At 45.2% G+C, this 71,290-nt stretch overlaps 2 protein-coding genes and 1 long non-coding RNA gene across 10 annotated transcripts; 1 reads left to right on the top strand and 2 right to left on the bottom strand.

Annotated features, from left to right (window-relative positions):
* Window positions 1–26,104: 26,104 nt before the first annotated feature.
* Window positions 26,105–38,043, bottom strand: LOC310674806 (ankyrin repeat domain-containing protein 9-like). Of its 2 annotated transcripts, none has more exons than XM_083434541.1 (2): window positions 35,745–38,043; window positions 26,105–26,539 (listed from the first exon to the last, which is right to left on the bottom strand). In XM_083434541.1, exons 1-2 carry the CDS (start codon window positions 36,615–36,617, stop codon window positions 26,504–26,506), a joined length of 909 nt encoding a protein of 302 aa, XP_083290667.1. In that variant the 5' UTR covers window positions 36,618–38,043; the 3' UTR covers window positions 26,105–26,503. The 2 variants fall into 2 exon arrangements, with proteins under 2 accessions (XP_083290667.1, XP_083290666.1); XM_083434540.1 differs by lacking the exon at window positions 26,105–26,539 and adding an exon at window positions 27,881–28,812.
* Window positions 38,044–43,279: 5,236 nt separating this feature from the next.
* YPEL5 (yippee like 5) lies at window positions 43,280–52,939 on the bottom strand. 7 transcript variants are annotated; one of them, XM_083434607.1, is made up of 4 exons: window positions 52,603–52,805; window positions 51,495–51,620; window positions 46,050–46,210; window positions 43,280–45,382 (listed from the first exon to the last, which is right to left on the bottom strand). In XM_083434607.1, exons 3-4 carry the CDS (start codon window positions 46,188–46,190, stop codon window positions 45,158–45,160), a joined length of 366 nt encoding a protein of 121 aa, XP_083290733.1. In that variant the 5' UTR covers window positions 46,191–46,210; window positions 51,495–51,620; window positions 52,603–52,805; the 3' UTR covers window positions 43,280–45,157. The 7 variants fall into 7 exon arrangements, with proteins under 7 accessions (XP_083290733.1, XP_083290734.1, XP_083290731.1 ...); XM_083434608.1 differs by lacking the exon at window positions 52,603–52,805 and adding an exon at window positions 52,465–52,577; XM_083434605.1 differs by lacking the exon at window positions 51,495–51,620 and having other exon boundaries at window positions 52,603–52,939.
* A 92-nt stretch (window positions 52,940–53,031) lies between these two features.
* Window positions 53,032–53,796, top strand: LOC310674863. Its single transcript, XR_014509810.1, has 2 exons — window positions 53,032–53,094; window positions 53,549–53,796. It is a non-coding gene; the product is annotated as an uncharacterized lncRNA (long non-coding RNA).
* The last annotated feature ends 17,494 nt before the right edge of the window (window positions 53,797–71,290 follow it).

The following is a 71,290-nucleotide window of genomic DNA, read 5'->3' as shown; positions in this document are numbered from 1 at the left end:
AAGAGGTGGCTGTTCTGGTGACAGATGGGTCAGTAGACCCTGTCCCCCCACAGGCTCCTAGAACTTGGAGGGGCTTGAAATGGGAAGAGCAGTGGTAACTTCTGTGGAGGAGAAGTCTCAGGTTACAAGCACACAACCCATTGGAAAAGGATATATAAGCCAGCAGAGGCTCGTTGTTGCTGCAACTACCCCACAACGTGCAGATCTGAGGGACAGCACATCCAGAGCACTGCAGGAGTTGCTGTAAGTGCTTCTTTTGTCAATAAAGGCTTAGCTATCGGGTGTGTGCCTACCTTAGTTGGGGTGGGCCAGGACACTTGCTAGTCCAAACTCTTCTCCTTGAACCTATACTACCACTCTGTCACTACTTTCTGTTATTCCTGGGGCTGGGGGTGGGGAGAGATTATGCCCCGCTGTGGTCTTGTGTTGTTACTCACCAGTAACCTCCTTTCCTCTTCAAGTTGAAAGAGAGTTTCAGAAGACATAAGATGAAAGGCCACAAAATCAAAAAGGCGCTGAAAAGTTGGCAAGAAAGCTTAATGTATAGGGGTGCTTTTTTTAAGAATGCAAATAAGCATCACCTGAAGGAGCTGATAATTTTATTCTCTGCCATGATCCTGGGGGGAAATTCTCCTCTGAATGTGCTATTTGCATTAGGAGAAATTTATTGGAGAGGGGAGTAGGTGCTGTGTTTGGATTTTAAAAAACATGCACATTAAATGCAAAGATGCATTTAGCAGAATGCTTCCTTTGGCCCTTAGTCAAGTGGTGGGGAACCTGTGGCCATCTAGGTGTTGTTGGACCAGAGGTAGGAACTTCATGGACTTCATGGTCTTCCATGACCATTGACCATGCTTACTGGGACTGATGGAAATTTTAGTCCAAAAGAATCTGGAAGCCCATGCAGGTTCTCCATCCTTACTTTAGATGGTTGTGGAAAGTTGGCATCACAACTGGAGGTGACTAGTTTAACACCATAATCTCTGCTGGGGGGTGGGGTTCATGGTTGGAATGAAGATGTTAAATCTGTGAAATAGAGCAATATGTCATGGTGCTATTTTCTAATAAGCACATAAGGTTACTACTTCTTCCTATATGGAATATCCAGTGTTCTTTCAGCTTTCCCTCTAAGTGGTAGTTAAGAAAAATCTTCAGTCTGCCAGCAAAGCTTCATTACATCTGGTTTCACAGCCCACTAGCACAATATATGGTAATACTGCCCTGGAGAACCATAACATTTGAAAAACTATGTTCAATCAGCTGAGAATTCTATGGAATAATAGTTGACAACCTGAAATATAGAAATATGGCTGCACTGAACAGCAAAGCCATAACCATCTTGAATGCAAAAGCTTCCATCTTGGGTCAAAGAGGTCAGGCTTTACAGCCATCACAAACCTGCAGGATGAACAATTCTGTTTAGTAAACAAAGAAGCCAACATGTTGCTAGGATATGATTTTCACTGATTTAAATGGAACTTTCTTCCAAGTCATGTACTTGGGATACGATTCCTTGGGCTTTTGTGAGATGAATGTGCATTTCCCTCCCAGAATGGAGTTCATCATATTACTGGGCAATTTCTGAGACTGGCAGTCAGATTCACAAATTCAATCAATGCTGGCTCAAGGGGAGTCATGCCACTCAGCACAGTGGTTAATTCATCACCTTATGTATTAGTTCAGGTGTAAGGAATCTTTTTTCCAGCCAAGGGTTACACAACTGTGATGGAGAGCTTTTGGGGCATTGGATTGCAGTAGTGGGCCACACAATCACACCTCCTTAACACATAGACAATCATGTGTGTTGGGATGCACACACTTGCACAATCCTCTACAAAGTATAAAGGTAAAGGTAAAGGTAGCCCTGCCCGTATGGGCCAGTCTTGCCAGACTCTAGGGTTGTGCGCCCATCTCACTCAAGAGGCCGGGGGCCAGCGCTGTCCGGAGACACTTCCGGGTCACGTGGCCAGCATGACATCGCTGCTCTGGCGAGCCAGAGCTGCACACGGAAACGCCGTTTACCTTCCCGCTAGTAAGCGGTCCCTATTTATCTACTTGCACCCGGGAGTGCTTTCGAACTGCTAGGTTGGCAGGCGCTGGGACCGAGCAACGGGAGCGCACCCCGCCGCGGGGATTCGAACCGCCGACCTTTCGATCGGCAAGCCCTAGGCGCTGAGGCATTTACCCACAGCGCCACCCGTGTCCCATCTACAAAGTATAGAAACACACAAATCTTTTTCCCATGGAATCATAGAATTGTACAGTTGGAAGGGACCCCCAGAGTCAATGCAGGAAATTCAGCTAAAGCATCCATGACAGATAGCCACCCAACCTCTGATTAAAAACCTCCAAGGAAGGAGAGTCTACAGAGGCATATAGTTCATCCTTAGTAACTCCACTCAAGTTTCATCTTCCATTTTCTCCATACATTGCGTAGAAAGATAAGGAGCTTTTCAACACCCTTTATCTGTCAGATTTATCCAGATATTTGAGCTGGAATAGCCATCCCTTATGTGGATCTGCTTTAACTCTAATTTCAACTATTTGATTCTAGAAAGGCAGCAGAAATCTTGAACCAAAGTCTAGTATCAGTGAGTAAACAAACTGAAGTTCAATTTAGACAAGATGGAGGTACTGCTGTCTGGGGATTCTTGTGTTCCTGGATTCAGTGCCTTTAAATAGTACAGGAACAGATGAGGCCAAATCTGCTTTTCTAGAACCAAGATGGAAGACCTGTGGTGAGTGTTGGGAATTTCATTCCTCCATGCTGCAGATGTGTGGGATTGTTACATGTCACATGTCTGTGTTTGCATTCCAGCACTGATTGTTGGAGTCTTGTGAACGGAGGTTCCGTTCTGTGTTGCTTTTGCAATTTCTTGTCTCTCCGAGGAAGAAAGAGAGAGAGGAGCCATGTTTTCTTTGTTCTGTTACGTTTGATTTTGTACATAATAAATTTAGGCTTAGATGTCACACCTCAAGGCTCAGCTTCTGTTTGGACTCGTGTGCTCGTGTCGTGTGCTCATGTCCTTGGATATGGGTCACATCAGCACAACAGGACACAGGAGTGATGAATCATCCCGAGTGGTGCTGCGTTGGGGGAGAGGCACCCGCCTCGGCGTTTCCCAACAGTGATAAGGGCAGAAGATGGGGTTTCTGATGGGGAAAGGGTGGGAGAAGGATAATGGGAAAGTAAGGTTTGGGGAGTCTTAAAAAAAAAAACCACCTCCACAACACAACCACTCATAAAATTTCACAAGGCATTATTTTGTTAATATTGTATCACACCTTCACCTGCCACAGCTGCAACAAAACATGTCTCTCCCATATCGGTCTCTACAGCTACAGCAGGGGGTGTAACTCTCCAAAGGTTTGCCCACCCCTGAATGCTGGTGCTTCCATTGTCTCCTGAGACAGATGGATGCCAACCAACCAACCAACAATCACCCAGTGGGACATAGCTGTTGCATAAAGTGCTTCCACTTATCTCCTTTTGTCCTACAGAGGTGGACCACTGCTTTTGCAGTGCCAATCTGCCCTTCGTCTCCATGCATAAGTGCAGAACGTGCCCTTTGAAGTAGTCTGTGGCTAGCAACCTCACGCTATTAGCCTGAAATTCCTTTCATTCTGCTTCTCTGCATAACTGTGACTGACGGTTGACAGTCACTTCTTTCAAACGTCTGTGGAGCGTGACCTCAGGTTAATATGCTGAATAATGAAAGAAAGCAGATGCTTTTAGCATGAGAATTCTGCGCTGGGAGAATTCTTTCTGGCGGAAGCGGTGAGCACATACGAATTGCTACATCGCGGTCAGCAAGTGCAGGGCTTCTTTGCACATTTAAATAACCCAGCCACTCCAAGCCATCGCCCATTGAACAACAACAAATATTTAGGAAAATGGAAGAGCCCCAAAGCAGCCCCCTGAGGATTGGACATGGGAGCCACAAAATGCTGGCTGACTTTTGTTGTTGAGGGTGGGTGGGTGGGACTAATGGAGTGGCTAAAATAATAGGAAGAACATAGGAAGCTTCCATATACAGACTGTTGGTCCATTGAGCTCAGTGTTGTCTATGTTGACTGGAACAGCTTTGCAGGGTTTCAGGCAGGAATCTCTTCCAGTCCTGCCTGGAGATGCTGGGGATTGAACCTGGAGCTACCATGAACCTGGATGTGCTGGTCCCGGGGGTAAGGTACCTTGGGTGTAGCAGAGTCCACACGAAGAGGGGCAAGGTCCGAGGCAGAGTGCCGGGCGGTGAACAGGAACGCTGGAACAGGAGGCTGTGCAGGGAACAGGAACACCGGATGGTCGGGGACAGGAGGCCGAGCAGGGAACAGGAGTACCGGATAGTCAGGAACAGGAGGCCGAGCAGGGATCAGGAACGCAGGAAGGTCCGAAGCCAACAACGACGTTGCTCCCGCAACCTGGGGCCGGGCTGACTGGGCTTTTATCCTCTTCTAAGGCCAGGGGCGGTCCCGGCCCCCAGGAGCCCCGCCTCCTCTGGCCTTAAGGCGAGCACTCCTCCTGGGGGCAACCAGTTCCCTTCGCCTCTCTGCTCTAAACCTCTGCAGATCAGGAGAGGCCGAAGGGTTACTGGGCCCTGGAGGAGGCTCACCTGTGGCCACTGAGTCGTCAAGCCTCTCTGGGGCCAGAAGGGCTTCACCTGGGGCCAGCTCCTGATGCACTGCCACAGGTGCAGGCTCTTCAGCATCTAGGCCTTGCCCCAGTTCAGCCGGCCCTGGAGGCGGGGACTCCTGTGCAGGCCGGGATTCCTCTGTTTCATCCTCCGAATCGGAATCCCAGGCCATCACACCATCCCCCCTCCCAGGCCCCCCCCTCAACCGAGGGTCCGGACCCGGCTTGCCGGGGTACGTCGCATGGAACTCTCGGAGGCAGGCAGGTGCGTGGACGTTGGCCGCAGGTTCCCAGGAACGGTCCTCCGGTCCGTACCCCTTCCAGTCAATGAGATACTGCAGCTTTCCCCTGCGGTATCGGGAGTCCAGGATGCGTTCCACCTCGTACTCAGGCTCTCCCCGAACCAACACTGGCTGCGGTCGGGGACGGTTCGGGTGGAACTCGTCGGGTGGGGCCACCGGACTCAAAAGGGACCTGTGGAAGACCGGGTGAACCTTCAGGGTTGCGGGTAACCGGAGACGAAATGCCACAGGAGAGACTTGGTCTACGATAGGGAACGGGCCGGTGAAGCGGGCGTCCAACTTCCGCGAAGGTCGAGAGGGGTGGAGGTGGCGAGTGGAGAGCCAAACCAGGTCACCGACGCGAAGTTCCGGCCCCACCTGGCGGTGGCGGTCGGCCTGGGCCTTGTACGCTTCCTTGGCCTGGTGCAGTTGCTCCACCAAAAGCTGTTGCTGGGACTGGAGCTCTTGAAGCCACTCCGTCACCGCCGGGACTGCGGATGTCGGCAGCACCTCTGGAAACAGCCGTGGATGATAACCATAACTGGCCTGGAACGGGGTCTGCTGGGTGGACGCATTCACCGCGTTATTGTAGGCGAACTCCGCCAATGCCAGGTGGTCGACCCAGTCATCCTGCTGGTAGCTGCAGTAACACCGGAGGTACTGCTCCAGCACCGCGTTCGCCCGTTCCGTCTGGCCATCGGTCTGTGGGTGATAGGCTGACGAGAGGCAGACCTCCGTCCCGAGGGTCTGGTGTAGTGCTTGCCAGAACCGGGATGTGAACTGAACGCCCCGGTCGGACACCACGCGCTCAGGTAGGCCATGCAGGCGGAAGACATGCTGAAGGTACAGCTGAGCAGTTTCCTTGGCTGTGGGTACAGATGGACAGGGAGCGCAGTGCACCATCTTGGTGAAATGGTCGGAGAAAACCAGAAGGCAGGTACAGCCACGAGACGAGGGTAAGTCCACTACAAAGTCCAACGAAACCGTGTGCCAAGGGTGCGGTGGAACTGGCAATGGCTGAAGTAGGCCGGGGGGTCGCCCGGTAGGTCCCTTAGCGCGCCGGCAGACATCACAACCAGCAACGTAGCGAGCCACGTCAGCCTTCAGGCGGGGCCACCAAAACTCTCGACTGACCAGATGGGTGGTCCGATACCGTCCAAAGTGCCCCGCTGCTGGGGCATCATGGGCCATCCGGAGAACCTCCAGCCGCAGTGGCCCTGGCGGGATGTACAGACGACCGTGGTGCAGCAGAAGGCCCTGATGCAGGACCAGCCCCGGATACTGTGGGCTGGACCCTTCAGCCAGCTCCCGGAGTCGTTCCTGGGCCCAAGCGTCGACCCGCTGCTGTTCCCGCACCCGAACCTGCAGTGGCTGCGCCTCCTGGGTGGCCAGGAATGCAGCCGGAGGTAGGATCGTGGTGGGTTCTGCTTGCTGTACCGTGTCTGCGTTGTCTTCAGGTTTCCGGGACAGGGCATCCGCCTTCTGATTCTGAGAGCTAGGGATGTAGCGGATCCGGAACTGGAACCGGGAAAAGAACAACGCCCACCGGATCTGTCTTTGGTTCAGCTTGCGGGTGGTCTGGAGGTACTCCAGGTTCCGGTGGTCGGTTCTCACCTCCACCGGATGTCGTGCCCCCTCAAGATGGTGGCGCCAGACCTCAAAGGCTACCTTGATGGCCAGTAGTTCCCGCTCCCACACAGTATAGTTACGCTCCGCTGGTAGGAGCTGGCGGGAATAGAAGGCACAGGGTAAGAGTGGCGCTTCAGGACCAATCTGTTGAGACAAGACGGCACCGAGAGCCGTACTGGAAGCGTCGGTCTCCACCACAAAGGGTCGAGAGGGGTCAGGATGTTGTAAGATTGGTGCCCTCTGGAAACAGGCCTTCAACCCCTGAAACGCCTCCTCTGCCTCCTTGTCCCAGGAAAACGGCGTCTTTGGGCGCAGTAGCCGGGTCAACGGGGTGGTGCGATGAGCATAATCAGCGATGAAGGTCCGGTAGTAATTGGCGAACCCCAGGAAACGCTGTAGGTCCTTGCGGTTCCGGGGTGCCGCCCATTCTTGAACCGCTGTCACCTTCCCCGGGTCCATTTGCACCCCATCTGGAGAGAGCCGGTGACCAAGGAAGTCCACAGTCCGCTGATGGAACTCGCACTTGCTGAGCTTTGCGTACAAACGGTGCTCACGCAAGCGCTGCAGCACGGTCCGGACATGTCCCTCATGGCGGGCCGGGTCACGGGAGTAAATCAGTATGTCATCCAAATACACCACCACGTACTTGTCTAACAAGTCCTGAAACACGTGGTTGATGTAGCGTTGAAACACAGCAGGCGCGTTGCACAAACCGAAAGGCATAACCAAATATTCGAACTGCCCGTACCGGGTCCCAAACGCTGTCTTCCACTCATCCCCGGCTCGGATCCGAATCAAGTTGTAGGCCCCCCGGAGGTCCAGCTTGGTGAACACCTGTGCCCCTTGCACCCGCTCCAGCAGCTCCGAGATAAGGGGCAAGGGGTACCGGTCTGGGACGGTAATTTTGTTCAGGGCTCGGTAATCATGGCAAGGGCGGAGTTCCCCACATTTCTTCTTAACAAAAAGCACCGGTGCCGCGGTGGGCGAGGTGGAAGGCCTAATGAACCCACGCTCCAGGTTCTTGCGCAAGAAGTCCTGCAAAGCCTCGCGCTCTGGCTCTGTTAGGGAATATAAGCGACTCACTGGTAAAGGCGCTCCGGGTTGGAGGTCTATGCCGCAGTCAAAAGGCCGATGCGGCGGCAGCTGGTCTGCCCCCCGTTCCTCGAACACGTCCTGGTAGTCCTGGTACACGGCTGGGAGCATGGGTGCTGCCTCCTCTGAGGGCGCGGACGCCAGCGTTCCGGATTGAGCATGGGAACATGGGACTGGGAAGTGCACGGTCCGTTTGACCCAGTCAATCTGAACGTTGTGGGCTTCCAGCCAGTCCATCCCGAGCACCAGGGGGAAGCGGGGCATAGAGGCAATGTCCAAGGTTCGCAACTCCCGGTGCTGCTGGAGACACAGGACCAGAGGCTGGGTCTCCTGAGTAACGGCACCTGACCGCAGAAGTCGTCCGTCAATCGCTTCCACCTGGACCGGTACTGGCTTGTTCCGAAGTGGCACCTGATGATGGGCGGCAAAAGCAGCGTCCATATAGGAGCGGGTTGCCCCTGAATCTACCAAAGCATGGGTGAGGATCCAGGGCCCACCTGGAGGGTATAAACGTACCGAAACCATAAGATGTTGCAAGTCCATTGGTGCGGGCCCATTCTGTACGGTTTGGGACCCCCGGTAGCTAGGGCCATCAGCTACTGGGGTTGGCGGTTTCCCTGCGGCTGGCGTTTCTCAGGGCAGGACCGAGCGAAGTGTCCACTTCCGCCACAGTAAAGACAGAGATTTCCATCCCGACGCCGCGCCTTCTCTGCGGGGGAAAGGCGTGGCCGCACTGCCCCGAGCTGCATAGGCTCCTCCGTTAAATCAGTTGTGACCGTGGGGCTGCCGGAAAAAGCTGGTGCCGTGAACTGGAAGTGTCGGCGACCCCGGGCCTGACGACGATCCTCCAACCGGTCGTCTATTTGTAGACTCCGTTGAATGAGAGTGTCCAGCGTGGTGGGGCGTTCCATTGTGGCCAACTGGTCCAGTACCTCGTCCGAAAGCCCTTCGAGATACTGGTCCCGCAGTGCCGAGTCATTCCAGGTCAAGTCCTGTGCCAACAGCCGAAACTCCGTGGTATATGTGGCCACCGTGGACTTGCCCTGTTTCAAATGCCGAATCGCCCGGTTGGCTTGACTCTCTTTCTGGGGGTTGCCGAACGCGGCCTCCAAACGATTGCAAAACCCCGTATAGTCTGCCAGCAAGGGGGAGTCTTGCCTGAGTAGCGGCAACGCCCACTTGGCCGCCTGGTCCTTTAACAAGCTAATCAAAAAGTGCACCTTGGTACGGTCGTCAGGAAAGTTCCGGGCTCGTCCCTGAATATACAGTTTGGCCTGGGCCAGGAACATGGGAAAGCTGGCCGGGGCTCCATCAAATTTCTCAGGCAAAGCCACTGGGTACTTGCCCGGAGCCGGGGCGTCGGCCCCAGGAGCCGGTAGGGCTTCCAAGCGTTGCTGAAGTGCCTCAACCGCGTCACTGAGCTGCTGCACGGTGTGAGACAAGGCCTGGTTCTCCTGGGCCAAAGCCACCAGTGCAGCCGCCTGTTCAGCCATGGCCTCTGGCTCTTCCCGAACGCACCCCTACGAAGGGGGAGTGCGGGAGGTGGCGGGAGCAAACTGTGCTGGTCCCGGGGGTAAGGTACCTTGGGTGTAGCAGAGTCCACACGAAGAGGGGCAAGGTCCGAGGCAGAGTGCCGGGCGGTGAACAGGAACGCTGGAACAGGAGGCTGTGCAGGGAACAGGAACACCGGATGGTCGGGGACAGGAGGCCGAGCAGGGAACAGGAGTACCGGATAGTCAGGAACAGGAGGCCGAGCAGGGATCAGGAACGCAGGAAGGTCCGAAGCCAACAACGACGTTGCTCCCGCAACCTGGGGCCGGGCTGACTGGGCTTTTATCCTCTTCTAAGGCCAGGGGCGGTCCCGGCCCCCAGGAGCCCCGCCTCCTCTGGCCTTAAGGCGAGCACTCCTCCTGGGGGCAACCAGTTCCCTTCGCCTCTCTGCTCTAAACCTCTGCAGATCAGGAGAGGCCGAAGGGTTACTGGGCCCTGGAGGAGGCTCACCTGTGGCCACTGAGTCGTCAAGCCTCTCTGGGGCCAGAAGGGCTTCACCTGGGGCCAGCTCCTGATGCACTGCCACAGGTGCAGGCTCTTCAGCATCTAGGCCTTGCCCCAGTTCAGCCGGCCCTGGAGGCGGGGACTCCTGTGCAGGCCGGGATTCCTCTGTTTCATCCTCCGAATCGGAATCCCAGGCCATCACACCGGAGCTGGTTCTTTATTTGTCCCCACCTGCGCAAGCCAACTCTGATGGGTAGGTGAGGCATATGACATTGGGCGTGTGGCAGGTGCACATGGTTTGTGAGGAATAGCCCCTTGTCATGCCAAATTTAGCCCATGGGCTAGAGGTGCCCCTCTGTGGCTATGCTGCAACTTTTTGCTCAGTTGCTAAGTCCGGAGGTTTGAACCTTAAACGTGCACATCCTAACCTAGCGATCAAGCTCTGTCTGGTTGGGTGGTTGTGGACAGCAGACTACTCTCTTGGGGTAGAATCAAATGTGCCAGGTCTGTCATTCATGCACCAACCCATTTCATATATGGAGTGAAGAAGGCATGTGATTGGGCAGAGCAACAAATGTAAATTTTACCTTTGCACAGAAAGCCAGTTTCAGCACACATTCACACTCCTCCATCCAGACAAAAAAGGACACGTTACAGCCACACAAAAGACATGGGAGGTGTCTTCGTCCAGGGATGGGGCCAGAAGTTTGGGGAATGGAGAGTTGGATCCAAGAGAGACACCTAGTAGGAGAGTTCCACACTTATGATACTGGACAACCCTAGGCAGACACCTCCTGTTGGGTGCCTCCTTACATCAGTGCCGAGCCGCTTCCTTTGAGAGAGATGGCTGACAGTAAATCGGATGCTGAGCTTCTCCTCCTCCTCCAATAACACAGAGTCTCCAAGGTGAGCATGAACACACTTCGTAAGCCCAGCCCTCTCAAAGGGGTGCCTGCTTGCTTGACTAAGTCACAGGACTCCATCTGCTGGCCATGCTGACATGTGTACCCCATCCTTCAAAAAGTTGGTGCAGGGGGCATTTGCTTGTTGGATCAACATCTTAGCTTGTGCTTAGTTGTGCCTCTCTACTTACCTAGTACCTGTTGTTCTGTGTAATCTGAGCCTCGCCCAGGCATAATGATTTATGCATTAAACCCTTGGGAGGAAACAGAGTTCATAGTTCCAGTGCTTCATCCAGCAATGAGGGTCAGGACAGTAACCCTGGGTTGGGCACATGCCAGTGGTGGGTGGAGCCAGAGGCAAAAGTGGGTGGAGCAAGAAGTATGGTTCTTAGCTTTCTACATTCAGTCAGAAGTTCCTATATGGGCACAACGTTTTCAATCCAGGCAAGCAACAGTCACTATCCCCGTTCAAGATCAAGCAAGAACTCTCAAAGAGAGTATGGGAAAGGGCCAGAAAGCAGGGAAGGTGTGTGCCTTCGCTGAGTCCCAAGGGCCAATTAGAGAACCTTGGAGGCCACATGTGGCCTCTGAACCTGAATTTCACTTCCTTTGATTTCAGGATGCACTCCTATTTATCCAACCACTTTTTGTTATTCAAATGTCTAGCTATGAGCCAAGCTATTAAGAGAATCGGAGGCATAGAGACACTGGGGTGGGAGGTGGGGCTTTTGATGGGCTGCAGCAGCCAAAAATGGGAGCACATCGTTTGCACATGCAAGGCGTCATCAGCAGATTGCATCCATTACGCCACATGCTATGTTTATCGGATCCGTAAAAATCGCCCACGTCACTCTGTGGCCCATTGGAGATGAATAAATGTGGTGATGCGTGATGCCTTAAATTGTCGTTGGGACCTGGGAGCAGGAAGCCTGCATCATCTCTTTGTGACAGGCTGTGTAGACTCAACCCCCTACCACTCACGAATCAGAAATGTCTCATCTGGGTCACATTAAATGCTCCAAATACCAAAGCAAACTGACACACTCTTCGTACGTTGTGGGGCTATGCGATCATAAACCGAGAGCCTGAGAACAGGAGAGGCAGGAGAGGCCTTCCTAGGGCAGCCAGTGATGCTGGTGGGATCTTTTTAGTTTCTCTGCAACTAATAAAAGCAGCTTGTGCGGTGAGGGCAGAATTTAGCAGGGAGAAATAGGAAACCGAAATGGCACACACTCAGCAGTAAAGCGATCCAGCAGTGCCACCTCCTGGCTTTTCTCACCATTGCAAATCCCTCCTTGTCTCTGGGAAGTGTTGGGTCCTAAAGCAGAGATGCTGAAACCTGTGGCCCTCCAAATATTCCAGAACTACACCTCCCATAATCCTTGGTTATTGGTCATGCTGCCTTAAACTGATAGCAAGTTCTGGAGCTTGCCTGTTCCTGACATCAGGCATATGCTGTGCCGGGATACTAGATCTGGGACATGTTCAGGTGGGAAGATTAATTCCCCCTCAAGCCTTTCACTGATGCTACTGCTGCTGGTTCAGGATTATTGCAAACCAATTACTGGTTAATATAACTAAGGATGGTTGATTGCGGGTTCATCAATGCATGAATATGATATGTCTGGTAAATGGAGATCTCTCTCTCTCTCTCTCTCTCTCTCTCTCTCTCCAGTCTGTTGTTTAGGAGATGGCCACCAAGGCTTACAGAAAAGGTAACTCCACCCCAATGAATATTTTTGTAAACAAAAGAAAATAGTCAGTGTTGTGCTAAGCACACTGAAATGTACCTGGCTATCCCTAGTACAGTGGTACCTTGGGTTACAGATGCTTCAGGTTACAGACGCTTCAGGTTACAGACTCTGCTAACGCAGTAATAGTACCTCGGGTTAAGAACTTTGCTTCAGGATGAGAACAGAAATTGTGCGGCGGCAGCGTAGCAGCAGCAGGAGGCCCCATTAGCTAAAGTGGTGCTTCAGGTTAAGAACAGTCTCAGGTTAAGAACGGACCTCCAGAACGAATTAAGTTCTTAACCTGAGGTACCACTGTAATCTGAGGACCACCAGCCTCTTAGTTGCCTTCACCTGAGAGCTTGGAGAGCAGCAGGACAATCAATATGTTCCATGCATGCAGAAGAAGAAGAAGAAGAGTTTGGATTTGATATCCCGCCTTTCACTCCCTTTAAGGAGTCTCAAAGCGGCTAACATTCTCCTTTCCCTTCCTCCCCCACAACAAACACTCTGTGAGGTGAGTGGGACTGAGAGACTTCAAAGAAGTGTGACTGGCCCAAGGTCACCCAGCAGCTGCATGTGGAGGAGCAGAGACGCGAACCCGGTTCCCCAGATTATGAGACTACCGCTCTTAACCACTACACCACACTGGCTCATGCAAATGTGGTCCAGGCTTCAGCAACACATTCTGCACAGCAGCAAGGCACTCGGCTGAAGGGTGGCATCAGAAAAGGAAGGGGTGGTGATTACAACATATTCTCTGAGAAGAAACACCACAGTACACTGGCATCAACACAACCAGATGCCTTCATCTGCCCCCGAGCTGCAACAAAACATCTCTCTCACGTATGGGTCTCTACAGCCACAGCAGGTGCTCTAACCTTCCAATAGTTTGGCTTCGCTGCAAAGGGCACTCTTCCATTGTCTCCCAAAATAGACAAATGCCAACGAATCTGTGAGTGCCATTGTACACTCTGCTCCCTGTACAGGGATTGACCTGCACCATTCCTTCAGGGTTTGGGCTGTGTGTTTGTTTTTAAATAACCCTGCATGCTAGAGGGAAGGCAGGTCTCACGCTGTTCATATTCTTCGCTGGGAACATAAGGTCACAGAACAGCAAAGGCTCAGCATCAATTGTTTATATTCTACTTCTTCCCCCAGTTTAGCTTGTTCAGTTGTATTCTGTACCACGACTGTGGCTAGGAGGAAACCTAATATTTACTTTCACCTGTGTACACTCGTTTGAGTTTATACTGCTCTGTAATCTGCTCCAAGATAATAATAAGGCAGTGTGATGTAATTTATAACAACTGTTTTAAATTCTGACAGTTCTGACAGTTTCCAAAGTGTATTTGCTTTTTGGATTTGCTTATCTGAATGGCATTTCGTGGGGAAATATTTGCACATTCTTCAGTGTATTATATAGCCAAAGATGATGTGGTTGGGAATATGCAACAGGGACAGAACGGAGGAAATCACAGTGTCCTGCCTTTTCTAAGTCACATGAACTTTGAATGAAAGCCTGTGGAAGGGAGAAAAAATGGCAGAATCAAAACTAATGGCGGGACACTTGGATAAATTCTGCTAAGGAGGATAGGCAGAGGAGGAGAGCCAGTGTGGTGTAGTGGTTAAGAGTGGTAGTCTCGTAATCTGGGGAACCGGGTTCGCGTCTCCGCTCCTCCACATGCAGCTGCTGGGTGACCTTGGGCCAGTCACACTTCTCTGAAGTCTCTCAGCCCCACTCACCTCATAGAGTGTTTGTTGTGGGGGAGGAAGGGAAAGGAGAATGTTAGCCGCTTTGAGACTCCTTAAAGGGAGTGAAAGGCAGGATATCAAATCCAAACTCTTCTTCTTCTTCTTCTAGGCTGCAAAGGTGGGTCTCTCCATCCCACATGAATCTCATGAGGCGTCTTTTGTTGTAATACTCAGGGAAATCTACTGGCTTTATCACATATCCATTTGTGTATTTTTAATTTTTTTTGTTTTTTGTAACATTTATCAAGTAGCTATAAACTCCTGCACTAGAGCTAGAACAACGTGCCACATGTTTCAATACTTAGTACTGAGTTCTGTTTCTGTACTGAATAAAATTTGCTTGGAAATGCAATCAAGCAACGACTCTCTGGACTCTTGAAGCAACTGGAGAGGCCACAGCAAAGAAACATTTTGCGAAAAGGAAAGCTTTCATAAAGAAGCATAGCAAAAGATAACAAATGATATATGGGAGTCAAGCATAAAATCAACAGAAATAGCCTCTATGGATCTAAGACTGACTTATTCAACAGAAAATAATATTCAGAGTCCACTGGACTCCAGCAAAATTATACCAGAAAAAAATAACAAGTGCAGACAGCTGCCAGTGCGAGTGTAGTGGTTAAGAGCGATAGACTCGTAATCTGGTGGCCCAGGTTTGGGTCTCCGCTCCTCCACATGCAGCTACTGGGTGACCTTGGGCTAGTCACACTTCTTTGAAGTCTCCCAGCCCCACTAACCTCACAGAGTGCTTGTTGTGGGGGAGGGAAAGGAGAATGTTAGCCGCTTTGATAGTGATAAAGCAGGATATGAAATCCAAACTCTTCTTCTTCTGCTGGAGATGTGGGAGTAAAAATGCGAACTTAGTACATATGTTGATTAACTGCCCAACGATAAGATCATTTTGGTGTGAGGTGAGGATATTTATAGCAAGAGTAATAAAAAGAAATTGTTATTTAGGGGAACTGAATTTAATTCTAAATTATATTCCGGAAACGTGGGAGATTTCAAGGGGTCAAAAAAAATGGATGTACCGTGCTATATTAGAAGCAAAAAAAACTTGTTTTGTTGACTTGGAAGAGCCGCAAAAAGACTCCATTGAGCACACGGATTGATAATATGAACAGATTAGCTACATACGAACGAATTGCATGTTGACACAAAATAAGAATGGATAAATATGAAGAAATCTGGAACGAATATTTAAGCAATAAGGCGGATAGTGGTGGGAAGTAGGGGGAGGAGAGAGAGGTGGGAAAATATTGTTTAAAAAGGTGTAGTCATAGGTATATCACTGTATTCAAATCTGAATTGTCAAATTGTGTTATTATGGTTTTTGTTGTATGTGTCTTTTGCGGTTGATGTTTGTATCAAAAAAAGATTAAATGAATTTTAAAAAGAAGCATAGCAAAAGCAATCACACACACACAATGTCAGAAACATCTGGCTGCCTTGGGCATGATGACGCTGAATGAAAATAGCACCCAAGTCCCTATGTCTGAAAAACAAGGTAATTTATCATTGTTAATGAGTGGGGGAAACCGGGGGCGTTGGGGAAATAAGACAATACATCCTTTCTTGGAAAGAGGCGAAAGACAGCCAAGCACACTCAAAATATGGAAGTTGCCCACTCTTCCAAAGATGCAGAAATGGAAATATAGAAAGACTAGCAGGGAGGCACACTTCAATAGACAATGCATCTCTGCTGTACATGGAACAGGATGAGGTAGCAGAAGGCTGATGTGGCATATTGGACTGTACCACTTCAGACTCTAGGGCTGGATCTCTAGACACATCAAAGAAGCACTTCAGTTTAAAGCATTGTAAATTTAAACAGGAAAAACAGGCCGAGAAAAACCGGACTCTGCATTGCCATCTGGTGGCACAATGTTATATCGCATATACAACACATATAAAACGCTTTTTCTTTACCAGTCTAGCTGAGTCCTAAGTAGGTAATGAATTTGTTTTAAATTCTCCCCATTATTTAAAACAGCAAAAACAAATAAGAAGGAAACCCTACAAATAGACTTACCATAAATGGAGGTACTCAAATAAATACTGCAACAGATAATACACAAATAGATATATATATACCATATAAATAGATAAAACATACTGTTGATAAATAGATGGTGCATAAATAGAAATACCCAAGTAAATTTGTTGTAGGAAGCCCTACAGATAGAAAGCCAGCAGCAGGCAAAGGACTGGGGTAGAGTTTTTCCCCTGATGTGTAAGTTTGTTGTATTGTGGGAGCATTTTGTTTTTTCTTCTGTTTTTAAGGAAGAAGAACTGAGGCAACTCTGACTTGAGGCAACCACCTCACTATTCTCCCATGGCTTTGCCATCTGATTTACTTGCATATGTAGTCTAGACCAGGGAGGCCTTGTCCCCTGATGAGGCCTATATGGATTTGTCTGTTTCGGTAATTCTGATATTACAGAGCTCTACAGCTTCCCTGACCCCAGTCTTCTTTCTCTGACGTATTTCTGCAGCTGGCAAATAGCAGAAGAAATGTTAGGGCAGTAAGGCATGGAAGGGATCTCATTGCAGATGTTGCATCTCCTATGCCAGCATAAGCGAGACATCAGAGGAGATGTGATGGGGATGTAGGAAATTACCTTATACCCAGCTGGGCTAGTAAATAAGTTCCAGAGTTTCAAGGGCAGAGGGAGAATAAAGTACCATCCATGAGGGCAGCAGGGTACAAGCTTCCTCACCCTCTAAAGCCCATCCGCGGTGTTATGTACTGAAGTTCTCACCCTGGGCCAGCAGGGGGATACTGTAGATAGTTTTCACTCAGGTCCACATATGCAAATAAGGGATTGAAAGTGACGTTCAGTGATTGGATAGTTACAGAAAATGGTTACTGTTGCATTCTAGTGGAGCTCTATATAAGCAGGCTGGCTGAACCCTTCAGTGCAGTTCTGTTCTGGCCTGTGAATAAACAAGAGCTGTTTGAAGAATTGCTGTGTCGTCTGATATGTTCACTCACAACTTAACACACACTATACATTTAAAGCTGCATCATAACATTTTAAACAACCATGGCTCCCCCCCCCCCAAAGAATCCTGGTAGCTGTAGTTTGTACAGGCTGATGAGAGTTATTAGGAGAGTCCTTTCCTCTTCACCGAGCTACCATTCCCAGAGTGGTCTGACAGTCAGCCCCAACTTTGGACTTGTGCCTGTGAGAGGAATAGGGGTCACCTGACAACCCTCAGCACCCTTCAGTTCCCAGGATTCTTGGCAGGAAGCTGTGGCTGTTTAAAATGGTATGATACTGCTTTAAATGCACAGTGCAAATGGGGCCTACAGCGAAGACTACCATAGCATCACTCCAGGTCAGACTATACCTAGCTCAGTATTTTCTATTCAGCTTTGACTGGCAACAGCTCTACAGTGTCTCAGAAAGTGGCCTTTCCTATTTATCTGCTACCTGGCCCGTCAAACTGAAGGTGCCAGGGATTAATCCTGGAACCTTCTGCCTGCAAGGCACGTGCCCCATCACTGAGCTACAGTTTCTTCCCATGGCTCTCTGTGTGCTGTAATTTTGCATGAATATAGTCTGTTAAGGTGACCTGCTCCTCCTCAAGAATTGCTGGCTCGAGATGTGTGTTCTCCTTTGTTATGGGAAGCTGAATGACACAGCTTGTTTCAAAAGTATGTTTAGAGGCTTCGATTGGACTTCCAGCCTTAATTACCTATGATTCATTTAAATTAAGGCCTTCAATTTTGAGAACACAATCTGGAACTTTAAGTTGGCTATTGCTTCACATATATATGCTCTCCCCCCCCCCCCAGCATGTGTTTATTTTTTTTGCGTGAAGGATGACTGAGTCATGTGCAATCAAACTCCAGAAGGACTCAATAGTTTGTGTGGGCTGGTAGTGGCAAGTCATTTGTTTGAAAATACATGCTTATTTTTTGTTTGTGTTTCACCTTTCTTAGAAAATGACAGAAGAAACATTGTATTCCCCATTACGCAGTAACTCAGCGCTCTCTTCCACTGCCTCCTCTCCAGTGTGCTCAAAATGAACATCCCAAAGTGGCCCAATTCATTATTTCATTTGTGCCCAGATTGGATACTGAGGGTTTTCAAACAAAGCATTTGCCGAAAATAACCAGCAGCAAATAAAAAGATTTCATGTGTGGGTAATTAAGAAACTCCCAGCTTACAAGTAAATGGGCCTTTATTGCTAGTCCTAATTTGTTTAATTGGAACTGCAAAAAGGCATCCAATGAAGGTTGTTGGAATGTTGCTGATAGAAAGCTGTGCTGCAAGGAAAATATGTTTTATGTACAGTGAAAAACAAGAATCCGTAAGAGCCATCTGGGAGACATCCTTCAAAATCTGATGCAACTCCGAGATTTGTTCCAGATATGAATATGGATTTGAGTGCTTTAGAAACTCTGTTCAAAAAAAAAAAAGTTCAGTGCTGCAGAGAATCTGTTTATTCCCTCGATTCTATTATATTTTGAACAATTGCTTTTCTTTTAAAGAAGCTAAGATAAAGAACAAATCTCATGGAAATCAGCCAGTTTAGAAATACCAACCGTCCCCTGTGTGATGATTTCTTGCAAGCATTCTCGAAATGAATGAGGTCCAGAGCGGTGTCCACATGCAGAGCTTGGTGGACTGTGCCCAATTAACTTATTTATAGATTTTATTGTATTTTGTTTATGGCATTTGTGTGCCACACCATAACATAAATTTGTCTGGGAAGCAAAACCATAACATCAAAAGCAATGCAACAAAAATACAACTCCCACACTGAAAGTTAAAATAGAAATTCGAAACAGAGAATCCCAGATTTCATGAATTATTTAAAAGCCCTGGTCTTCACTTGGTGCTGAAAGTACTGTAAACATGGCACAAGATGGCCAAGTTATGGGGAGCCTGTCTCATAACTGGGGTGACACTACTGAAAATTCCCTCTCTCTGGACATGCTTATGTGCCTCAGTTCATAGTGCAGGGAGACTCTGAAGGATCTTGTATACCTATATAAAGGTATATAAGTACTTGGAGGATATTAAGCTATAAAACTGGAGGTATGTATAAGTGTTATGTACTGAAGTTCTCACCCTGGGCCAGCAGGGGGATACTGTAGATAGTTATGCAAATGAAGGATGGAAAGTGATGTTCAGTGATTGGATAGTTTGTATGCAAATGAAGGATCGAAAGTGACGCTTAGTGATTGGCTAGTTACAGAAAATGGTTATTGTTGCATTCTAGTGGAGCTCTATATAAGCAGGCTGACTGAGCTCCTCAGTTCAGTTCTGTTCCAGCTTACAAATAAAGAGCTGCTTTGGAAGAATCGCTGTGTCGTCTGATATGTTCGCCCAGAAATTAACAATAAGTATACTCACTGAAGCATCGACATACCAGTTGGATACTCAACCTCAGCAACGATATGGAGCTACAGAACGAGAAACAACTCCTAGTTGCTCACAGTCTGGAAGTTCACAGCTTCAGTGGGAGCAGGATTTATATCCAATGCCATCTGTAATTCAGTGAATGAAAGGCCGCTGGCAGCAGTGCAGTGGGAAGAAGAAACCAGAATAAAAGAGCTCTCTTGTGCACAGGACAAATAGGAACTTCTAGGAGCTTGGGGAAATTTTAAGAGGTGATCATTAAGGAGGGATCTGCAACAAAATGTTCCAGTGTGGAGTGCTGCTTTTCAGGATTTATAGAATTGTAGAGTTGGAAAGGACCTGGAGGACCATCTAATCCAAGCCCTGAAGTATACCCGAAGGAGCGTCTCCACCACCATCACTCAGGCTAGACACTGGGGTCCTCCTCTGAGGGTCTTCTGCTGGTTCCCTCACTGTGAGAAGCGAAGTTACAGGGAACCAGGCAGAGGGCCTTCTCTGTGGAACATCCTCCCTTCAGATGTCAAGGAGATAAAGAACTATGCAACTTTTAGAAGACATATGAAGGCAGCCCTGTTTAAGGAAGTTTTTAATGTTTATTATACAGTGGTACCTTGGGTTACAGACACTTCAGGTTACAAATTCTGCTAACCCAGAAATAGTACCTTGGGTTAAGAACTTTGCTTCAGGATGAGAACAGAAATCACACAGCAGCGGTAATGGGAGGCCCCATTAGCTAAAGTGGTACCTCAGGTTAAGAACAGTTTCAGGTTAAGAATGGACCTCCAGAATGCATTAAGTTCTTAACCCGAGGTACCACTGTATGCTGTAAGCTGCCCAGAGTAGCTGGCGAAACCCAGCTAGATAGGTGGCATAATAATAATAACCCCCTGCAATGCAGGAATATGCAGCTGCCCCATATGAGGATTGAACCTGCAAGCTTGGCATTATCAGCACCAGCATTGGATTTAGCCTTGCTTTCTTTTGGGATACTCCATTTCCCCTCCCACAGTAGTCATCCCCTGCTCCCTCAGTGGGCACCCTGAGCTCCTTTGGGAGCAAGGATTGAATAGAAATTTAATGAAACTAATTTTAAAAAATAGTAACAATCCGTCAGCATGGTCTGGGAAGAGTTCCCAGGGCCAGGTAGAGAGAACGTGAAGTCCCCAGGCCTGAAGTTCCCCACCTGGACCAGCTGAAACGTCCAGACTATATGTGAAAGCATCCCCTGAGACACAGAGAGGCTATATTCAACTCAAGATAAGACCTCATTGACTGCACTCCCTTTCACTTGGGGCACCACATTTGAGGAAATGATGCCCTATAGATATAAGTAATGCAACTCGACTGCACTTCGAATGAACTCTGAATCAAGGTGACTGTGGGTTTTTTTTCCTTCTGCGGGGAATCCGATCAGCAGAACTCCAAACATCTGCTATGACTTGGCAAGGAAGCATCAGACTTATTATTGCATTATAGAAAATTGGCTAAGTACTGTTGAACAAGAGCATCATTAAAAGTATTGTATGCATTAGGGAAGTGGCTGGTCTGAATAGCCAGATGCTTTCTAATTAGCAGCTTTCATTATCCTTGACCTTTTCACTCACTCGCATATATACACACACAGAGAGAAAAGAAATTATCTTCTCCTTTTGTATTATAAGAGTCAGATGCCTGTGATTAGTGGCGTGTGCTGTCAAGGGAGGAACTGACTATTGCATGCCTGCGATGGAGGAAGAAATGCATCTCAGTGGCTCTGACACAATGCTAGCTCTGTGTGAACAGCAAATGATGAGAGGAGAATGAATACATGGAAGGGGAGGGGAAATGGCTTCCCTGGACCCACCATGTACTGATCAGGTCCTTTGCACAGAGCCTCTGTGAATTCAAGCTGCATTTAATCATTCTGGGGTTTGTTTGTTTGCTTGCTTGCTTTAATCAATTTGTAAACCACCCTCCAACCAATTGGTTCCCAATGCAGTTACCAACTATACAAAATTATATAAAACAGGATAAAAACAGATGGCTCAAAGCACGCTCACACAATGAGGCCAGCAAGCAAAACCAGGAGATTAAAACAATTAAAGCTCACAGCTCAAAAACTTAAAAAGGCTGGAAGGATATTGAAGTCCCTGACTGCTGACATACTGGTAGCCAATGGGTGTCAGAAGATTCTTTCTAGGGAATTCCACAAATGGGGCGCCGCCACTGAAAAGACCCTAACTCCAGTCCCTGCCTCAGATGTGGAGGAAATCCAGAGGAAGGCTTCAGTTGTGGACCTCAGTGAATGGGTAGTTTAATGTGGAAACATTCATTCAAGTATTCAGGTGTCCCAAGCCGTGTAGAGGTTTGAAGGCCAGCACTAAGACCTTGGATTGTTGTCTTTGTGGTCTGGACTCTGCCAAAATGCCTGAATGGGGCTTCAGGCAGCCAGTTAAGATGTTGCCAGGAGTGGAGAGGGCAGATCCTTGGCTATTCGCCTGGAGCGAGCACACCTGCAATATCGGTGTAGTAGGTAAAATGGTAACACAGGTGTATGTTCCACAGGGATTGTAAGGCAGGAGTGGGAAAACTGGCCCTCCGGACATTTCATTGACTATTGGCTAGGGCTGATGGGAGCTGGAGTTCTCCCTCCTTGCTGTAAAACAGGTGTGGCAGGGCTGTTTATCAGCCAGAACTCACCGGAATTCAGTTCCAGCACCTCCCAGGTGAGCGCCATTGGCATTATAAGAGAACAAGGGAGGCGTTCATGGTGAATTCTGGCATGTCTTTTTCTTTAAAATGGCACTGGGCGTGGTGAACCTTTGGCCTTCCATATATTGCTGAACATACATATATTGCTTCCATATATTGAATCCTGAAATGCCCTATATCGAAGCTAAGTGATGTGATAGTATTGCCTTAACAATTGTTCCTTCACATAAGACTCTGAGAATGTCCCTTTGAATTTTCATGCCCGAGGCCCAGGGCATTTCCTGGAGCCCCTTGATGCACCAACCCTGTGCCTGTCAAAGAGACTGCGAGGGGGCCGTCAGCATGCCATCTTGAAGACAAGACAGAAATGTAATAATTGGAAGGTTTTGCCCTCCCCACTTTAAAAAGCTTTCTTACCCTAAGAGTTCAAGAAAGCTTTTCTACACTTGCATTTAAGCCTGTTTTGTCTGGTGGTGATAATTTGGGGAAAGGGTATTATCTAAGATAGCCATGATGTTTCAGGCCTTGAGTCTGAAAATCTAAATGGTGCTGCAAGCATAATAGGAATGACTTTGTTTCTTTTACATGTGGGGGGCCCATTTAGATTTTCAACCTCAAGGACTGATATATATTGGCTATCTCAGATAATAGCCTTTTTCCAACTAAGCAATGCTCAACAAAACCACCTTAAAATTAAATTGTATCAAAATAAGGCAAATATGTTTCCCCAAATGGTGCGTCAGAATCTACTTTCTGAGTTATACCACCTCACCCATCCTGAATATTTAGGGCTGACTCTGACTCATTAAAAGGATAGCATTTTATTATATTGTTGTATGGGCTGCCAGGCTCAAGTTCTTAGTTGTGTGTTGGCCACTGAAATTAGCAAGTAATTAAATAGCATCATCTTAATATTTCCATTCCATAACACAGGAAATGATGTGTTGGGGACTTGCACCTGAGATGGTGTCGGAATTGGCTTTCATTCTCACATTACGAATTCTAGAACAGGCAATAATACCCAGTTGCCAGTACAGAAAAGGTAACTTAGAAAGCTCCTCAAGTACCAATTTCAGTGCATATATTGGGGATGGCTGCGTTGGGTATTATGGAAGTAGCTTCCCCCCCCCCCCCAAAAAAAAAAAAAAATCTGCCTAAGTTTAGAACAAGGGTGACATCTAGTGGTTAAAGTATAACCCATCTTCCTGTTGATCCTTCCTTTATTTTTGCGCCATGAAGCAAGATGAAGGACACAGCTACCCAAGAAAGAGATTCACAAAAGGGCATCACTTTCTTCCCTGCTGCCTCTCTCATTCTTTGTGGAAACTCACTGTTGTTTGCTGCGAGGAGCACGGATCTGTAATTGTCACAAGTACTGGATTCCGGGTGTCAATTGTTACAAAGACTGTGGGCACAATTAGGGTTTTGAAAAGGGGGGGCATTCCCCCCCCCCCAGTGTGCTTTTATACACAGTGGTTTGTGGTTGTGCACACATTCACACAGTAATGTCATCTGAAGCTGCTGTCTGTGTTGTCCATACACACAGGTGGGCGTCTTTTCGAACTAGTGTGCAACGTTGTTCTCTAGTCCCCTCTCCTCCGTTAGTGTTTCCACAAACCTACTTTTAAAAAAATAAAAATAAAATTCTCACTCTTCCAAAAGAGAGGAGCTGGAAGCTGGTGTGTTGATATACAGAGGATATATAGATGCATGTTCAGAGGTGGCTGGCTGCACCGCTTCCTATTTTTGCCCATTTCATTCATAGACATGTTAAACATGGCAAAGGGCGAGTGGCACAGTGCATATTGGGAGCCAGGGTTGCTAGTTTACTAGCCTCCCCATCAAGTCTCTCTCATGCTTTCTCTGTGCCATCACCCTAAAACTTGGAGGGGTGATCTTACTCCGAAAAATAAAAAGCTTCCATTATTGTCTATACAGTGGTACCTTGGGTTACATACGCTTCAGGATACATACACTTCAGGTTATAGACTTCGTTATGCCAGAAATATTACCTCGGGTTAAGAACTTTGCTTCAGGATGAGAACAGAAATCATGCTCCAGCGGCGCGGCAGCAGCAGCAGGAGGCCCCATTAGATAAAGTGGTGCTTCAGGTTAAGAACGGACCTCCGGAACGAATTAAGCACTTAACCCGAGGTACCACTGTATTCTAGAACTTAATCCACAGTTATGCACAGGGTGCAAGTTTGGTAACAAGGATACATTTGTAAACTCTGGGGTTTTATCTATTGTTATTTGATCCTATCACAAATTTAGGATAGGCAGTATAAGACAGTGGGTATGATAATGAACCATGACTATGAACTCCAATTTCCCTGTTTATAGGAGACATTCAGCTAAGTGTGGCATCTAAGCTCTGCTCCTAATTCATCAGAAGAAGCTGTACTGGTGGGAAGGGACTAGCAGTTTTGGAGGAGTCGTAGACATACCATCCCTGCTAAAGAGCACATTTTTGTTTGTGGACTTTTGTTTGTGGACAGCCCGCATCTGTTTTTACCACTATTATTCCTCCATTCTGCAGTTGCTCCTGCGCCATTCAAAACAAGAACAACACAGACTCAGTGAAGCTTCTTCTTTCTTATTCATGGCATGTCCCCAGCCAAGCAGAAACGATGTGAATACCATGATATCTGAGGGGGTGGGGGGTGGGGAGGAGGTAACTGAGTTTTTTTCTTTAATTTACATGGAGGCTGGATGTCCCACCAACCAGCTGAACAATAGCCTCTCTCCCACGGACTTCATCAACTGAAGGGGAAGCAGCAGCAACAGTTTAGTCCATAACTCGCCTGCGTGTACTTGTTTTTCATGCCCAAAGGATGCATTGGAATGTGAATCTCAACACTAGTAAAGGTAAAGGGACCCCTGACCATTAGGTCCAGTTGTGACCGACTCTGGGGTTGCGGCACTCATCTCGCTTTATTGGCCGAGGGAGCCGGCATACAGCTTCCGGGTCATGTGGCCAGCACGACTAAGCCGCTTCTGGCGAACCAGAGCAGCGCACAAAAATACCATTTACCTTCCTGCCAGAGAGGTACCTATTTATCTACTTGCACTTTTGATGTGCTTTCAAACTGCTAGGTTGGCAGGAGCAGGGACCAAGCAACGGGAGCTCACCCCGTCGTGGGGATTCGAACCGCCGACCTTCTGATCAGCAAGTCCTGGGCTCTGTGGTTTAACCCACAGCGCCACCCACGTCAGGGTTCTTAACAGCAGTGCTGGGAGACCTGCAAATGCCGAATAATGCCCAGATGTAAGCAGGTAGAAACGAGTCTCAACATTTTACAATAGAGCTCTAAACAGCGGTTCTGGAAGACTTACCAATGCCCAGGTGTAATACTGACACCTAAGCAGTTACTAATACTAATAGAATAGAGCACAGCATAGAAATCTAATAAATGAGTGGACCGAGTCAGGAAGCACAGCGAAGGCACTCCAAAGTGTAGTATGTCCACAGCTTATGGCAGCTCTTATTATTTTCACATAGTAGGCCTAGTAGAGGAGATTGCACAAGCTTTGAATATTCTGCTTATGAGACCTGAGACAAACCTTTGTCCTCTTGGGAGTGAATCTGTTTTTCTTCTGTGAAGCTAACAGGTGTATTCCCTGGATAATTTTGCATTTTTTTGAATGGGGAAGTGTAATGTGACCCTAAGCATGTGGATCAAGAAGTAATTCCCAAAAGATGTGGCAAATGCATTAAAAACAAGGGATAAGAGGATTTCCTCAGTTCTGTTCTGTAATTGATCTGAGATTACAGCCTTGCTTTGTTTCCTTTCCAGCTGAATTTCAGTTAGAGATTGGGATTTGGGGGTAGTGGCAGAACTGGCGCTGCACCTGGTATTCAATGTTTTTTAATTAAAAAACACAGAGAGACACAAAATTCCAGAGTTTGGTAAAAATAAAATAAATGCAGTTGCCTTGCTCTCCCTCTCTTCCAACCAGTGTGTTCAACTCAGTGCAGTGCAGGATGGAAGAGGGACTGGAAAGTCAAGAGCAATTATGGAAATAAATTTATTATTTCTTTATTTAAAATGAATGCTGTTCATTAAAAATCCCAAGCCAGTTTTACAACACATAAGAACCAATACAATAAAAAGTCCAATATAAACTTAATAGGTACAGTAAATAATTAAAACACAGCAGCTAAATCAAATCAAATCACAGTAGCTGAAAAATTATCAGTGGCCTGATATGAGTGACTAGCAAAAGCCTGAGTGAACCAGAATAGGAAGTGCTGAAAACTCAACAAGGTCATTTGCCTCCCCCCCCCCCAGTGGTGGGAGCCATGATGGAAAAGTCTCCACTCTTGTGTAGCTGCCAGGTGGAGTTCCATAGGCAGTGGCTTGTTCTGAGATCTCAGCAAGTGGGCAGAGGTGTTGTGTCAGGTAACTGGGTCCCAAGTTATTCATGGCTTCATAGGTCCAGCCTGGTAGCAAATATACTGGAAGGAAAACAAGTTCCAAAGACTTGAGTTCCGCTCCAGAAAACATTTCTAGTAGAGCAGAACCTCAAAGTCTATGGTGGAATACAACAGAGGCAAATTCTGCAACCATCCCTTCTTTAAATGCCATGGATAAAGGCCTTAACTGTGCTCCATGTCATGTATAAATTTGACCTGTTTGCCTTTCTCCAGTTTTGCAGAGGATTTCACACGTTCATCTTCACCTCCCCTTGGAAACAGATGGGGCTAAAAAAAATGGAACAAATCAATTGGAAGCTGAGGGTAATCATGCCCATGGCAAAGATCCTTGGACCCAATTTTCTTGTTCCACCTTAACAGACAATGTCCAGTTTTTGAGGAGGCATCTTTTCTTCTTGCTCCAAAATGTAGGGTTGCCATATTTCAAAAAGTGAAAATCCGGAGCTACTTTTTTTTAAAGGAAAATCAGCAAAAACATCACTGCTGGCATGGCTTGGCATACATCCGGGTTTTCCTGGACATTTTGCCAATTTTTTTCTAGGACACTGCTTCAGATGGGAGATGGCAACCCTACTTGGACCTACATTGGTCTGTCTAGCTTAGTTTATTGCACACTAAAAAGTCGGGGTGCAGAGTGGGCTCCCCAGGCACACATATACTAACAGCCGTACCTGGAGATTCTGGGCATTGAGCCCTTCCAGAGGAGTACATCGTGTTTTTCCAGAGATCTAAAAACATTAAACTGGAGCACTCATCTCTGTGGTATGAGTGAAAATAATAATTCCGAAACTCAAATATGTTTTTTCCGGTAATGAACATATGCAGTTTAAAACAAAGCAATTAACCCAGCACTTTAAATCCAACTGATAATAAAACCCACAACCAACTCAACAGGCAATAAAAAAGACTAATCCAATTTACGTTGGAGGTTTATTATGGTTCATTACAATCTGATAAAATAATTTTGCAATTGGCATAATCAGCACATTTTTTTTAATTTTGCGATATATACTACAATCTTTGTCTTTTAGCATGCAGAGGGTAAAAGTACAATCACATGGATAAAAGGTTTTTCCATTGTAAAACTGAAGGGGTGAGGGAGAGGCAGAGTCTAAATTACAAAATATGGCTTTACTTGATAAGTGGTAAAATGGATTTATCAAGATTTCATGTTATTCAGCAAATGGCAGCATGTGCCTATTTAAGCAAATACTGAATACAGAAAGGTAGAATGTATAGCTGAAACAAAGAATTGCAAATGTATGAAAATCAGCAATTTTCCCAGTTTCACTAGTCATTCCTTTCAAATTTGCAAAATTTCAAAATTTCAAAACCAAATTTAAATGTGCACTTCTAATGTGATCTTTTTTCTTTTAGCTCAGAATTTAAAAGCAGAATTAAATCCCTTGATCTTGGTTGGGTTGGGAACTCTATTTCTCCAGCTTCCAAGCAGCAACAGATTCTTCTGAGCATGCTCTGAACCACTCCTGTTCAAAATTTTAATGCCAGGAACATCAAACATTACAATAGCCTTGTAATGTCAATCAGTATTATTAATATCATACTACTGACAGTGGGTGGTGGTGGTGAGATTTGAGGGAAACGGTTATTTACCTAAAGCAACCTAGTGGCTGAGTTAAGGCTTGAACTAGCGGCTGCCTGGGCTAGAGCTCCTTCTCTCAGCCTCTACACTTTGCCAGTGAAGACACCAATTATGCCTCAGGTAAGCGTGACAAATGCACAATATTAACACAATGGTGAGCAATGAGTTCTCTGGGAGAGGTGCCCCATTTCCCTAGTTATAGAATCCTGAAAGAGAGATGTCACTGCGGCAGTAAATCCTGACAGAAGATTTTAGGACTCTCTGCCACAGATGAAAAACATATGTGCATTATTCCCAAATTCTTTCTGGAGCAATCTAGCAGTTCAGTCTTTTGCAATGTTTGATAGACTTGACATAAAATAAAATAAAAATGAGATTTCTTATTCATGTATACAAATACATTCTTCCTCCCTTCCCTCTCCTTCCCCTTGAAATTATTTCAAGAGTCCAATATGCCACAGGACATCTGCCGTTGACATTCATTCTGTTTGGCTACAAAAATAAACTATATTAATATTTGTCACCATGCAAATGCATGGACTTCCCAAAGAAGTAAGCCCAAAGAAATGGACAGAAAGGCTTGAAGGTTGCTTTCTCTAGGTGCCTCCCAGATGCTTTGGGCTCCAATTCCCATCATCCCCTGTCTCCATGGCCAGTTGTTACAGATGGTGGGAGTTGCAGTCCAAAACATCTTATGAAAATCATAATGGGAAAGGGTGATGTAATGGTTGTTGTTGTTGTTATTATTATTATTATTATTATTATTATTATTATTATTATTAAAAGCTGTCTGTGATGAGCAAGCTTTAAATCAGAGGTGACTAAGCTGTGGCCCTCAAGGTGTTGTTGGACCACAACTCTCAGCAGTCGTGATTCCTGACCATGCTGGCTGGGAATGATTGGAGATGGCGTCCAACAACATTGGAATAACTACACCCCTGCTTGAGTGAAACATTCACCAAATTAAATGCCAATAGACCTGAGGTAGACTTGGCTGTAGAGTGACTACATTCTGGTACAGAAGACTTGCAAGGCATCAGGCCAGGGTTTCCCAAACTTGGGTGTCCAGCTATTTCTGGACTACAATTCCCATCATCCCTGACCGCTGGTTCTGCTAGCTAAGGATGATGGGAGTTGTAGTCCGAAAACAGCTGGAGATTCAAGGTTGGCAAACCCTGCATTAGGTTAAAATACTTTCCTATGACTCCATTCATACATAGTCTGGTGTGCCAGTGAAGCATGAACACCATTGTATTCTCACCGCTTAAACTGTGGTGCAGTCATCTGAGCAGGTAGCCTGTTCCCTACCTTGTTTTCGGTTGGAGAGTGTATCAGCAGCCATCTGGTTGTATAGGTATGCCATACGTTGTGCAGCAACCATACCTATGATTGCTAATGAAGCAGATGTAACCCTAATGGTATCACCACCCATTAATGCATGATATGCAGCAAAGATTCAGAAATAATGAGCCAAAATAGACCAGTGGTCTGATGTAAGAACAGAAGAAGAGCCTAAAGCCCCATCTAGTTTAGCATCCTGCTCTCACAGTGGTTAACCAGATACCCATGGGAAGCCCAAAATCAAATCCTGAGCACTGCAGCACTTTCTCCATCTTGGCTATCCCAGAAGCTGATATTCAGAGGCATATAGTGGAAAATAGCTATAATGGCTAGCAGCCATTTGGAAATGCCTTGGACCAATATTTCAGATTTTTGTCAAGCTGATGATGGCAGCATTGTGTACAATGCTGAGCTGAGCCAAATTTTCTCATCAGGCTTTTTTTTCCATGTAAAAATAAAATAAAATCTATGGCTTCTTTCCTTAGGAAAAGGAGGCAGTTTTGCAGACTTTCCTCCCAACATTCTCCATCATATTTGTGGTGGTCACCCCCCCAAAAAAAACACACACACACGGTTCCAGGGGCATTGTTGAAGATGCAAAATGGTGGCTGGGCTGTCAACACAGCTGCTGCTGTTGTGACTTGCAGTGGCTGTGAAAGAAAGAAAAACTCCGGGGGGGGGGGCTGTGCTACTGCCTCTGTGAAATGTGAGAAAAAATTGATGAAAGATTTGCCCTTCCCCTGCAGAAATTCAATTGTATTCCCTCCAGTTTCTGTACTGAGGGTGGAGAATGTTGACAGGCTATTTGTGTACACAGCTGTAATAAAAAGTGACAGAGAATTACAGATTTGCAGCAATGACCTTTGGCTCATCCAGTCCAACCGACGGCTCCATGCAGGAGCTGCAATGCAGGATTCCTAGCAGATGGCTGGCCAGACTCTGCTTAAAGACCTTGAGGGGCAAGGGTTGGGTTAGCAATAACAACAGGCAGTTTTGCAAAACATTTACAGGTTGGCTGGAAGTCAAACGTACTGAAAGCCTATCCCGTGCCCTTGTAGTGGGAGAATGGGCAACTGTGCCACAGTAAGGAAATGCTAAGCTACTTCCCATGTCTTAATACAGGCTTGCCATACATCAGAAATATTCCTGACCTGTCCTGTTTTTTGGCTGAAAAAATCATGTCGGGGGTAATTTTGCCAAAGTGGAAAAAGCACAATGGAAAATGCAGCAGAAACAGCTCCAAAAAGCTTAAAAACACTATTTTTCAGGGAGGCTTCCTAAATAATAATAATAATAATAATAAGCTCAAAAATGTTGGAGTCTTCCTAAATAAAAGCTCAACAGGGATTTTAGCTTTTGAAACATGGCAACCCTACTTAATAAGAGCAAGTATATGTGCATTTGCAAAATATGCATTGCAGAAAACTGCAATTTAGTTTTTAAAAAGCTGAGCTCAGAGCCAGCTATGGTTTATAAAGTAGGCACTGTAGCTGTGCATTTAACAGCAGCATAATGTACAGGTACTAGGTAATGATGTTTGCTGTCGTGCTGCACTTAATAAGCTGCTACTAAACGCACAAAGCCCTCCTTCCTCTGCCCCTGATCAGTTGGCAATCTCATTGGCAAGACCCATAGGAAATCGATCAAGTAGTAGCCCTTAAAATGGATTATTTTTTCCACGATGCAGAGGGACCTGCACAATCCCATTAAAACAAATTGTTGAGAGGTTTTTCTTAGCCATGGGCTAGCTAGAATTTTTCTTTTGGGATCTCAGGGATACAGGGTCATTAGATACCCCATACTGGGTTCTGGGGATGGGTAGAGATTCAAATGGATTGGTACTGTTATTTTATGTTAGTTTCATCTCATGAACGACCCATTCCCTCAAAGTGTCCCTATTTTCCAGGGACAGTCCCAGATTTACATAAGCCGACCTGGTTTCTAATTTGATCCTGGAATATCCCGATTTTCCTTTAGGACATCCCTATTTTCACTAGAGAAATGTTGGCGGGTATGGAGTTATGCGACCCCCAAGCCAAGGAGATAAATAACCATACAACCTTTAGAAGACATCTAAAGGCAACCCTGTGAAGGGAGGTTTTTTTAATTTTTAAAGTTTTATTATGCTTTAATATATGTTGGAAGCTGCCCAGGGTGGCTGGGGCAACAGTCAGATGGGCAAGATATAAATATTATTATTGAATATGACATCCCTATTTTCATCGGAGAAATACTGGAGGGTTTCCAGAATATTCTAACCCTAAAGTTCTGGTGTTTCACTCTGTCCAAACAAACCCCTACAAATTTTATCACCAATGATATCCCTGCCCAGTTCTGATGTAGCTTTCGCAGGCTGCTGACTTGTGCCTGAAAGCAAACACTGGCCTCTATTTTGTAACTTTGCAATCTTCCATTATCTTCCCGGTCTAAAAGTACGCTTCGGCTCCTCTCATCAGTGGCCATAAGTGACCATGGATTTCATCCTGAACCTCCTTCAATTTCATCCTTTACCTTTAAATCTGTTTGATTTTGGATTTGGATTTGGATTTTTTAAGGTTTGGTTCATTCGGGGAGATTTTATCCGGTCGGAAACAGTGTGCAGATATCTCCCTTGTGGGATTATTCCTAAATAGCGCTTGCTTAAAGAGTGCCACCCTTGTTCCCATCTTTGCTGACATCCAAATTAGAAGCTGCAGCTGCAAGAGGAATGAAAATAACACCAGACCCAGCCCTTTCCCCACAGATTCCAACAGCTGGTGTCTCTTTGGCGCAGGCTGGGGTCCAGTCCCAACAACCCCTCTGTTGTTCTGTAGATCAGTCACAGTGGATAGCGGTTCCTTTGTTCTTAGCCTGACTTTGGAGGCTGCTGCAAAGATATGGTTAGACACACCTCTAAATCTTCTGTGAGACTGGCTTAGCAAGCGTATAATACTACCCTAATCATTCTCCCTCTTACAGAAGGAAGGAAACTCTGAGCAGCGACATGACTGCAAAGTGAACAGCCTTCACAGTTCAGGGAATTGCTGACAAATTTGTCTGCTGCGGCTAATATAATATGGGGCGAGGGGGACAACAATTTAAAGGATGTGTCATTTTCCAATAGACTGAAAGATTAAAGAGGGTCTTGCATTCGAAATGTTTGCTAGGATAGGGTGCATATACTATAAAGCAAGATAATTGCTAGTATTGCATGGGGATATCTCAGATACATTTTCCCCTATCATTTTTCACTGAAATGAGATTTATTAGATTGCCTGCTGCAACATGGTTAGATTTATTGATGTGGGCTTTATTTGCAATCTGATTATTATTTTAGCATTGCTTGATTCAAGTGTACACACACACACACGTTTGTGCGTTTGTTGCCTAGTTCATTTAAAACATTCTTTACTCTGGCTGGCATTTAGTTGTGTTGTCTGTGTGGCTGGTTGGCTAGAAACTGGTTTTGTTTTGCTGTACCAGAAATGTACTGCAAAAGTTCCCTAGATGCCTCTCCTTTATGTCCCCCATAGGTGAAGGGAAAGCTAAGGCAATCCTGTGAACTTCAAAATGCTGAAAGGAGGGTCCTGAGGATTTAATCATGGAAAGGAAGAGGGATGCTGAACTGTCTGTTTTTTGTTTTTGTTTTTTTAAGGTGCTCTTGCGCCCTTAACAGCTCTATGGCAGAAGTTCAGCAGGCACAAATTCTCAGTTTGCTGCAGGATTATGTCACAGAGCTGGGGGGGGGGGCAGGTGCTGCTGTGCTCATGTCCTCTAGACGGGCTTCCTATAGACATTTGGCTGGCTTTGAGAACAAAATGCTTGGCTAGATTGGGGCATTTGGTCTGAGCATTTGTCAAGTACCTGTGGGGAGTCGCTAATACCAGAACGTAATAGGAGATTCTTGCAAATCATGTAGGTCTGTTCAAACCCACTGGCTCTAATAGAACACATAGCTTACATTTTGTTGCAGAGCTAAATTTCAAAGACTGAGATAGCATCCTCAATGTGCCTGGTGTATGCTAGGGCACCAGCTCCTATGCATCCACTAGACACAGCAAAGACCTGCTCATTTGTTCACAAGGATGAAATTGCACAACTGTTTCAATTTCTGAGTCTTCTTAGGCATTTACATTAACGGGACAGCTTCGCATTGCCCATCATCGTGGAATTTGGACCCATCTGTGAAAAACAGGTCAGCTTTCTACAGAGCAATGGTTATTATCAAGCCAAGTTGCCTTAAGAAAAATGCTTTAGCCCCGTTTCCATAGGAGCCTGTGAAGCTGCCAGATGCTTAATCAGACCACTCGGTCCATAGAGCTCAGCACTGTACTCACAGACTGGCAGGGGCTGTCCAGGGTTTCAGAACTTGCTTCTAAGCCTGTTCAGTAGGAAGCAGCTCCCCTCCATTTCCATACTGATGCTTCCCAGGAAACATGCTTAGGACCAGGCTCTCACTCAGGACTGGCCCCACCATAAGGCAGAGTGAGACAGGTGCCTCAGGCAGAAGGGGGGGGGGAGCGGCAGCTACACAACCCACCCTGCAACCCCTAAGCCAGCCTGCTGTCTCCAAGTGCAGTGGAGGCTGCTCGCCTGGCACCTGTGTTGAGGTAAGGTTCATCTACCAGTCTGCTTGGCTTTTCTTTGTGGAATTCAGGGGTTGTCGGGGGGGGGGGGGAGGAGAGAGAGCATCTCATTCTTCTCTTTCCAGGAAAACATCAAGGCCCATCCCTGGCTATCAGTGTTCTTCTGGCCAGATGTGCCTTGCTGAAAACAGCATGCGATCCAAAATCAGAGGAGCAAACATTTGCTGCCCATCTACAACGTGGGCATATAGGGAACACAATCCTTTCTGGCAGAGGTAAAATGAACGAATGAACAAACAAAAAGCAGAAACCATGCACCTGGAGCTGCAGAGATTGTGCACCTTGAAGGAATGCTGATGGGTTGTTATTTAGGCAGGTTACATCAGTGGTCATGTTTGGGTGGGGGAGATAAGTTGGTATGAGCAGAGAGGCAGGAGTAGCCTGTCTACAGGCAAACAGGGCAAAGTCTTTGGTTGATGATGGTGACCTTCGTACATTCACTCACAAGGTCTCATCCTCTAAGGTGGGCAGGGTCCCTTTTTCCTAAGTCAAAAGCCTTCACACTGGCTGGGACTGATGGGAGATGTAGCTCAAGACATCTGGAAGGCGAAGGCCACCAGCATTCTTTCTCAGCAACTGCAAGGATTGCACTGCATTTCTTGCAGGGAAGGGGGGCATCATTACATTGCTTCTTACAGTGAAAAAAATACAAACAGCCACTGTCGGTCTCTAGCATTAAGGACCATGCCGCATTGTAGGCATGCTCACTCTTGAAACTACAGTGACACTGTGAGCAGAGAGGAAAGGGGAGTGTAAGGGTATGTCTGGCACATTGTGATGTGCAGTGGAAATTGGTCTTTCCCCTACCACTCAGCTTTGAAAAGGAATTCCATCTATGTAGGTTTCATTGGGTCCTTTCCATCACACTACCAACCTACCTAGCTTTTGCTAGAAAGGCTCGATGTTTTAAGGTGACACAACAGAATCCTGCCGCCAAAGGGACTCCTTGCCACTGCAGGAGCACTGAAGGCCAAGACATTTATGATCACAACTGCTGATTCATTATGCAGCACTTGAGAAAACTTAAAAAGAGTTCCTGCTTTAAACCCCCCCCCCCCACACTCCCCTAACAGCACAGTGATCTGGTAGGCTGCAATCCTGCATAGAGTTATGATCCTTAAAACTCAGTGATGTTAATAGAAGTTAAGGCATCAAGCAATGTACAGGATTGGAACCCTGGTCCATATAATGCCCTGCGAAAACAGTGCCTTTTAAATAATAACAACAATGCAAAACCTGGATAATTTACATAAAATGCAAACAATAAATCAGGAATGGTGCTACACTGATTTCAGTGAGCAAAATGTACATTCAGTTCAATGTAATATTTTCACATGCACAGAATGGGAGGGGTTTTCTAATCTGAAAAAAATAGAGAGATTTCATTTGACAACATATACTAAGGCTGGGATTCTCAGCGGCATCAAACAGTAGCCCAGATTTCGATGCCAATTCAGTAATAACTGGGCAGCAAATCCCCCTAAGGCAGCAATCCTCCTGTGACTTACTTGAGAGGAGTCCTATTTAGCTCAAGTGGAAGTGCGCTGGGGGTTTGGTTTGCAGCCTGAAGCACCTTTGAAAACCCCACCTGAACAAATTACACAATTTGAATGTGACATTTTTTTTAAAAAAAAGCATATCATGGAAAAACATTTACCATATTTTTTGTTGGGTGCTGCTTGCCGAAGCGAGGCAGGGGCTTTAATGCCTGAGGTATAGGAAGTTCCTGGATGCTTTTAGGGAAATGGGAGGGTGGGAGAGTCTGAAGGATGGTTTGCATAGCTTGCAGGTATAAAGATGCAGGCATGTTCCCCACCAGGCTATTGAACTTGTCCTCTCCTAGCAGAATTGCCCAGTGCTCTGGGTGCTCCTGCAGCACCTTCTTCATCTTGAACCGGGGGCTGGGCATGAAGAGCAAGAGGTAATCGAGGCAGAGCTTTTTGGACGCCACGTTGACTTTCGAGTCCCACATCTGCTCCAAGATGACGTCCAGCGGTGTCAGTCCTTTGCTGTCCTCTATCCTGGGAGAGGCCCCGTTCCCCAGGAGGATCAGAACTGTCTCTGACCTCAGGAGCTCGCAGGCGAGATGCAGAGGGGTCTTCCCATCTTCCAGGTGGAAGCAGCCGGTTCGGTTGATGTAGGAGTTCAGGCTGGGCAGCTTGTGGGAGATGCTGATGATCAGCCCCAGAATGTCTCTCCTGTCGTAGGTGACAGCCATGGCCAAGTGAGGAGCAGAGGAAGGGCAATAGCAGAAATGTTCCCCGGGGACTTTGAGAGCCTCCTCCGGAAAATGAGACAGCAGGTACTGAGCATAAGGCAGGTGGTTGTGCACCACGGCGTAGAGCAGGGCTTCGGAAGGGGAATACGTCCTCAGGCTGGCATTTTCTTCCCAGTAGAAATACTCCATAGTCCTCATGTCTTCCAGCATCCAGACAGGTTTGTGATCTCTGACAGCTTGGTAAAACATATAGGATAAGAACTTGCAATGCCTGCTCTGGTCATCCTGTAAGCTGGCCTGGTTACTGGCCATGTCTCGGAAGTCCCAATGGTGAACAAGTCCTTTTGTGCCAAAAAGGAAAGGAGGGGGGGTTCCACTTGCAAGCGAAGGCTGATGTTCAGTTTGAATGCAGATTCCAGAGGCTGCTACAACCTTCAGACTGTCATTGCAGCAGCCTGGACTGCACTAGCCGGAATGCATAGCTCTTTCTCTGACGGGCTGTTCATCTCCACCCATTCATTGTTTTCCCTTTCTCACTGCGGCTGGTTTTGTTGAGGTAAGCAGAATCTCGCCAGCTCAGTTAACCATTGCCATGCAAGCACGCAGTAAATGCAGTCGGTTCTCTGTTCGGCGCAGGTTAATGGAATACAGATAGCTGTGATTTAACAGCCGAAGAGAGAGCTATTTGCAGGGGACTATAATTAGCTTTGCAAAAGGAGCAATTTTCTGCCTGCAGTCAGGGCCCAATCAAAGCTACAATAACTATTGCAACAGAGTGTGTGTGCCTCCTGATGTTTATGTGCTCCTAGAACTGTAGGGGCATGTGTGTGTGATGTCACTTATACGCATTCTCCATACAGATGCAGTCCCTCAATGGATTAATCTAGTATAGTTATTTTATATTTTAAAAAGTATATACCATATTCATGAAAATTATCATTGTGGGTTACAACAGTTATGCATAAAACCATGCGACAAAAAACAAAAATATTAAAATCAGAAATCAGCTATTATGGAAATGTGTATTCTTAATTGCCTGCATAAACCTGACAGAATAGAAAAGTTTTCAGCAGGCATTTAAAAATTAAAACAGAATGCGCCTGCTAAATCTTTAATGAAAGAGTAATCCACAAAACTGGGCTGACAAAAGGAAAGGCTCAGTTTCTTGCTGCTGTCAAATGAACCTCGCCAGTTTGGAGGACGACCAACAACACTCCTGCAGATGATCTCAGGGATACAGCTGGGATATAAGGCTTCAGGTGGTTCCTAAGACAGTTTGGACCTAAGTTGTTCAGGGCTTTGTAAATTAATACAAGGACCTTGAATCTGGCTTGCTAGTAGATTGGCAGATTGCATGCAGGCTGAGACCCTACTTATTCACAGACTGTCTTGCCAGAGTGGTGCATGCTCTAGTTATCTCTCACTTGGACTACTGCAGCATGCTCTATTTGGGGCTACCTTTGAAGGTGACCTGGAAACTACAACTAATCCAGAATGCAGCAGCTAGACTGGTGTCTGGGAGTGGCCACCGAGACCACATAACACTGTTCTTGAAAGACCTACATTGGCTCCTAGTATGTTTCTGAGCACAATTCAAGTGTTGGTGCTGACCTTTAAAGTCCTAAAAGGCCCTGGCCCAGTATACCTGAAGGAGGGTCTCCACCCCCATCGTTCTGCCCGGACACTGAGGTCCAGCGGCGAGGGCCTTCTATCAGCTCCCTCCCTGCAAGAAGTGAGGTTACAGGGAACCAGGCAGAGGCACTGGCAGAGGAAGAGGAGTGCAGGGGGAGCGCACCGCCTCCAGCAGCGCGATCCCAGTGGGGTGCCATCGCAGCTAACCCCCCCCCTGCCCACACTGGGCGCCACACCCCCAGGATGCACGCCATGCCCCTGTGGGTGGCACGCCACGCCCCCAGGACACACACCAGCCCTGCCCCCGCCTGCTCTCTGACACCCGTGCCGGAGCATGAAGCTTTGTCACTGGGCAGAGAGGGCCTTCTTGGTAGTGGTGCCTGCCCTGTGGAACGCCCTCCTATCAGATGTCAAAGAAATAAACAACTATCTGACATTTAGAAGATATCTGAAGGTAGCCCTGTTTAGGGAAATTTTTAATGAATGATGTTTTAATGTATTTTTAATATTTTGTTGGAAGCTGCCCAGAGTGGCTGGGGAAGCCTAGCCAGATGGGAGGGTATAAATTATTTTATTATTAATTATTATTACTAGATTTTCAAAAAATGGTGGCACAAGTTGTCAGCCCGGGGCTCACATCATATGGAAACTTACATCTTACTTTTATTTATCTAACAAATTTATATACTACTTGGTTTTAGTAAAACTTCTAATGGATTACAAGAAATATTAAAATTATCAATACAAACAGCTTTGAAATATTAAAATTAACAGTAAAAGAGATTAAAACATGTTAATGTGTCTGGATGGGGAGTTCTATCGGGACTGGAAGAAAAGCATCCCTACAAAGGAGCCAGGTAATACAGATGCAGGGCCTCTAATATCAACAGAGATCCAAGTGGCTAACCCACCCATAAGAAGAGTTTGGATTTGATATCCCGCTTTATCACTACCCGAAGGAGTCTCAAAGTGGCTTTCCCTTCCTCCCCCGCAACAAACACTCTGTGAGGTGAGTGGGGCTGAGAGACTTCAAAGAAGTGTGACTAGCCCAAGGTCACCCAGCAGCTGCATGTGGAGGAGCGGAGACGCAAACCTGGTTCCCCAGATTGCAAGACTACCACTGTTAACCACTACACCACACTGGTTCTCTCATAACTCATGCATAATGATGTTTCTTGGTAGCTGGATATGAAAAGGGTCTAAAACCAGAATTGTTTAAAACACACTCCAACTGGTGGGCTCCTGTACTTGCTAAATTATTTGCTGAGATCAATCCGATTGGCTTAATTCCAACTCTGTAGTTTATCCTATTTTTGAAAAAGAGCAGCCCCTCTCTTCCCCAGAATTACAGACCTGTTGGATATCCTTCTAAAATATATGCCACTTGTTTTTACTTAATAAGCTGCAGGACTGGATCTCCTCCAGTTGTGTTCTATGCAGAAAGAAAGCCAGTTCCAGGAATTCTTCTTGCACCATTGATCCTTTGTTATGCTTTTGTCCCACCTCATTGAGAAATACGTTGAAAACAATGCAAGGTTCTTTGCGGTGTTTGTTGCCCTATCATCAGCTTTTGATTCAATAGATAGAAACCATCTGTGGGCCAAATTGCAACCCCTTGATATAGACCCTAAAGCTGCTGATGCTTCTTCAAAGTCTTTATCAAGATGCTCCTATTAAAATCAGAGTAGGCAGGAATGGTCATTTAATTACCCCAATCCAAACTATGAAGGAAGTCAAACACTTGATGTTAACCATCTGGCTAAATTGCATGGGAAATTATATAAAAAACCACTTGCCACAAGAAATGTAGATGTCACTGTCCTCCTATATGGAGATGATATATCTTCTCTGGCCAGAGGTGGTTTAAAAAAGTCCCAACCAGGGATTATAGCTGTTGAAGACTGGCAACATCTGGAGGGCCATATTCCCCATCCCTGTCCTAGATCAAATGGGTTTTCGCAACTTTCTACCTTCATTGAAACCTTTCTTCAGCAACTGGGTTCTCATCACGTGAATTGGTGACTGCACTATAGAAAATAGCAACTTTGCCATTGCTGAGAATTACAGGGAAAGATCAGCCAAGGTGGGCAAGCTATCTTTTAGAGAAGTATGTCCACAAATAGAAATCTTCTCCTTGAAGGACATCAGAGTACCTAGAACATAGACGGAGAAATCTGGCCCTGGCCTACCAAAAATATGTATTAAGAAAATTGCACTCTTTGTGTTATATCCTTATTTATCCCCTCTGAAAGCCAAGAAGCAGCAATCTTACAATAACCAACTTGCTGAGCAAATGAGTAGCACTTCTTTTGTGAGTGACGAGGACAAATTGCAGTGATTAGCTGCGGAATCAAAATTTAATATATTAAGGGAGCTTGTGAGCCTGCTTTCTTTGAGCAGAGTGGTTTCTTGTTTTATCTCTTTGTTTTTGACAGTTAGCTGTTCAATTGTGCATGGGGCTGGACCAAGCCTTTTTGCCACAGTAGGCAAAATGCCCAGCCCAGCCCAGCCACAATCTGGGCCTTCTCCCCACTGCCAGCCCCATCACAACTGCATCCTTCTTTATATCTAATTTGTTTTAACTGAAAAGGCACCATGCATTAATTTCCTGGCCTTTACAACTAGTTTTCTAATTGACTTTTAAAGGTACTCCAAATATGAAAGTGATCCCCCAATCACTTTGGGTAGAGCCTAGTTGATGCCATTGTGCTCACAGAAGGGCTTTTGAGTCAACTTCTGATCTACTAAGAGAACAGGAGGGCATACAATTGCATGCTATTTTTCACCCTGCTCTGGCAAGTCTCCCAAATGAAGTCCTTAGAACACTTTGATCCACTTTAAGGGTGGGAAGACTTTCACTTGTGCAACAGGACTTCCCCTCCTCCCCTCCCCCCACAAGTGGTTCGGGAGGGGGAGTTGGGGGAACCCTCAGCACACTGCATAGGGTGGAAAGATGAAATATTGTTCTGCCTGACAAGCAGAAACGTTTGCACCACTGGAACAATCAGAAGATTGAAATACTCAATTCCTCCCGTTAAGCGCAAAACATAAATTCCTACTTTACAATGAATGTCTGGAAGAAACTCTAGTCTTTCCTTAAAATCACTTAAAAGTATTCATCACTTCTGCATATTTTAGCAGAAAGGTCTGCATATCAATTGTACTCAGTCTGGGAACAAGTTTTCAGATTTTGACTTTTAAGACAATTTAGAATACAAAATTACACCACCAGCATCACCAAAATTATCTACCTAATTAGCAGTGCCTGCCATTCATTTGCTTCTGTCCTCACTTTTTACACCTCCCCCTCCCAAACCATCTGTATACATACCTGTAACTCAGGATAACACTCCATGCACCTAACAAAGTAGACTCATCTGTAAAAGCTCATGCCATATTAAATCCTTTAGGCTGCTTCCAGATGACCTGTTTATTAAGCATTGATCCTGGCTTGTTTGCAGGGACATTAGATGACTCTATTTAATGAACATTCATCCCAATTTGTTTGTAGGAAGGCGAGATGACATTGCATCAAAACAAGTGCTATCCCAGTGGATTTTCCAATCTTTTTCCTTATTGCAAATAGTTCAGTCTTTGGGGGGAAAGTAGGGTTTGCCATGCAAATCCTCCCAATCAGCTATAACTGCACAACCTAAAATTATGGGTATATGTTTTTCACCAAAAATAGCAGCTTTGAGACGCCATAAGACTTCCTTTTCTGCAAGACGTAAGAGGAATACTACTCTGGAAACCCTCAAGATTGTTATTTACAGTTATTTTTCAGTGCAGATCCAAAGGAAGCATCCCACTGCTGTCTTGTCTAATAAGCACGCAGAGAAATATGGCACTGCATCTTACTGTGTAGTGCTGAAGCTGCTCCAAAATCTTGGCATGGAGTATTTCCTCTAATGAGCTATTACATACAGGCCTGAGAACAGAAATCCATTAAGTGGATTTCCTCTGCTTTAGCTATGCGGTACAGAAATGAATCAGCTTTCCAAGCCCTAATGTATGCCACATCCAAGGACTCCTTCCTTTTATTAGCATTATTTTCAATCTTCCCTAAGTGGACATAACAATTCAATCAAATCTTTTTTATAAAAAAAAACACAGCTGGTTGATTTGGCACAAGCTGTTGTTTTTCCAGCTATCCCTGCACTATTTCACTCTTGGATCGGGGGTTCCAGCTGATATTTTTTGTTCCCAAACATTTATTTGCTGGGTAAGGTGTTTATCCCTGTTGGGCTCTTGTATTCTGGCCTTGAGCAGATGTACTGCTTCCCCATTGCTACATTGTAAAGCCAAAGGGACAGGTTTTCCTGTGTACCAAAACAGGACAGCCTTGGGTACCAATCAGCTAGTGCTGTGCCTTGCACCCCTGGATGCATTAGTTGGGTTATGCTCTGGAAAACTTTGCAGCAGACCCACAACAACTCTGTCTGTCTCTCTCCACCAAACCTCCAGAGTATATGATGGAAACAGGAACAATAGATGCTGCAATCTACTCAAGGCACATCTAGGTCTCGTTTATATTGTATATGGTTTTACATTATTATACATGTGGCAAACCACTGTGAGGGGGCAGGATATTGCATTTTGAATAGTGATTGAGACACTTATGAAACAAATAAAAGTAATGGCCACCACCTTGGATGGCATTAAGAGGATTAGAAAAACTTATGGTGTATAAGGCTATCAGTGGCTACTGGCAACAACAGCTATGTTCTCCAGGCCGGAAGCAGTATACTTCAGAATACCAGTTGTTGGGAATCGCAAGTGGGATATTATAATATCATTTATTGATGTATTTATGGTTGTTGAGTATGATTCTAGAAAGCTATGGCAATCTGAAGTAAGAAATTTTATTATATGGAACCAAACTGTCAAACAGAACAGCTGATCATCCTACAGCATCCAATTCTGAGGAGGAGCGGAAGGTGGACAATTTTAACAGATGCATGTTTGTAGTCAAAAAGGTATGTACTGTCTAAATAGAAATGAATCTGCTATGCACCCTACTCCACTGAAAACAGCAATCCATGTTGCTTTACCTACTTGTAATAACGCACCCTTTAAAAAGCAAAATAAATTCTTGCTGTCATAGCTTGCACCTGAGAAGGAAGGTTTTATTTTGGCCTGGAGAGACCAAAAAGAGATTCCATTACAGGAAGCCAGGCAGACTGTTCCAACCAAGCTGTGTTGCAATATACAACAACAGCTATCTCCTTCCACTGTAAATCTCTGCCATTCCTTCCTTACATTTGTATATTTAAAACAAGCAACAACAACAAAAAAGTCTCAAGAAGTGTTCTTGCCAGTGAAGCATAGAGCTGGAGACCATGCAGGACAAAACATACTTTATTGTACTGCAACATCAAAAATACATGTAGAGTACATCAAGGACTGCCAATCACAAGTTGCCAGTTAAGTTACTAAAATAATCGGGAACTACTGAAATCAATAGTAAAGTTTACTCATCTGAGGCACAAGTACACTATTGTTTAAGTATCCTGATTTGACTTAGCTCCAGTACACAAATCTACATGTTGCCCCTCTAAGTTGCATATTAGAGCTACTTATCAAGCTAAGAGGGGTGCCCAAACTACAGCTCAATGGCCAGAATGCCACATGTGGAGTGCAAGATACAACTCCTCATCCAGTCTGCAAGTTATATATGGGAGGCATGGCTCATGGAACAGTATTCCTAAAGGCACTTGCAAAGGCAACCCCTCGCCCCAGCCTGTGCAAGTGTGGTTAGGACTGAAGTAAGGACCACTGATCCTCCAGATATATGGATGCTTTATTTGCATTCCTTGCTCAGTGGCAGAACTTAACAGGTGCTATCTGATTGCTGAGGATCAATTACAGTAAGGCAAAAACCTTGTCTAGGAAGTAACTTGTACTGACAAGGAGAGTACAAAATTGTGATTAATATTTTTAAGATGCAGGTCTTGGACTTCCAAGAAATGTAGCTTGGCAGGCCATGCTGGCAGCAACATTTGGGCACCCCTGAGTAAAGAGTCTACAGAAAGGTTTTTCGGGTGAGCAAGATCCAGTATTGCAACACAAGTAACTGCTACAGGAAGCACCAGATAACCTGTGACTAAGTACAGCCAGATGAACTTCTGCTGGTGAAAGCAGTAAAGGTGCAGCACCACAATGGAAAGATGCAACTAAGAGTAAGAGCTTTGATATCAGAAGCAGCATTTGAAGACAAGTTGTTAGCCATTTAAACAGATTTAGATCAGATGCCTAGTTGTATGCACGGCTGTACATGCTGGCATGCCCTTCTTCCTTATAGTTAGGTTTCTAATGCAAAGCTATGGATTAAAAAGGAGGGAAATTCTCAGATTAGGAGTTGCAACTTTTCTATTTAAGGAAGTCAGCCAAGAAACAAACAAATAAACAAAACAAAAAAAGCTGCAGCAACTGTTCAAGTCCCACCCATCACTACCTACATAGTTCTGAAGCAACACAAGACTGGACAGCCATTTGTCTATATAATTGGGTAAGTTACATCAGGAAACTGAGAAGACAAGCAGTTTTGCCCTATTAAAAAAAAAAGTCAACACCAGCCTTATGGTGGAAGGGGTGCTTAGGTAAATGAGGAATGAAAAAAAAATTGGGTTACAAAAAAATAATAAGGTACAGACAAGCACAGGCTCTGTACTACCAATGAACCCCAACAAGAATATGAATCAACGGCCAGCACAAACTGGACTAAACACTGAACCTTTAGCACTCATCATAAATTCGGACCTCTTAAGCCAGCAGATCAGGTGAAAAGTCTGGCTAAAATCGAATTAAAACGAAGGACAAAAAATTGAAATAAATTAAAAGATTGCTACACTTAAAATTTTCCTTTTGATGTAACAGGTTTTGCAAGCTAAAATCCAACTGTATTCTCTCAAATGAAAGAAATATTCCAAATTGCTTTCAGAGGATTTGTAACTTCAAATGCTTACATATTTGAGATTTTAAGAGAAAAAGCAAAGTTACAGCATCCATTCAACATTCCCTATGAACTGAAAGGGATAAAAAAGGAGAAAGAAATAAAGGAAAGTTCCATCTGAAATTCTCTCACAATCTTTCCCACTCTCTAGTTCATGAATCCAACGCTGATGCTAAGGTGACAGTGTATGTAAGTATATTTTTTGTTGTTGAATTTTCTCTTTTTAAAGTTTCAACAGAGAAAGCCTGGAGACAACTGAGATGTTCATTCATGAGTTATCAGATGGAACATGCTCCTCAAACCCCTCGCTCTCTCGGACTAGAGCTCTTTCCAAGATAACACGGCCCTCCTTATACCGCTGGCTGTCTTCAGTGGCAAATTCATAGATCCAGCCTAGCTTGCTGTTGCAGTTCTTGCAGCTCACATCACGAACCATGTGGCGTCCAGTGAGCATGACCCGATCCTGGACTTCACTGTACTGCAGATTTACTACCTGTAGCAGATAGAAGGGATAGAAAGAATTTGAGATGTAGTTAATCTACAGATGAATTGCTTAGAGCCTTTATCTCTAACTGCAGGGACACATTAACAGTAATGACCTTCCTGTGAAAGAAGCACTCTGGCTGCATCCAGACCAGTACACCTGCTGCCAAAGCTGACAGTGCCAGGTTTTGAAACTGCCCCAGTCTAATACAGCAAACCACTGATTTGGGGGAAATTTGAAAGGAGCTCTACAAAGAAAAAAGTAGACAACACTCAGTATATTATATTAATTAATTCATTAATACAGCTGCCTAGTGTTTTATAATGAACTATGGATTATAGGCCTCTGATAATCCCTCTCACCAGTTGGTTCCCTATAAATGTGACTTTGATTTTCAGACGATGATAAGAGTATTTCACAAGTTGGCTTTGCTTACTTTCTTGTTTCCAGTGCTTCGGCATTTATTACTTTCCCATTTCAAATCTGGAACTGAGGGCTGACTTTTTCCCAGAAAGGTCCAGCTACACATTTTGTTAACCACTTAGCATGCAGTCTACAACCTCAGCCACTGCTAACATCACATTGTTCTCCAGCGTGCAATTCTGTTTCACCATAACAGGCACTGCAGGAACAGGGTGTGGTGGCACTTAAGGAGTTGCAGGTCTCTTTAACTAACCTTGTTAAATAGGAAGGCTCGACCAGTAGCCCCTGTGAAGCGAGTAGATATGAGTTCTGAGCGGTTGGTCAAGATTGTGTCACAATTTGCACAGGAAAACAGGCGAGTACCACCAATATGATCCAAGAAAATCCGGCCCATTTTTAAAGAATGCTACAGCCCTAAAAGGAGAGAGAAAGAGCAAAGCTGAAAATGCCACCATTTTATGTCAACACCTTTAAAAAAAGCTGGGATGGAATACATGTTTTTATGTTAGAGATTTCCAGTAAGAGCTGTTGAGTAAATATCCAGCAGTGCCACATTCAGAATACAGAATCTGTGTATTCTCCTCTCCACACACACACACACACACACCCCTGATAGAAAAGCAGTGGGGAGCAAAATCAATTTTGTGCAGCAGCCCCTTATCCCAGCTAATCCTCTGCTGAAACTTGCAGCAACCAAAATTGCTTTTCTTTGACAAGGAGTCAGAATATTGTCACATGTGACTGGTTATAACAGAGCAAGAAATGGGACAGAAGGCCTTCTCCATTATCTCTGTTGAGAAGCCTGCAACTTTTGGCTCCTGCTTGCCTTGAACAATTTCCATTCTAATTTATCATTTCAAGAACTCTAAGAACTAATGTCCATTTGCTTTTTCTTCTCCCCTTTCAATCCTTTTTCCTTCTTGCCTTTTAGATTGTAAGCCTGAGGACAGGGACTGTTCTACTACTGAACTTTGCAAGCTATTCTGGGAGCCTTTTTAACTGAAGAGCAGGGTAAAAATCCTTTAAATATCTAGTTTGGCCCATAGGGTCTGTGCCAAGTATAGCAAACAGAGATGCTGAAAGAAGACTATGGATGGACCCAAGGATAAAGAGTAGCTGGGGAAAAGGCTATGTTGTAATGATATAGAATATGGCTGCATGCAAAGTCCCAGGTTTAATCCCTGGTATCAAGTTGTCAGGGACTAGTTGGATGCAGAGGAATGGTTGGAGGAACCAGCTGAATCTCCTCCTGTGTATGACTAACACTGGATATCATCCATTACTGGCTTAAAATGGAACACAATAAATTTATGTGAAAGCAAGCTTCTCTGACCACCATATTGGCTATAGCCAGGGATGGGGTGCCTATAAACATATAACCATACATCCTAAATGCATATTATAAAACAACAAATACTACTAATGGCTCACAAGAATGATGCAAGCTGAACAAAAAGCCATCAAAACCCACCCAGAAGAAGTGATTAACCGGGGCATAAAAGAAAAGAGACAGTGCGCTAGAGAGAAGAGAAATCCAAGCGCACTGTGACTTTCCTTTTGTTTTATATTGTCACTTCTGTTCTTGTGTGGGCTATATGTAGAATTTGGATAAACAACCTATTATTAAAATGAACAATTTGAGAACAAAGATCTGAGTATTCATGCTAGGGACTAAATTTAGAAAATCATAGCCTCAGGGCAACCAATCATTAAACTTTTCAACATTTTCTTCCTTTTATACAGATCCTTTTTTCCATGAATTGAAATGGGTTCAAGTACTTAAGTTATTCTTGAAACTGGTGCCACCACTCATTCTAACTGGGCATTCCTTTTTCTTTACTGCTGTAAGGAAATTCCTACCACTACTTGAATAGGTTTAAACAAGAAGTTAGCATTGACTACATGTAATTATTGTGCTCAATTAAAAGGCTAGTTTACACCCTATCCCCCCCATGCTGATATTTATATTCTAAATCTGGCACCACTTTCTAATGAGCTGGTGCAAATTTTAAAGGCACTTAACTTTTTCAGATTAGGAAGCAAAGATCTAAATACATGAACATACTAGAAGGTAAATCTAAGTAAAGGAACCTTAGGTCACAATGCTGGGAAATACCTCTCTGCCCAAGATCCTGGGAAGCCACAGCCAGATAGAGAAGACATTAGATGGCTAGACAATGCAGCAAGCCTAATTAAGGTATTTTCCCTTTCAAGAAGCCTAATGCATTGTCCCAGAACATTGGAGAATCCAAATCCAGCCATCTTACTAGTGACAAAGGCACTCCCCTGAATAGAACAATCAAGTGTTCAAAATTACCCAGGTGCATTTTGCACCTGCCTATCGAGCACTTACAACCAAGTGAAGATGCCTGGGTGCCAGGATGGTGCCTGACAATCTTCACCATCTGGAGGTACATGCCTGGGGATCATTGGATCTGGACTGTTTTCAGACACCAATACCCCAAAATGGCAACTAGACATTCCATTTTGGTGACTGTAACCTTAGTTTAAGGAGCTATTTGGCATCTTGCTAATATATCTGAGTTTCTAACACTGAGAACAATCTCATACTGTTACCCACCCTTCTATGGCCAGAGTACTGGTGTAATAAGTTACTCAACTATTGCTTGGAAGTTTGAGAACATCCACTACAATAACCTGGATTCTGTTACTCTGCCTTTTCTACCCAATGTCACTAAAACTCCCCAAATGCAGATGTATAAGAAGATGATTCAAAATAATTTTTTAACATCATGTTCCTGCCATAAAGACTTCTGCTTTTCTGGTCCCATGGGAAAAACAAAGACAACAGCAACGCTTGAGACAGTATAATTTACTGAAGTGTCCAGGATACTGGCTGTACAGTATTCTACTTTCCTGCAAAATGGAAACCTAGAAGACCCAGGCGTCCTTGCAAGCAGCATGCACGTGCAGGTTTTACTTATGACTGAGATGCTTTCCTTCCCACATTCTTATAGACACCATTCAACAGCGCATTACAACTCTCATGCTTGTTTTAGATAAAGTCATCTGATTATTTTTAAAAAATAGTTAAGCAAATAATGGATATTTTACACTCATATTTGTTCAATTTACACAATATTCAAATTTCTAAAATGAGCTCTTCTACACTTAAATGCCACCAATATACATAACTGTTTGGAAACTTCTACATGTAAAGTGCACTGAATTCACTAGATGTCAATGGAAATGATGTACTACAACTATTTTCATAGGGTTTGGAGATGGCAACTTATATGTAAAAACACTAAGCACTCATTTTAAAATCTCACAAAATTGCTTCCCAGTTATTAACATTATCTGTCTTTGATGAGAAAATGAAACAGATAATCAGAGTTAACTCTAACAACAAAGAATTCAAAATTAAATATAGTCACAAGTTTCTAAACAGCCCCTTGCATGGTATACAGCTGACTCAACTAATATGGGGGTTATGTTTCCAGGGATAGTGTATAAGGCCAAAATCATGTACAGTGGTACCTCAGTTCCCGAACAGCTTAGTTGACAAACAAATCGGCTCCCAAATGCCACAAATCCAGAAGTAAGTGTTATGGTTTGTGAATGTTTTTCAGAAGTCGAACATCCGTTTCGGCTGTTGGCATTGTTTCTGGGGCCAATCAGCCAATCAGAAGCCACGCCTTGCGCACCTACCCCTCTGGCTCTCCAGGCTTCAGCGAAAGCAACGCGTAGCCTCCAGAGCGCGGAGGGAGCCTGCATTCGCTCCATAGGACGCACAAACATTTCCCCTTAATTTTTGGAGGGGAAAAAGTGTGTCCTATAGAGCGAAAAATATGGTAATTCGTTCTGGAGGTCTGTACTTAACCTGAAACTGTTCTTAACCTGAAGCACTGCTTTAGCTAATGGGGCCTCCTGCTGCCGCTGCTGGAGCACAATTTCTGCTCTCATCCTGAAGCAAAGTTCTTAACCCGGGGTACTATTTCTGGGTTAGCGGAGTCTGTAACCTGAAGCGTCTGTAACCCGAGGTACGACTGTAAGTACAGTTGTTTGTGGAGTATCAGAGTCCAGATCCAGAATAAGATGAAAAATGTTTTTCTGTAAATAAAATACATTGGTTGTATGTGTCCTTTAAGTACCATTTCAAAAGACGCATGCATGAGATAACTTGCAACTTATTTAAGCTATGGGAGCTCTAATGTAGGGTTTCCCCTACTTAGGAATTCTAAGAACTCTGGGAAATCCTTAACACGGAGCACTGACTTTCTATAATTTTGTTATCATTGAGGTTATTGTCTTACATGTAGGCTTCCCATGGTCCACAGGTTCCTGAGTTCAGAAAAAATAAAGGCAATTCCTTTCCCATTTCCCTTACCTTTTTTCATCCATTATGGAATAATAAGTCTGCACAAGTCACTTCACAGGAAGTCTCCCACCCAGACACCGATCACATCTAGAGGTGCAGCAAAGTGATTGCATCTTGTGCCTTCAGAGAATGCCCTGGCCACGTATGAGGGTACAAAACAGTGGTATACATGTTTCCTCTTCCTCTTGATATCATGGGAGAAGAGCTACTTGCAATGTGGTATTTCATACTGGTACTATATACTGGCATAGAGAAGTAAGAGACTGATAATAAAAAATAGGTAGTATCTGATTCATATTTCACACCTTCCACTACCTCATGACAAACCTCCTCTGCCTCACATATAGGATTGCTGTAAGGAGAATCAAAATAAAGTGCTTCAAACACTTTACTGTTACTTAGGTAACTTTATATGATGCTTTCAGTATGTTTGCAAAATGTACCTTGTTGCACAACAGTAAGCTGAACAACATGAGGTAAACTCTGTTTGAACCAGCCATTGATTTCAATGAGATGCTGAGTACTAAATGTTATCAACACTACATCCTAAATTATTTTTTTTAAGTTTGAGCTCAAGGTAATATATATAAAATAAAGCCCCTAAATATCCATAATTATATGGTGACCCTAAAGACATTTTAGAAGGTGATACATCACCAGGAAGGGGAGGTAGGAAGGATCTGAAAAAGAATTAAATCACTATTCAACAGTTAAATAAAAAAAATCCATCCTTTCTAAAGAATGCAGATATCATTATGAGTCATTTACAACCATACTTGGGGATAAAGAACTAAAACATTAGAAGGGAAGGAAAGCAGAGCCTGTTCCGCTCTGATAATGTTTTAATCACTTGGGCAGCTGCTCTGTTTGGTAGACAGTAAAGCGAGACGACAGCAGTAACAGCAGCAGCACCCCCACTGCAGCAGGATCCACCTCTCTCAACAGCCACTGCAGAGCACCGCAAGAGGAGTGTGTTTCTGCCACCTCCCCCAGAAGACCCAGAACATACAGTCCTGCTCTTATTATCCAAAACAGTAATTACACACAAAGAAGGTGGTGGAGGAAGGGAGCGCACCCTGATTCTGGTCATATGGCGTACGACATCCAATCAGCAAAGGTTCTGCCCATGTCTGGTTTGAGAATGAGACTTTCCCAGAAGCACAGGCGATTTGACAACAAATAAGAGGAAACAGCTGACAAGGGAGACCTGTGGGCCCCAAGTCACTGGTACCACACCGTCAGAAAAGCAAATCAACAGTCTCTCCCCCCCAAAAAAACTTCCTATCAACACTCTGCTCTGGGAAATACTGATCTCACTCATTCGTAAATTATGGGAAGAACGCTGAGGCTGCTTATAGGATTATAAATCAAGGAAGTGACCATACTAATCCAAAACTAGAGCTTTTGGAACAACGAAGTGACGGGGGCACTAATAATTCTGAGCAGGTGTCCTCCTGGAATTGAAAAGCAAGGTGCCAATATCTGTTTAAGGCAAAACGAGAGAAAAAAGTTATTGTCCCTGGCCTGTTTTGGATCACAGAATAATGCAGCCAGGGTAGGGGGAAAGAAGCAAAGCAGGAAAAGACCGGAAGCAGAGCCTGACCTGTTTTCCAACATATGTAATTTACAGTTGTTAAGTGTTTGAGGCTATAGTAATTGATCTATTTGTGAACATCTCAAACAGACCCGGCCGTCCAGACACGAAAAAGCAGCTTTTCAAGGTGGTAAAGAAAGGGGCAAGAAGAAAACAAAGAAAGCAGACTTTTTAACACGACAAAGAACTTGCTAGTCATGCAACAGCTACAAGAAGACAGTAACAGCAGCGGAACAAGGCCCCCAGGACACTTCACTGTTTTTGGTTGACGTTAGGGATCCATTGGTGGCGAGAGGAAAAGAAAAAGAGAGAGAGAAAGAGCTTACAGTTTGTACGCGGCTGAGGCTGCACAAAGGGCGTTGTGTTGTTGTTGTCGACGTTGTTGTTGCGGCCGACGTTGCCTTTTGCGCTCTCGGGGAGGGACAGGGCTGGCGGAGGAGGAGGCTGGGCCGCCCAAGCTCCAGCAGGAGGGCTTGTTATTGCGCTCGAGGATGTGGAGGAGGATGAGGAGTTGGCGGCGGGGGGGGGGGGGCGGCGGCCGCCGCGGGATGATGCAAAGGGACAAGGGGGGGAGAGGAGGGCGAGGACGTTATTGTGACAAGGCGAAGGAGGGGCCTGGTTTGGGGGGGAGGGGAGGCTGTTATTGTTTATTCCTCAAGCGAAGTAAGGAGGGGGGAGGGGAGCGTTTTGCGCGTGGGTTAAGAAAACACGCAGGGAAAACACCACACCAACACGCACAAGGGTCTTCGCCGAAGCAGGGAGGGGGGTGAGACGGGAAGGAAGCAGCCAGGCAGCCCCCACCTCCTCAGCGACCCGCCGCCCCGACCGACCTCCTCCCCCCCCCCCCCCGGCGCGAGCAACAGCCGTTACCTGCGGGCGGACGCAGCGACTGACTGGCCACGCGACGGCCTCAACCAACTGACCGACTGTGGGGGGGTGGGTGTCGCGTCTCTTTCCCCTGCCGCTGCTTAGACAGCGCCGGCCTATCTCTCTCTCTCTCTCTTTCTCAACTCAGCTGGCTGGGTGAGACTCACTCTCCGGCCCTTCTCCTCCGCCCCTGGCTCCGCCTCTTCCCCGCTCGAAGCCACGCCCCACCCCAACGGCACCTCGCCTCCGCCGCCATGCTGGCTCGGTGGCCACGCCCCTCCCGGCACGTGCCACGCCTCCCAGCTCTCCTCCTTGCCGGCGGCGCGCGGACACCGAGGTGGGGCGCAAAGCGGGAGAGAGGCGGGGCTTCCTTAAAGAGCCAGGCGCCGCGCAGCTTAATGCCTTTATTTGGTCTCTGTTGGCGACGCTTAGAGGCCGCCGGCGCTATAATGTGGCTTAGTTTGGGGTGCTTGTTTTTGCTTTTGCTGAGCCCAGGTACTGGTCGTTTATTTGCCTCAGAACCTTGACTTAAGTGTTACCTGATACCTGTAGGAGCGCTTGGCTCAGACTAAACCCAGTGCGCAGTCTCCGCCCTGGAAATGAGTCTTTAAAGCTGATTTTATGGCTTGCAATCAGCACCAGCTTCGTTTTTGTATTTTCCCCCGCACCCCCAACCGCCAGCCTTGCACAGAGGTGGCTAGCCATCTCTGAAGGCCAAAAAATGGCGACACAATCCTGTGTACACTAGTGTAAAGTGATTCAAGGAGGTGCAAAAATATATATCTTAATTTCACATATAAAGTCATGGGCTATTATTAGGGAGCTGCCTGGGGTGCAGACCTTAAAAGGAAGCAGTACTGACCTTTGGTGGGCAGTTTTATACAGATTAGCTTTTGCTATACAGTATCTTCTAAATTCCTGATATTTTACTTTTATATTTTGAACGCAGTACAGTATCTCAAAGCTCAAACTTGTTTTTTAAAAAATACATATGTTCAGCAATGCTGCAAAAGAGACTAGTTGTCTTGGCAACAAGATCCATTGGACATGCCCAAGCATCAGCCCTTTTAAGAGACTTGAATTTTAACATCACATCTCAGGACATTATTCAAAATGATTTGTGTGCTAAAGCATTTTCTTTTGTATTTGAGGATTTTTACTTATTCTTGTGATTTAAAATAAATGTAGCAGTTTCAACTTTTGTGCTTTTCAAGTTTTATACAAGACATCTGTTTTCAAAAGCTGAAGTTAGCAATTTTTACCTTGGTTTCTTTCTGTCTCCTTGCTGCCTGTTGCTAGGTGCTCTGCAGTTCCCTCTGGTGTCACATTTTAATAATGCATTAAGAATCCCTGAGTTGTGGATGCAGTGGAACCCATAATTTCTGGAATTGGTAGAATAATATTCAAGATTTGGTTAAAACTGTGCCAAACACTGCGGGGTTAAGTTTAGGATAATCCTTTATTGGCGGACCTGCATACCCATCCAGGGGAATATTTACCTCTTAAAGCAAATTTCCAGGTGGCTTGGGCTCCTGGCAAGTGGGTGATCACACCCAAAAAGCTATTGTGGAAAAAAAGCCAAAGTTAGCCCACCTTGACATAGTTGACTAGGGACAAGCCATTAAGAAACAAAGGCCAGTCATTAACCCATCAGTAGAAACCATCGACAAGGTGGAAGATTGGATTACTACAGTGATACCTCGGGTTAAGAATTTAATTCATTCTGGAGGTCTGTTTTTAACCTGAAAATGTTCTTAACCTGAGGTACCACTTTAGGTAATGGGGCCTCCAGCTGCTGCCGTGCCGCAGGAGCACAATTTCTGTTCTCATCCTGAAGCAAAGTTCTTAACCCAAGGTACTATTTCTGGGTTAGCGGAGTCTGTAACCTGAAGCGTCTGTAACCCGAGGTACCACTGTACTCCTATCATCCCTTCCCATTGGCCATTCAGGCTGGGTCTGATGCTAATTATAGTCCAAAAACATCTGCAGAGCTCCATGTTGGCCACCTCTGGTTTATGCTGTTTAACAATCTGTTGGCTATCACAAGACGCTTTGATCCTTGAAGTGTATTGTTGATTCTTTTGTACTGATGTTTCACTGTTTTTTCTCTGTAACTGATTTTTCAAAGTGGTGGACGTATATTTTGATGCACCAGGGTTGTTTATTTTGAACTTACTAAGCTTTGTTACAAATGCTGTATATTTTTATGCTTGCGTTTCTTTTGCCACCTTGGGTCAACTCAGCCCAGAAAGGCAGGTTATAAATGTTTAAATAAATGCATGTGAATAAACAGATTCACTTTTTAAATGTTATTTTATGTTCTTACCTCCACCTCCATTGGAAACTCACTTAGCAAAAACTTTCCTGGATGTCCCTTTCTTATCTCAATCGTCTGGAACATTGCTGTAAACCTTGAGAGGCTGTCCTATTAACTTCCTGTGACGCCAGAGAATATAAGTGGCTGAATCTACCTTGTAATTAACTGATATGGATGAACCCATGTTACTGTGCCTCCAGTTATACATAGATAGGAGCTTTATTGTTCCTAGAGTGGGAGACAGATGGAGGCAAGAGCTACAGTATGTATACTGATCAGCAAAATCAGGTACAAAAGCCTGAGGCAACTCTGCCCTACCCTTGGACAGTTTCCACACATATTGATGAAAAGTAGGCTTGTTTTTTTAAGGAAGGGGCTGATGTGGCACAAAGAGTACTGAGAGCACTCTCACAATGGGAGGAGATAATTAGGTTCTTATTCATAAGCAATATTCTTCCATTCCTGTCAACACGATTCTAAGGCTACTCACTGAACTGCCCTGAAAAAGCTAATTAATCTTCCTGTGTCTTCCTTTTCCAGAACTATTCCAATGCTGCTTATCGCAGTGGTTGGGGAAAAAAATGCTGTGAGGTAGGACTAAATCTCTTACTATGGCCTTGTTCACGGTATAGCTCAGACTGCAAACACTCTTTGGTAATGAAAACACAGACCAAACAAAGTCTCTAACTTTTCTTCTGGCAGGGCTCATCTGCTTTTAACAGTTTAGGTTTCCAATATCAGCTTGAAGTTGCTCTATAGTAACTATTCTTGTAAACTCCCAACAACTTAAAATGCCGCTCATTCTTTCAAGACGATGTTGTACATTTAGGAGCATCATTTTGAATTGATGGATGGTGAGTAATAGGTAATAAAGAGGTGAGATGCAATGTCAGGGATTTTTTCTGTATAGAGGAGGTATTTTTGATTAAGAGGTTTTGAATGTCAGCTAAGTTTTTTTTAAAAAAAAATGTTAAGCAAGGGTTGTACCCATATGCATTTCTCTTTTAACAAATTACTTCTATATTGATGTTTAGGTGTCTACACTCAATATGCCACCAAATTTGGAAAACTCAGCAGTGGACAGAGGATTGGAGAAGATCAGTCTACATCCCAATTCCAAAGAAGGGCAGTGCCAAAGAATGTTCCAACTACCGCACAATTGCACTCATTTCACACGCTAGCAAGGTTATGCTTAAAATTCTACAAGGCAGGCTTAAGCAGTATGTGGACCGAGAACTCCCATAAGTGCAAGCTGGATTTAGAAGAGGCAGAGGAACCAGAGACCAAATTGCAAACATGCGCTGGATTATGGAGAAAGCTAGAGAGTTCCAGAAAGACATCTGCTTCATTGACTATGCAAAAGCCTTTGACTGTGTCGACCACAGCAAACTATGGCAAGTTCTTAAAGAAATGGGAGTGCCTGATCACCTCATCTGTCTCCTGAGAAATCTCTATGTGGGACAAGAAGCTACAGTTGGAACCGGATATGGAACAACTGATTGGTTCAAAATTGGGAAAGGAGTATGACAAGGCTGTATATTGTCTCCCTGCTTATTTAACTTATATGCAGAATTCATCATGTGAAAGGCTGGGCTGGATGAATCCCTAGCCAGAATTAAGATTGCTGGAAGAAATATCAACAACCTCAGATATGCAGATGACACAACCTTGATGGCAGAAAGTGAGGAGGAATTAAAGAACATTTTAATGAGGGTGAAAGAGGAGAGCGCAAAATATGGTTTGAAGCTCATCATCAAAAAAACGACGATCATGGCCACTCATCCAATCACCTCCTGGCAAATAGAAGGGGAAGAAATGGAGGCAGTGAGAGATTTTAATTTCTTGGGCTCCATGATCACTGCAGATGGTGACAGCAGCCACAAAATTAAAAGACGCCTGCTTCTTGGGAGAAAAGCAATGACAAACCTAGACAGCATCTTAAAAAGCAGAGGCATCACCTTGCCAACAAAGGCCCGTATAGTTAAAGCTATGGTTTTCCCAGTAGTGATGTATGGAAGTGAGAGCTGGACCATAAAGAAGGCTGATCGCCGAAGAATTGATGTTTTTGAATTATGGTGCTGGAGGAGACTCTTGAAAGTCCCATGGACTGCAAGAAGATCAAACTATTCATTCTGAAGGAAATCAGCCCTGAGTGCTCACTGGAAGGACAGATCCTGAAGCTGAGGCTCCAATACTTTGGCCACCTCATGAGAAGAGAAGACTCCCTGGAAAAGACCTTGATGTTGGGGAAGATGGAGGGCAGAAGGAGAAGGGGACGACAGAGGATGAGATGGTTGGATAGTGTTCTCGAAGCTACCAGCATGAGTTTGACCAAACTGCGGGAGGCAGTGGAAGACAGGAGTGCCTGGCGTGCTCTGGTCCATGGGGTCACAAAGAGTCAGACACGACTAAACAACAACACATAGTCATTTAGAATGTTCTGCTATTGCTTCAGCTGAACCAGCCAGAGCACGATGTGGAGGACATGGAATAGATAGAGATATTTTTGTATGACCTTCATCTGGACTGCAGCAAGCCACCCAAGGAGTTGTAAGTTCCTGTTTTTCCATTGTTTAATCAGTTTCTTTGTTCACTGTATCAGCAAGGGGGGAATTTAGGTCATATGATTTGCTCAACTTTCATGGTGTATTTAGTCCCAAGCATTGAAAGGACCGGAGATGAATTCAACCACTCAATAATTTCTGAAGATGTAATTGATCTCTTGGTTTGATACTGAAAACGTAATATTGGAGTTTTCAAATGTAATTTTTAAGCCAACCATTTTCTCATCTGTCTTTAAATGTGATGTAGCTCGCAACGGTCACTCAACCTAATGGCAATGTTGTCTGTGTTGTAAATAAAAATATGCCCTTTTCCCTTATGGGGTATCCAAGAGCCCATATAGAGTCCTTATATAGGTTCCCTATTGGTAGGAGAAAATAACAGAGGCCAACCAGAGAATATTGAGAAGCAAAGCAGCTAGTAAGCTTGATCTTTATTGATCTGTTGCGACAGGGTACTCCCCTCACACGCAGGAGAGGAAGAGGACCCCCAAAATTGCTGTGCAAGGGCTTATAAAGACTTTTAAAATTCCATCCTGTAGATCAAGACCACCCCCAGAAACAATATGCATACATCACAGAAGGGGTGTAACCTAAGACCACCCCTCAGATACATCCCACTTACATCACAGAAATTTAAATGTTGTTTTTCTCCTGTCACAGTTTATCTCCTGTCTGGCAAGTTACTTGATTGGATTTCCTGGGGAGCCTGGCCGTTCTTTTGTAGTGGTAAAATACTTATTTCCTGGGCCAGGTCACAGGCTCACACCTTATTCAAACAGACATATCTTGTGAGGAAAGAGACAATGGGGAGGCTTTTCCAGTTTAACCTTGCAGAGAAAGGATTTGGTCAGTTTAGGAATCAAAATGGTTCCAGGTTGGTCTTCCTGTGTTGATCTATGTATGTGCAGTTATGAACATTACCATATATCTAATACCATAAAATTCCTATCACATCTGCATAGAGCCTTATATGATTATGTTCTTAACCCTCAATCTGTTGGCCTTTGATATACATAATACCTTGCAATGAAATTGCCAGTGTTTGTCAGCTTCGCCTTTGAGCCAGTGCCACCGACTGGGCTCAACCTCTTCAGCCCCGACTGGGTCAGGCGAGCTGGAAAGCACTTCCAGAGACCTTCCACGCAGGAAGCAGGTCTAAGTGCTGTGGTTTCTCAACTCAGAGCTGTGAGCACCAAACTCACTTCCAGTAGTCAGCGGAGCACAGTAGAGCATGAATCACTCGAACAACAGCTCTGTAGAATAACTTCTTTTATTCTCTACAGCTACTATACAAACTAACTACAGACTAAATGGAGACGCTGGACTGCACTGAGTGTTACAGCTGCATGAACAGTGACCTTATCTATACACAGATAACACTCAGACTCCTCCTTTGATGTCAGGCTGGAGTGGAATAAGTAATGAGAAAATCCGCCCCCTCATTTCTGAAACATCAGCAGATTATTGCAATGGGAGGGGTGAAATATCCTCAGTGTTTCCAGAGTAGCGTAAGGTGGGGATGGCCTGTTTTGTCTCCCTGACCAGCTTTATGGGTTGAGAATCATATGAACGACTGCGGAACGCAGCATAGTTCTCTTGATATGATTTAGTAGTGATGGTTTGTATGAATTTTTCTCCCATTTGGTATTTTCACAAAACTTCAGGAATAAAATCCCATTCCAGGAGGGCAAAGGCCTTGTAGGGGTGAATGCTTTTGGTGTATGTAAAGGTAAAGGTAAAGGTACCCCTGCCCTTACAGGCCAGTCTTGACAGACTCTAGGGTTGTGCGCCCATCTCACTCAAAGAGGCCGGGGGCCAGCGCTGTCCGAAGACACTTCCGGATCACGTGGCCAGCGTGACATCGCTGCTCTGGTGAGCCAGAGCTGCACACAGAAACGCTGTTTACCTTCCCGCTAGTAAGTGGTCCCTATTTATCTACTTGCACCCGGGGTGCTTTCGAACTGCTAGGTTGGCAGGCGCTGGGACCGAGCAACGGGAGATTCGAACCGCCGACCTTTCGATCGGCAAGCCCTAGGCACTGAGGCTTTTACCCACAGCGCCACCCGCGTCCCTTTTTGGTGTATGTACACAATCCCAAAAATAGGGTCACCTACATAGGCATAGCCAAGGGGAGGCAGGGGGCAGCTGCTCCCCCTAAAATCAAGTAAATGAATAAAAATATCTAACTAACTGCCCTCCAATAACATAAATCCTCTCCCCCCCCCAACATAAATCCTGGCTATGCCCATGGTCACCTATGTGATATAAAGTCTCAAAACCCTTGTACCATTTCATGAGCAGATCTTCATGGAGCCTTATGATTTAGACTGCTACAGGGTTTGGCTAGTCAGCAGCAGAGGAGATAGATGGTGCTTCATTTTCAGGCCTTTGGGCACGCTCCAGGCTGCCATTTTTTTTTGGGGGGGGGGGATACAGCCTACACTGTCCTTCATTTGCAGGCCGGTGAGTAAAGCCAGGTTGTTTTTATTGTTCACTGGGTTTATATCTGGTGCATGCATCACAGATCCTCCAGTTCAGGCAATTTTTAGAGGTGTGAGATGGGCACAGATCGATAAAGTTGGGAGGCGGATGACTCTGGCATTAAGCTGTGGCTGCTTCTCCCACATGTATGTGCCCTCCCTATTACTTGTTATTTGAGGCATAGAATCCCACAAGCACCTCCCAAGCTGTAGTAATAAGAGAAATAGTAGTAGTAATAGCTACTAACAATTTGTTGCCTGTTTATGACACTCCAGATCTACTGCCTGAGGTAGCAGCCTCACTCTGCCTAACAGGTGGGCCGGTCCATCCACTATCCCTCAGCCGGGGCTTCTGTGCCTTTGAACGGGTGCACATGAAACAGATATTTAACAGACAAAAGTTTCAAGAAGCTCCAGTCATGACTGTTCATTGGGCATAAAGCCATTCTTCTAAGAAAGTTCTAAGAGAAAGGAACAGCAATTCAGCCCCAAATATGACAAATGCTTCCTCTCAGATGAACTGCTGCTGTTGATAGTACATCTTAGTCATGCACCATGAAATCTGTTGATATGATACACATGCTGAAGACATGACTAGTAACGTCTTAATCACTACTACAGTATCTGCCAACTCACATTTTGCATTTTGATATGCGAGGCTGTCCCCACAGTCAGTTCAGTACATACCATCACCGTAGCAAGGTTGCCAGGTTATGTGCAGATGAGATGTTGGGAGGACTTCCTGTGGTCAAAGACAGCTAATTCAAGGCAGGAAACAATCATTACATCAGGAAGGATCTGGATAAAAAATATGTTTTGTCCACGAGATGCCCTTTCAGTGGAACAAAAATAATGTGGAAGTATAGCTTCGAAATTATGCACGGCCGTGGCATTATCAGCACCAGACTCTAACCAACTGAGCTATCCAGGCTTGATATTGTAGGGCTGCAACTCTTACCATCCCTGACCATTGGCTGTGCCAGCTGGGACTGATGGGACTTCAACACATCTGGAGGGTCTTTCATTGGCTCCCCCTGATGTACATGGTGCTTTGCAGAGTAACACGACTCCTCTCTCACCCACTCCAAAAAAGCTGGCCTTCTGCCTTGAGTTGACAAGCTACATTTGAGCATGATCTCTGCAAGATTGTGTTAAGTGGACATCTGGAGTTCCTGGGGTTTTTCTGAGCCGTGCTTAATCTTTTCTGCCATGTGCATCTATAATTGGAAGTGTTTTCATATTCTGTGTAGAAGGACCAGCCATTATTATTAGAACTGCATCTAAGAAAGCCTTTGCTGGATCAGACCAAAGCTCCATCTAATTCAGCATCCACTTCTGCACAATGATTCATCATATGACTTTCAGTTTGTTTCCCTGGGTCCAGGAACCTGGATGTCTAAAGCCTGACCTGCTGCTACGGACTGACAGAGCATACTGTCTTTGCAGATGAAAGTTTAAACTAGTTTTCACAGCTAGAGAAGTTCTCAATCTCTGGAACAAAGGAGGGCTAAGTAGTTTTGGATTTCATTTAGCAATGCCTGCATAACTTTTCCTGTTCCCCGCACCTTGCCTGCCTCCCTTTATGCTATAGCCTGGCCAAAAAGCAAAGCAATCATTGCAGAAGATGAGTCCAAGCAACTGGTCACCAAGGTGATTCTCATGCCTTGTCCTCAATGCACTTGTGTTTATACTTGGAGAATATACAGTTCTTTTCCTGTGCTGTGGCTCATACTGTTGCTGCATGGACTAAGTCTCATGCTGAAAGAGGGAAGAAGATTACATGAGTCTATGAGCCACCGTGGGAAGTCAATTGGAGGAGGAAATGAAATTGGCTTTAGGATGATCGCGGCTCCAAAGAGAAGTCATCACCTTAGGGGACTCAGAATCTAAATTCTGCACACTGAATGGCTGATGCCACACAGGAAGAACCAATTCAAGTGACCGTTGAGAGGCAATTTACTCCTTACGCTTGTTCAGTCATCTGCTGCTGACTACTACAGGAACCTAGCTCAGTGGGCAACCCAAGTTATTGGTGTTTTGTTTTGTATAAAGAATTGGAAGCAGTTTTCAAGGTAGCTCAACATCTCCTTCTGCTGTTCGGAAAGAAAAGCACATAAACGGTTGGGATAATTTTCATCAGTGCACTCCTTTTTAAGAAGCAACCCTTGTATTCTTATGCAGGCACCTGGTGCAAAACACCTTCATTGAAAAGAAACAAAATGAATGCTTTCTCTGTTCTGCTGTGCTTTCTGGGGTGCCCACAATTTGTAACGCTTGCATTGATAAATCCTCCCCTGTGAATTTGAACTCCGTTTCCTTAGCAATAATTTATATGGAAGATTTCAATATACAGAATAGTTTGTTTATTTCTTTGTAAAAATATTTATATACCGCTAAACCATATACCGCTAAACCACAGGGACGCGGGTGGCGCTGTGGGTTAAAGCCTCAGTGCCTAGGGCTTGCCGATCGAAAGGTCGGCGGTTCGAATCCCCGTGGTGGGGTGCGCTCCCGTTGTTCGGTCCCAGCGCCTGCCAACCTAGCAGTTCGAAAGCACTCTCGGGTGCAAGTAGATAAATAGGGACCGCTTACTAGCGGGAAGGTAAACGGCGTTTCCGTGTGCTGCACTGGCTCGCCAGACGCAGCTTGTCACGCTGGCCACGTGACCCGGAAGTGTCTTCGGACAGCGCTGGCCCTTGGCCTCTTTGAGTGAGATGGGCGCACAACCCTAGAGTCTGTCAAGACTGGCCCGTACGGGCAGGGGTACCTTTACCTTTACCTTTAAACCATTTAAAAAAAATCAGAGCAGTTTTCAGCAATAAAAAGATTTTTTAAACCATACAATAAAAGCATAAAAAAGAAAAAAGAAAACTTAAAAGCAAGGTAATTAGCCAGTTAGCACATGCTGGGACATTTATCCATTGTCAGCACCCATGTATTTCATGTTGCAAGAGGTTATTTGCTTATTCTGTTACTAACTTTGCCAGGGTATCTCTTAATATGCTGTGTTTCAGAAACTGACCCAATTAAAATGTGATCACATATAACAATACGTTTCTTGCCTAATTGTTCTACAGATTTGCCACAAGTCAAAGAGGTGCAGAATAAAAGAAGAAGAGCCAGCAGTCAGGACTGCTCTTCCTAATTCCCATTACTTGTTCTACAATGTCATATTCAATGTCATGTTTCTCTCTCCCCACTCGCCACCTTTTTTCCATGTGTTTCCATGAGGCTTTTAAAAAGTTTATTTTTTTCTGTTTTTAAAATTTTCCATTACTAGCTTTATCTGACCAGCTTAACAAGGCCATCATTGCCATGCACCATGCACCAGCTATGGTCATTCTTGGACAGAGATTGCCTACCAATATGCTGGTAACATCCATACTGGGTTTCTGTAATGCATATTTCTGGGGCTGCCTTTGGAGACAGTTCAGAAGTGGCAACTCTTGCAGAATGCAGCTGTTAGGAAGTTGTATGGTCCAAATAGCTCTGATCCTGGGGCACGTTTGCTGGTTGCTTATACGTTTTTGAGCCCAGTTCAAGGTGCTGATGTTGACGCATAAAATTCTAAACTGCTTGTGGACCAAATATCTGAAGAAATGCCTTTCCCTATATCAGGAGTGGAGAATTGGATCCTTATTTCCTCTACCTCCAGTGGGCCAGTTTTGACAGGTGTGCAGCAGTGCTGCTTGTCAGTCACCGGATGTCACAATGATGTCGGGTGATTGAAAGCTGTCGAAGGAGGTCATTGTAACCATTGATCAGCTGATCAGCAGTTACAGCAACCTCCTCTGAGAGCATGCTTTCAAAGGAGTTTGCTGTAACCACTGATCAACCTTATCTTCCATACATTTGTCTAATCATCTTTTAAAGTCATCCAATATCCATAGGGAAGAGCCCACAGTTCAGTAATATACCACATGTAAGCCAGATTGCTCAGTCAGCAGAGCATCAAACAATCTCAGGGTCATGTGTTTGAGCTCTACATTGGGCAAAAGATTCCTGCATTGCAGGGGGTTGGACTAGATGACCCTCGTGGTCCCTTCCAATTCTATAGTTCCATGATTCTTTGTGTGCAGCAGATCTTAGGTAAAGGTAAAGGGATCCCTGACCATTAGGTCCAGTTGTGGCCGACTCTGGGGTTGCGGCGCTCATCTCGCTTTACTGGCCGAGGGAGCTGGCGTTTGTCTGCAGACAGTTTTTCCGGGTCATGTGATCAGCCTGACTAAGCTGCTTCTGGCGAAACCAGAGCAGCGCATGGAAACGCTGTTTACCTTTCTGCCAGAGCAGTACCTATTTATCTACTTTCACTTTGACGTGCTTTTGAACTGCTTGGTTGGCAGGTGCTGGGACCAAGCGACAGGAGCTCACCCCATTGTGCGGATTCGAACCGCTGACCTTTGGGTCAGCAAGCCCAAGAGGCGCAGTGGTTTAGACCACAGTGCCACCCGTATCTCATAGCTAAAAAGATATTTGCTGTAGACCTTTGAAAGATTCATTCAGAGGAGATTATACTGGACTAGAATGGATCAATATCGTGTGTTGCTATCCAAGCTTCAGGGCTAGCACTTAATTCAGTCCTAGTCCTAGTAATAGCCTCTACTCCTTGTAGAGACAGGAGCTGACAAGGAAGCCAAGGGGAGTCTCTCTGATCTTTTCCCCAAGGCTTTCTGTGCTAATCCAGTCTTGCCCCAACAATGTATTTCTTGTGTCTCTCACATTGTCAATTTGGCTTATCTGTCCTTATCTTAGCACAACCATGTTTCCAAATAGCTTCCTGGCCTTGGGTTATCAACAATACCTGGATAACTAGTAGTTTAAATTAATATTTATTCAGGATTGTGTTAAGGCAACATGGGAAAGGTGGACAGTTGGGATGCAGAGTAAAACAAATTATATCACCTTGCCAACAAAGGTCTGTATATTTAAAGCTATAGTTTTCCCAGTAGGGATGTATGGAAGTGAGAGCTGGACCATAAAGAAGGCTGATCTCCGAAGAATTGATGCTTTTGAATTATGGTGCTGGAGGAGACTCTTGAGAGTCCCATGGACTGCAAGAAGATCAAATGTATCCATTCTTAAGGAAATCATCCCTGAGTGCTCACTGGAAGGACAAATCGTGAAGCTGAGGCTCCAATACTTTGGCCACCTCATGAGAAGAAAAGACTCCCTGGAAAAGACCAGGAAAAGATGGAGGGCACAAGGAGAAGGGGACGACAGAGGACGAGATGGTTGGACAGTGTTCTTGAAGCTACCAGCATGAGTTTGACCAAACTGTGGGAGGCAGTGGAAGACAGGAGTACCTGGCATGCTCTGGTCCATGGGGTCCCGAAGAGTTGGACACGACTAAACAACAACTGTTAGTGTTGCTGTAGGTGTAGCGATCTGGCTGTGTTATGGTTGAGGATGTTAAGAGAGCAGGGAGAGGCTTCAGCTTCAAGATAAAAGGGGGAAATGTGTGTTTGGGACACAGGGTTAAGCCCTGCCTGCCTTTGTTTCATTATTCAACATGGTAATAGAGACCAATAGGGCTAGGTTCATCCTTTGCGGATGATACAACAGTGGTGGGGCTCATTAGTGAGAACGATGAGACTGCTTATAGGAAAGAAGTACAGGGGTTAATTCAATGGTGTAAAGAAAACAATCTTATGCTTAACACCAAAAAAACCAAAGAACTCATAGTTGATTTTAGGAGAAAGAAAAGTGTATTTCTACCATTGCACATAAATGGCGAGGAGGTGGAGAGGGTTGGTAGTTTTAAATACCTGGGCATTTATATCTCTGAGGACCTCTCATGGACTGCAAATATTAACATGGTTGTGAGGAAGGTGCAGGGGAGGTTGTATTTCCTGAGAATGCTCAGGGGACTGAATCTATCTCAGCACCTACTCCTGTCCTATTATCACAGTACCATCGAGAGTGTCTTAACCTATAGTATATTATCGTGGTATGGAAGCAGCTCTGAAACGGATAAAAAAGCTTTACTGAGAATAACTAAAATTGCCCAGAATGTTATTGGGCTCCAGCTACCAACCCTGGATGAGATCTTCACGTCTCGCACTTTGAAGAAGTCACACAATATCCTGAGAGATCCTACCCATCCTGCTCCCAACTTCTTTGAACTGTTGCCTTCGGGCAGAAGATATAGGACAATGAAAACACGAACCACACGCCTTCTGAATAGTTTCTATCCAAGAGCTCTGATTGTACTAAATAATGATCTTAGGGCCAGTTGTAAGAAATAGCAAGCAGGGAGTAGGAAGGAATGAGATGGGGTTTAGGTTATGTTATGCCTTTAATAGGTCATGTTATATTCTGGATTATGTATGTTTTACAGATTATGTCTGAATGGGATGAGAGTGTTGGAGGTACATGCAAATGTGTATGTGAACCCGGTCTTTGGGTGGGTGTTTGATTTTCGTTGTTGTGTATACTGTGTATATACGGACAATGACAAATAAATTTCTAATCTTATCACCATCAACATCATAATCATTTTGCAACTCTAAAGTGCAAAGATGACAATTAAGAAAAGAAGTCATTGCATGTGACATTTTGAGTCACACTACACATTAGATTTGATATATAGTGGTACCTCGGGTTAAGTACTTAATTCATTCTGGAGGTCCGTTCTTAACCTGAAACTGTTCTTAACCTGAAGCACCACTTTAGCTAATGGGGCCTCCTGCTGCCGCCGCGCCGCTGGAGCCCGATTTCTGTTCTTATCCTGAAGCAAAGTTCTTAACCTGAAGCACTATTTCTGGGTTAGTGGAGTGTGTAACCTGAAGCATATGTAACCCGAGGTACCACTGTATGGCATATTTCTCTCAATATGCAGAAAACTCATTTATCCTGCAGCGGGTGTGAGTTTCCCTAAGAAGAGCTCTGCTGCATCAGTCCAAGGGTCTATATCTAATCCAGCACCCCATTTCCTGTAGTTGACAACCACATGCCTCTGATGAACTTCAAGCAGCCCTTGCTGGCTGCAGTTCCCCAGCAGCTGGCATACAGTGGCAGGGTACCGTACCTTGATCCTGCAGCGATGGGGAGGCTGTGGTACTCCAGATGTTGCTGGTCTTCAACTCCCACCATACCTGATCATTGGCTAATGGGAGTTGGAATCCAACCACATTTGGAGTGCCACACAGATGCCCCATCCCTGGTACAAATGACCATCAAATATCTGAAAGACCGTCTCCTTCCCTACTTCCCCTCCCAGGTGTTAAGGCCAGTGGAGAAGGCCTTCTTGATAGTTCCACTTCCCACAGAAGTTCAGGTGGACGGCCTAGAAGACGAGAATCTCTGTGGCAGCCCCTAAGTTGTGGAATTCCCTCCCCACAGAGGTGTGGCTTCTTCATTGTACAACTTTAAGTGACCGTTGAAGACGTACCACTTTACCTTTGACCCCTGAGATGTGTGTTTTCTAGGTCCACTCTATTCCTGTGACTGTGATGTTTTGCCTGTCCTTAATTAACAATTTTAAATTGCCGTCACCTACGCTGCGACCTGCTTGGTGAAGGACAGGTAATAAATTTAATCATCACCATCATCATATCTTGCAGCCATGAAGTCTGCCAGCAAAAAGCATTTCTGCCATTTGATCTTCTACAGTGAACACATTTTATCATTCTAACCCAATTCCTTGCGGCTTGTTGTTCTGCTGGGTTGCTTCCAACCAGGCCAGGTTTCCTGTGCGTATAAGCTTACATGCTCCTGGAATGTGATCTGGATGACAGCCCTACCAAGGAAAGAGGGCAGGAGCTACTGTAAACTCAGCCAGGTCATGCCTCTGCAAGCTGGAATTAGCCAATATCGCTCCAAGATGACTTACTAAGGCTCTTAGAAGCAAATATTGCACAGGTGGAACTCCACTGGAGGCAAAGGAGATCACATCAAGAAATGATCTAGGGTCACTCACGATCCCATTAAGACTTCCTAGCTTGCGGAAGGCTCTGCTGCTGACGTACATCTTTCTAATTATAACTAATACCTTATTGTGAATCTGCTTCCTTCGGTATTTATGGGAATAAGAGTGCTTTAAGGAAACAGCTCCAGACCTCCATCAGAAAAGAGCAGAGTTCCATACAGAAGTGATTTCATGAGTCTGGATGCTGTAGGATGGGCACTTTATAAAGCGGTAATTTGCTCATTCTGTCACTGATATTTTTTTTGGGGGGGACACACTATATGAATGTTCAAGGTCAGAATTATGGATGAGCTAGTATCAATGCCTGATAAACACTGCCCCTATTTTGCCTCTTAGGGAGCAGCGTAGAAGCCAGTTCCTAGGGGCCGAGGGGTCTTTGCCCCCCAATAAAATATTTGAGGGGACTGCCCCCCAAGTTGATGGACATGGCGTGCATCCACCACATCATGTGATCAATTATATGGGATGGGGCTTACCTGGGTCCCTCCAATATTTTATTCAAGTTGGAACCCCTGGGGAGCAGCACCATTTGACCCCAACACACAACCATAGGTGTTGTGGAAACCTGAGCATGACTACTAAGAGACCTTGCTGTGCATAGCTTGACCATTTTAGTTTGAAATGATAGCTGGCGTCATGTTACAGTGGTACCTCAAGTTAAGAACTTAATTCATTCTGGAGGTCCGTTCTTAACCTGAAACTGTTCTTAACCTGAGGTACCACTTTAGCTAATGGGGCCTCCTGCTGCCGCTGCGCCACCGCCACACGATTTCTGTTCTCATCCTGAAGCAAAGTTCTTAACCTGAGGTACTGTTTCTGGGTTAGCGGGGTCTGTAACCTGAAGCATCTGTAATCCAAGGTACCACTGTACAGTGGTACCTTGGGTTACAGATGCTTCAGGTTACATACGCTTCAGGTTACAGACTCTGCTAACCCAGAAATAGTACCTCGGGTTAAGAACTTTGCTTCAGGATGAGAACAGAAATCGCGCAGCAGCAGTACGGCAGCAGTGGGAGGCCCCATTAGCCAAAGTGGTACCTCAGGTTAAGAATAGTTTCAGGTTAAGAACGGACCTCCGGAACGAATTCAGTATGTAACCAGAGGTACCACTGTATAGGACTCTTAAGTGATTGCAGAAGTAATGCCCTCTTGCTTTTAAAACAATGCAGAACAGGGAGAGTCCATGGATACAACTGACAGAAAAGAGGTTAATAGTTAGCTGTAATAGAGGAGTGGGTAATGGTGGCGGTTGTTTTCCTAAGAGGCCCAAACGACTACCTGTAATTTTGATGTGAAATATAATTCTGCTTCTTTTGCCTGTTCATTCTCGTTCCAGAAGGGGGAGCATGTTTTCCATTAAACAGTGCTGTATGCATGTGGGAGCAGCCACAAGGAGGGGGGAAAGGTAGGAGCAGGCAGTGAATAGCTGTAGTTGGCAATTTGTTTGGTGGTGGTTTTTTTTAAGGGACAATTTTCAAGTTGAACAAAAGCTGAAAGGCTGGCTCTCCCTACTGCCTCACTTTTGCGTCAGTGCTGAGTAACAGTTTATTCTCCTCGGTTTGAGTCCTCCCCATATGACTTAGGCAGGGAATCAGCCCCCGAGATGCACATTTTCAGAAGGCCGGCAGAGCCATTTCTGCTATTCACATTGAGGGCAGGAGGGCTGCTTTCATCCACATGGGGAGCATGAACATGAATAATAAGGAAGGGCATTGCCAACAGTACAAGGGTGGAAAAACTCTTTGTGTGGTTCTTGGAAGAAATCAGGTCCAATCCACTCATTACTTGCACAGCATGGCAGTCACTGTGGCATAGCTGTTCCTACTTCACCCCAGTCATGTTTGAAGCAAAGAAGTCATATGCCTGAGACTGGTGCACTGGTTACTTCCCACACCAACAATTCTAGCATCCTGGGGTGAGTGTACACCAACACAGCAATAGAGATGGGTGGTTCTCAATTTCAGTTTCTCTTGATTTCCACATCTTTTTTAAAAAAAGGTTTATCAGCATTTTACTGCAAATTTCTCCTAATATATTCATTTTCCTATGCAATGTTGCCTAATACACACATTGTTGCAAAGCAGTCCCCCCACATTTAACACAGTCTGGTACATTGTTTTTGGTGATAATCTGCATTTTACCCTGGTATACGCATTTTAACTTGGCTGGAGAACTGCGCTGCAAAATCCAGAGAAGAACTGCGCTGCAAAATCCAGAGAAGAATGGCTTTTCAAACATGAGCTCCAGTACTTAACTTCTGCCTCTAATGGCTTCACCATGTCAGGCACACTGAGCTTTAACAAAAAACCCTGAGCCAGCCTAAATGCAGGTTTTATCTCTTAACTGGAAATGCAAACAACTTTGCAAAGAGGCAGTTTACCATTGGAACTGCTTGCATGAAAAAACAAAAACCAATCTTAGAATAAGGCCGTGAAGTCTTAGCTTTAATCCTTTCCTCATTCTCCAAATGTGCCCTTTATCATCTGTCACAAACAAACTTGAAAGCCTTGTTATCACCTTATTTACTTGCCAGAGCAAAGGTGGGGGTGTCTGTGTGAGATGACATCAGCACTCCTGCTCTGAAGGGGAGAGGAAGGTGAAGAGCTGTGCTTCTCCTCCACTACCTCGCTGCCTTCAAATACAAGTAGATCTCATCTTACGCAGAGGTTACAGTCCTGGCTATCATGCATATATGCAAAAATTGCACGAAGTTAGATGATCCCTAGAATGGACCTGCATCCCAACCTGTCCAAAGCCAGCACTGAGTGGGCCTTCTCCACACACCCCACACCCCCAGCAGAAGGCAGAGAGCTTTTTGAAGAAGAAGAGTTTGGATTTGATATCCCGCTTTATCACTACCCGAAGGAGTCTCAAAGCGGCTAACATTCTCCTTTCCCTTCCTCCCCCACAACAAACACTCTGTGAGGTGAGTGGGGCTGAGAGACTTCAGAGAATTGTGACTGGCCTAAGGTCACCCAGCAGCTGCATGTGGAGGAGCGGAGACGCGAACCCGGTTCCCCAGATTATGAGTCTACTGCTCTAGGAAAGTCACAAGGATTACCACAAGATCTCAGACTGCTGATCCAGGTTTTCTTCTCTGCCCGCCCATCCCCTTTATTATTTTTGTTTTTGTTTTTGGCAATCTGCGTAAAGCTGTAATCACATAATTGAATCAGTGTAATATGTCATCTACCTGTAACCGGACTGAGAGGCATAATAAATAGTGAATTCTTGGGATTCAGGGCTAAGATGAAGGCCTGGTATGAAGCCCAAAAGGACAGACACAGACACGCACACACCTGGTCTCCCTAGTGTGAAGATGGTGGAGGCAGAATTTTCTTTGTGCGTTATCTCTATAGTCACATCAGGCCAGAAGAAACTGCAACTTAGCATCCACCTTGAT

The sequence above is a fragment of the Podarcis tiliguerta genome, assembly GCF_965153285.1.
Source record: "Podarcis tiliguerta genome assembly, chromosome: 3".
In the NCBI taxonomy this organism is placed as follows: Eukaryota; Metazoa; Chordata; class Lepidosauria; order Squamata; family Lacertidae; genus Podarcis; species Podarcis tiliguerta.
Note: the sequence above shows the minus strand (reverse complement) of the source record. Positions and strands in the feature narration are given on the sequence as shown.

What these genes read in the sequence shown, in the direction of transcription:
- LOC310674806 (XM_083434540.1), bottom strand. Translation starts at nt 36,617, where the DNA reads ATGGCCAGTAACCAGGCCAGCTTACAGGATGACCAGAGCAGGCATTGC. An exon ending in AGCACCCAACAAAAAATATG is followed by an intron (nt 28,813 to 35,744) that starts GTAAATGTTTTT and finishes GATTTTCATAAG; the next exon opens with ATGTTTTGGACTGCAACTCC.
- YPEL5 (XM_083434605.1), bottom strand. Translation starts at nt 46,190, where the DNA reads ATGGGCCGGATTTTCTTGGATCATATTGGTGGTACTCGCCTGTTTTCC. An exon ending in GAGCCTTCCTATTTAACAAG is followed by an intron (nt 45,383 to 46,049) that starts GTTAGTTAAAGA and finishes TATCTGCTACAG; the next exon opens with GTAGTAAATCTGCAGTACAG.